This window comes from Silene latifolia, chromosome 9 (genome assembly GCF_048544455.1).
Source record: "Silene latifolia isolate original U9 population chromosome 9, ASM4854445v1, whole genome shotgun sequence".
NCBI classification, from domain to species: Eukaryota; Viridiplantae; Streptophyta; class Magnoliopsida; order Caryophyllales; family Caryophyllaceae; genus Silene; species Silene latifolia.
This window is the reverse complement of record NC_133534.1, coordinates 138,411,818-138,483,906: the sequence shown is the minus strand read 5'-3', so window position 1 is coordinate 138,483,906 and position 72,089 is coordinate 138,411,818. Positions and strand designations below refer to the sequence as shown.

The following is a 72,089-nucleotide window of genomic DNA, read 5'->3' as shown; positions in this document are numbered from 1 at the left end:
TGAAACATCTACGAAAGGATAATACTAAATACCAACATCACTTGACATTTTAATTTACTTTTTTCGCTACTACTAATGTCTTCCAGAAAAATCAGGTAAGGATAAAAGGGATTCATACCATGAAGAATAAGACTTCCCTTAGACATAGGTCGAGGTATAAAAAGTTTCTCTTTTCTATTATAATATGATGTCACAAGTGGGAGTAAATTAGAGTGAGATATCTTTCCTAACCTTCTTATGTGCTCTTGAAATTCATCTCAACATTATTCATCCTCTTGACAACTATCATGTTTTCATTGTCTAAAGTAGCCTTATAAGATGAACCAAAATACCAACTTTTCCAATATTTCAGCAGACGCTTTTAACAAATTTGACAAGTCAAACCTCTCAATTTTCTTTACTTATAAAGGACAACTTTCCATTTTCAGTTTTGTTGTTTTTACTATCACTTAAACTACTACTCCTTTGTGTACTTTTATCCACAAGTCCATTATGTCACTTGATAATATTGGTTTTCTTGGTGTTGTTGTTGGTGTAGATTTCATTGTCGTTGTTGTGGAATCAAAATAATATAAAAAATTACTAGAATTATAGCTATTATTACTTCAAGAATTATGATTTTAATTGGGATTCGATCTTCTTAGGTTGATGCTAATGTTGGTGATGGTATGATTTTAGTTTTATTAGTGGAGGTTAGTGTGCATTGTTGTAAAGGTGGTCCACATAAATCTTTGTTACCTATTTGAAATTAAATCAAAAATACCATCGCGTTTATAAAGCAAATATGAAATATCCAAGTTGTCAAATTTTCCTAGATGTCAAAAATAAAATACATAATCTTATGTCCGACTACTATATGCATACGGTCAAGTCATGCATTTTGTACATGCCCTTTAATCTTGGGGATCCATGGTTTATAATGCATAAAACCATCTTACATAAGATTCAATGAAAAGAAACAAAATATGATAATGATGTAAAACTAGTACAAACTTTATGCTAGTTTTAGATTAATGAAAATACGCAGCGGAATTAAAGTGTTTATTTTTGATTTTTATATGTAACAACGAAAATAAAAGGGATATGAATTCGTTGTGAAAATCTCGCAAGACCCCTCAACTAAAACTAAGATATGACGTGAACAACTCTCCTCCCTCGCAAGGATTGACTCACACTCAACTCTCAATCTCGCAAGGAAGAAAATTAAATACTTACAACTCGCAAGCAATAAGCACACAACAAGAACTTCTTGTATTATTCTCTCAAACTTCAATTGATTGAATAAAACTCAATACAAAGCCCTCTATTTATAGTAGAGTAGACCGACTAAAATCTCCTTAAACTTAGTAGGAAAAACGTCCTAAAAACAGCTCTCCTGTGATTAAGAAAGCGACTTCTATATGGCATAATGGCCTTATTTTTGCCTCTACTGAAATTAGTAAAGAAATAACAATTAATTTAAACTAATTAGAAAACTAATTTTAGGAAACTAAATTATGAACACAAAACTTGACATAAATGCTAGTACACGGTTTAGGAAACCATGTGGACATCTATAGCTTCCTTGTTCTCCAAGTAATCTGTGTTGCTTGCTCTTTCCGAGTATGCTTCTGCATCATACTCCCCTTCTTCAAAAAAGAATCGACCCGATTCTTGGACCATCGACCTTCCAGATCAAATATGAATCTCACAAATTTGAACGCAAGATCGTTGATAAGGAATAGTAATGCACTTGAATCATCTGATCTTTGAGCTCATCATCCTTGATGCAAATTTCAAGCTCATTCATCTTTTTTTATTCCAAGCTCTTCTTGTGCCATCGTATCTTCAACCTCTTCTTCTTATACTTTCTATGCCCGTGGCAATTCATATCGTGCCTTTCTTTCATGTGCTTTCCTTTCTTGTGCCTTCCACCCCATCACCCTCCATGCACAATTATAACAAAATCCAAATAATAGTTGCTCGAAACAACAAGATCATCTTGAGCATCCATAAGAATTGAATCCAACAAGAAATAATAATTCCCTCCATATAGCTTAATTTCAACGGATTTATCAATTGGAGATTGATAACGCTCCTTAATCTGAAAATCCAAATTAGTTTTATTGTTCAAAAACTTCTGATCTAATATTGGCATAAGATTAAGACCATCTTGATTTGCATCCTCACAACTTGTATTGTCACTTTATTTGACATAGGGTTTATCACCAACTTCTTCAATTTCTTCGTCAAAAATAATTGGTAGGTTAGGATCAAATAACGAAGTATCTTCTATATGGGGTTCTTCCTCAAAAGAAAATAAGTCATCTTCAATCACTTCTTCTTCGTGATTACCTTTATATAATGGTTCAACAATATAGGTGACAATCCGTTTTCTTCTTCTGGTTCATCATTCGGAATCATACTACCTTCTGGACCGTTTGTTTGGACAAGATCAGACATCAACTTTCCTATATCTTCTACATGTTTCTCATCTTCTTTATGATCAACAACAAAAGATTCAATATTTGTCTCTTGTTTCTTTATTTCACAAAATTGATGAAAGTCACGCTCCAACTTCTCCATCTGGTTCGACAATTTGACAAGACCTCTTTCTAAATCCTTCCACAATAATCGTTGCTCAATTTCTTCGCATTCCTTCAAATTTTTTTTGAGCTTTCTTCGAGACATGGCACCGCTGGTAACAAACAATAAAACCCTAGGAGTGTCTTGGATTTGAGGAAATCAAGAACCTGGCTCTAGTTACCACTTTGATGTAAAACTAGTACAAATTTTATGCTAGTTTTAGAATAATGAAAATACGTAGCAGAATTAAAGTGTTTATTTTTGATTTTTATATGTAACAACGAAAATAAAAGGGATATGAATTAGTTGTAAAAAATCTCGCAAGACCCCTCAACTAAAACTAGGATATGACGTGAATAACTCTCCTCCCTCGCAAGGAACTCGAAACTGAACACAAATGGGTTTTATGACTCACACCTCGCAAGGATCGACTCACACTCAACTCTCAACCTTGCAAGGAAGAAAATTAAATACTTACAACTCGCAAGCAATAAGCACACAACAAGAACTTCTTGTATTATTCTCTCAAACTTCAATTGATTGAATAAAACTGAATACAAAGCCCTCTATTTATAGTAGAGTAGGCCGACTAAAATCTCCTTAAACTTAATAGGAAAAACGTCCTAAAAACGGCTCTCCTATGATTAGGAAACCGACTTCTATATGGCATAATTGCCTTATTTTTACCTCTACTGAAATTAGGAAAGAAACAACAATTACCTTAAACTAATTAAGAAACTAATTTTAGAAAACTAAATTATGAACACAAAACTTGACATAAATGTTAATGCACGGTTTAGGAAACCATCTGGACAACTCTAACTTCCTTGCTCTCCAAGTAATCTGTGTTGCTTGCTCTTTCCGAGTATGCTCTTGCATCAGATAACCTTCAAGAAGTTTATCTGCGATTACAACACACCAGCGGTGCCCCATACATCCTAAGGCATTCAATGTGAAGTGTTCAAATAATATATCAAAAATATTCAATTTTCAAATTACTCATACTGATAGTGGTGAATTGTTTTAATTAGATACTAATTAGATTTCATTATCAAATATTGCAAGAATCAATGATTATAACTCTTCATCATAATTTGTACATGTTATTAATACTTATATCCGTTATTCATTATGACGTAGCTTATCATTGAAGAACATTGTGTGGTAAACCCTGTAAACTTGTTAACGTTTATATTAATAAAAACATATGTTTAAAAAGATGATAATACCTATTAATGTCGTAGCATCAAGTTTAGAAGGGACTTGAAATTGGTTTTTTAATGCGTTAAAAGCATGTGGAGATAACTTCAAATCCGTAATAACCGCTTGAAATTGGTTACCTTCAAGACTTAACTTAATTAGTCTGGATAATGTTGCTAATGACGTTGGAACATCACCACTAAATATGTTATATTTTAAGTGGACTTTTCTTAATCTTCTCATACCTTCAAAGGCATTAGGAGAAACAGAGTTGAAAAACCTAGTAGCTTACTTGTTTATGTTTTAATAATGTGAAGTGTTTGATCTTAAGTTGTTTATTCCCTATGCGTTCAATGGTTTTGTGTTTCCTAGATCTTGGTATTCTTCACAGGTCCAAGATATGATAAATAATGTCTAAGCGCTTGAAGAAGAAGCAGAGGTACGTGATGTTCGTTGAAAAAGTGTTGAAGGCAAAGAGGAAATTGATATCTAGAGATAATCAGTCGTAGATTGTATTATGAGCGAGAATCACTTAAAGGTCTTAGGTTATACGATCAAGATCTTGACAATGGACGAATTTGGAAAATCATATTTAAAGTATTATGGCTAATATATATTTTCTTATAAATATTTTATCTATTTTTATAAGATAACTTTTATGATTTTGATGATGAAATCAGTCCCAAGAATCAATATAGACTTGAATTAATTCAACCCTAATACAATAAAAAAGATGGAATAAAGGACTAACCTTGGTCCATGTCTTATAGACACACTCAATACAATAATAAGAAGTATAAGACGATTGATTCTCCTCTTTAACCCTTTTCTTTGATGTTTCTTGATGATGGAGGAAGAAACTGTCTTTCACCCTTTCACGTTTGATGTACGTATGTTCTGTGTTTTTGTCAGGATGATTGATTATATTATTTTAACTTCCAGTATACACACACACACACACACACACACACACACACACACACACACACACACACACACACACACACACACACACACACACACATATATATATATGATGATGGGTTACGTACCTATTCGCATAATCAAAACCCGATCTTACCTTTCGTGAAAGACGCCTTATATTAGGGTAAGGTAAGAGGGAATAATAATTCTCAGACTTTAATTATATTAATCGAAACCGACCCATCACGATGTCGTCTTTTATATTAAAGTTTCGTAATATTTAATATGAACTTAACTTCTAGTTAAACCCGAAACAAATAGGCCACTCAAATATTATTAAATATTCTAACATTTTCTCACTTGGCATTTGTATTGACTTAATGTTTTTTTTTTTGGGAAAATGTAAGCATTGCATTATAACCAATAAGAATGTCCCATACAATACAAAGGATAATCCATCAGAATTAGACTATCCTAAACTACATTTTTCAACCCAGCTAACCATTCTAACACTTTAGGATTTCTACATTTGAAAGAGCAACGCTCTAAACGCATCCTCACATCACATTTTACTTGTTGAACCAGACATTCAGGCTTCATCACTACCCCCCTCAACCCTGCAAGTATTTCTCACCTGCTAGAGCTTATACATCATATTCGCCAAAATCATTGCAACCACCTGCTTCCTGCACGCATACCTTTGTCTCCACTTTATCCATCACTCAATGCACTTCTGAGCTGGTAATTTCGTTTGGCACCAGTCAGAGATTAGTATCATACATCTATTGCTATAAACACAACCAAAAAATAAGTGATTGTGATCCTCCTGCATTGCTCCACATAGATAACAACTGTTCTGTTGAATAATCTTCATATGCATCAATCTGTGCTATGTTAAGAGCCTTTAGTGAGCAATCAACCAACACAAGAAGGAGTGCTTTGGTATAATCCTCTTATTAAGTACCCAAGGGAACCAGCTAACCTAAAGAGTATCAGGTACAAGACAAGAATAGCCAATATTGCTCTTTTAAGGACTAACTCCAATGCCACTCCCACTATCAAAGATAACTGTTTTTAGAATATTTTTAACTTGACAAAGCTTCCTCCATGACCAGCTAGAAGAAGTAGTAGGTTCAAAATCCTTCCAATCTCTCTGTTTTATGTATACAACATGTACCCATCTGACCTATAAAATGTCAGCTTTCTGAGCCACCCACCATACATATTTCCCTATCAAAGCTATGTTCCAGGCATGCTGATTTCTAATGCCTAGACCCCCTTGTTTTCTTGGCTTGTAAATGGTTTCCTAAGAGACTAGTGAGGGGCTTTCCTTCTGCTCATTCCCATGCCATAAAAAGGATCTACAAATTGCCTCAATTTTTTCAGTAACAGTTTTAGGAATAATGAAAATGCGAGCCCAGTAGCTATGCAGATTGCTCAATACAGATTGAATCAAAACCACCCGACCTGCATATGACAGCTTCCTAGCCCCTAATCCTCTAATCCTATCCACCACTCTCTCAAAAAGGCAAGAGCAATCCTTAACTGAGAGCCTTTTTGGTGATACAGTTATACCAAGATACTTAAAGGGGACAGTGCCCTTTGGCATACCAGTTAACTGCTCCACTTCAGCTATTAACTGACCATCCACACCATTACAATATATATTAGACTTGCTTTTATTCATGAACAATTTTGAAGCCTTTGAGAAATACTCAAATGAATTAAGCATCAACTCAATGGAGGCTCTTTCACCTTTGCAGAACATTATCAAATCATCAGTAAAACATAAATGAGCTGAATCCTCTGACATAAAGGGTGGTACCTGAACTTCTTGTGCTGCTGTCAGGAAAATTCGACTTAGATAATCTAGACAAAGAGTAAAAAGTAAAGAAGAAAGAGGGTCTCTCTGCCTTAGTCCCCTTTGCCCTCTAAAAAATCCAAACACCTCCCCATTTAGAGAGATTGAGTAAGAAGGAGTAGTAACACATTGCATGATGATCTTTCTAAACATGTCAGGAAACCCAACAACAGATAACATATCTTGGACAAATGACCATTTCACAGAATCATATGCTTTCTGTAAGTCAAGCTTCATTATGACCCTTGGAGAACATGTCTTCTTGTTATAGAGTTTAATCAAGTCCTGACAAATCAGAATATTACCTACAATATCTCTTCCTCTAATAAATGCAATTTATGAAGGGGATATGATATCGGGTAAAATTTTGCTCAGTCCATTGCAAATAACTTTAGAAAGACATTTATAGACTATATTACAACAGACAATTGGCTTGAATTGTAATACAGACTCAGGCAACTCCACCTTTGGCACTAAGGTGAGAATGGTATTATTGTTGGAGCTGTGTCCTCCAGTTAGTGCGGATAACGTCATTGCACATACACTTGTACGGACAAGTGGGAGCTTGTTGGGGCTGGTGTCCTTTACAGTTAGTGCAAGGACTTATAAATCTCTAAAAGGATCAAAGGGCATACTTTTGGTATTATTATCAGTTGATCCACGTTTATCAATAACGGTTGGCTTGCTAGATAAGTTTGACGTTATTGTCATACAGATGGCGGTGATCAACTAGTCCCTAAAAGTCACACCTATAGGATACGTTTGAGAGATGTGACGGTATGAAAATACTGTCATGTAGATGCCAAAATTGACTAACCAGTTAGTCCGAGTTATTTGACTAATAATAAGTCAAAATGTGATGTTGAGATATTTTATTTAATACGGATTAAATAAAAATGGCTAAGGCGAATTAAGCGGTTAATTCGTAAAATTAAATATAAGCGATTTATATTTGATTAATGTATATTGGATGAATCAATTATACGATATTGTCTTTGTCGGACATGTATTAATGATTCAACTAATCCGTGGTATTAGTTGATGCTTTAATATCCGATAACCGATGACAGTTTATAATGAAACCGCATCATATACATTTAGAATTTAACGAACCGGACCACGAGTTAAAACCAAGAGGAAGTGGAAGCCCACTTCCCCTTGATGGTCTCGGTTTTGGCCGAATGAGAGGAGACAAAAGGAGAGCTCTCTCCTCACTTGTAACCTAATCACTCATTTGCTAAAAATTTAGGGTTTTGAGAAAAGTGCCTCTCAAAATTCGGATCTCTCATCCAACAAAACCTCACAAAACAATCCTCTCGATATTGCAAAGCAATTAGAGGATTCCTTCTAGCACAAGGGCATTTCTCGGACGATCTTGGGTGCAACAATTAGGAGGAGATCTACTTTGATCTCTCATTGCCGAATTGCACTAGGACCGGAGGTTATTACTTAATCTTTATCGTTTCATTGTATTTTTCGTTTATGACTATTAATCACGTATAAATTTTGCGTTATAATCCTTCATTTTATGGGTTTTATACGGATATTACCCCACAAGTGGTATCAGAGCGAGGCCACGTAAATTTTTCTATGTGATTTTCATCAAACGATTTTTGACACGATTTTTTTTTATGCTTGGAAAACCGTGCGGCAGCCTGTTTTGCACTCGGCAAAATTTTTTTTATGCTGCGTTTTTCTTGTCTTGGGAACCGTGTCAAGTATACACGGTATTGGTAATTGTTTGTTTTGTTTTCATTTTGATCTTTGCATATTGTTTTGTAATCGATATTCATTGCAACATGTTAGAGATCTATCAAAATGATTGCATAAAATTTCGTGTGACACAAATTTTTGTCTCGAAATTTTTTTTTTTTGGAAGAACCGTGCGGCCTCTTGGCCTGTTTTTCTGATTTTTGCATCAATTTGCGTGCCACACATTTTTGTTAGATCATTCGATCTCTTGTTTTCATTCGTTCTTCACATGTTGTAATTTTAACCGATAATTATTGCAATATGTTGAAGATGTAACAATTGTAGTTTGATTTCTATACGGATTAGATTAAAATTGCAATTGTGTTTTATCAAACCGTTTTGTTTTGATCTCTTGTTGCTCACGATTTTGAGCCGTTTAATTTTTTTTTGGTTTTTTTGATGCTCTCGGCAATTTCAGCATTTAAAAAAAAAAAAAAAAAAAAATTTCTGGGTACTGTTCACGCCCAGCAGTGACGAAAAAAAAAAGAAAAAAAAAATTTTTGTTTTGTTTTTTTTTTTTCGGCCTTTTATTGCATAAAACGGTTTTATGCTCTCGCTTGATAGTGAAACGGTTCACCCATGTAAAATTAAGTTACTTTAAAACAATTTATAGTAACGGATTATCTCGGATTAAAATTAATTTGACTAAAGCGGTTTTGTCATATAATTTTAATTGTCTTTGGTGGTTTGGATAAATTTAACATAATTACTGAATTATGTCACGAATAAATTTAAATTTTAGTTGATGCATTTTATTTATCGTCATTTTGAATGTTTTGAATGCTTTTATTTACGTATTTATTTATTTTGCAAACGGTTGTAACTTAGTGTGGCCTTAGTAGAACGTGTTACCGTAATGATGGAACACGGTCTTGGTTGTATTTTGAGATCTCGTATCTCCCTTTTATTTCTTTTAATTACAGTTTTTATTTAGAATGTAAATAGGTTTACATTTTGTAAATTTTAAATTGTAATTTTTGAGAAGACCAAAGATGGAGACCGGATGCTCACTCCCGCTACATGGATTAAGATGGAACATCAAGACAAGCTTTTCGGGTCCAACGGTGGATTCCAAAGTTGTATTATGTTCTTTTTACTAGGATAGGCCACACTAGGAATTTTTATTTACGTATCGCATTCATTTATTTATTTTATCGTAACGATAGTATACATCATATTCCGCCTAAAAACCAAACCACCTAATAATTGCATGAAAACTGACACATATAGAGGTCACGAGTTAGTTTTCTTTGACATTCTCATGTCACACGTTTCAAGCCGTCATCTAAATTAATTCATTCACGCAGTTGCTAGTTATTCGTTCAATTAAAATGAATTAAAACTTAGTTGATGGGATCTTCCTCGTATAAACGAAAATTGAGAACGGTCTTTATAGGTCAAACTCCAATGAATCCCTTCTTCGTCGGTAGGCATTATATGACCCCTTCTACGTCGGGTAAGTTGGAACCGATTGACTTATTTTATCTCAACACTATGGTCACTCGTACGATCCTGTGATCATGGTGGACTATAGATAGGATTTACAGAAATCTATCGACCAAGAGTTTTTACGGAAGAACTAGCTAAACAGTTGGCTTATCAATTTACGGAAATTGAGTCTTGGGATCACTTGTATTATTCTTGAGGGAGATCAATTATACAAGTGCAATGAGTTTACACGATTAAAATGAATTTTAATAGACTTAAATCACCTCGATGAGTTGCTTATTTCGTTTTGGTTTTTCTTTCTTTTTCAGTGTAGATCACGTTCACATAAACTGCTAATAACAATATGGCTGGTCACTTGAACGACCCAATGCCAAGTGCCACATTGGACCGTGAGTCCCGGCTTCGGATCTTCATGAATCGGATGAATCATCAACTCGATCGAAGAATGATGGATCAAACTTCGCGGACCGGGAGGTAGCATTAGGGAATGCCGCCGCCGACGGAAGCTCAAATTTCGCTTGAGCCCATGCCGTCAAACCCAGGCCCCACGGCCGGAATTAACGAGATCGACAAGTATAACGATTTCGCCTTGGAAGCGGGTGCGATTAAAAACGTAATCATTTTTGCAATGGAACCCAAGTTGCGTAAACGCTTCATAGCCCAAGGTGCAAACAAGATTTTCACCACGCTCACCAAGGAATTCTCGAAAGCACCGAGAATCGTGACCTATGAGCATACCACTCGCTTCTTTGATGCGAGACTCCAGAAGGGCCAACCGGTTAGCCCACACATTCTCAGCATGATTGAGAATGTCGAGAACCTGGAGACGCTTGATTGTAAAATCTGCGAGAACATCGTGATTGACCGCATGCTTCATTCACTCCACGATGGTTTTTCGCAATTTAGAGCGAATTACTATATGAATGATTTGAAGAAAAGTCCCCATGAACCGCACTCCCTTCTCGTACGGGCACCGAGAAGGACATGAAGTTCGGTGGGAGCATGAAACAGGATGTTCTCGTTGTGTCAAACAAGGGCAAGGGTAAGGGCAAAGTTCAGCCAGGCCTAGCAAAGAGGCAAACCGAAGTTTAAAAAGTCGGGTTCGGGTAAGAGTGGGCCTGGTGAGTCGAGCACCTCATCAGGCGCGACAAAGAGCAAGAATGAAAACATGGAATGCCATCATTGCCACAAGACTGGGCATTGGAGGCGTACATGTCCTGTTTATCATGAGGACTTAAAGGCAGGTCGTGTTAAACCTGTTGGTATGTCTTCTTCTTCTTCTACTTTTATTCATATGATTGAGATTAACCACGCAAGTTACGGAACTTGGGTACTTGATACTTGTTGTGGTTCTCATCTGTAATCATGTGCGGGGGCTCGAAACATCGAACCCCTCGTAAAGGGTGAGGTGGACTGCGTGTCGGGAATGGAGCACGAGTGGCTGCCGTCTCGAGGGGAACATACGTGATCCGCTTCCTAGCGGATTTGAGTTATTTTTATATAATCGCTATTATGTACCCAGATCTTTCCAAAAACATTATTTCAGCCGCACTTGACAAACTTGGTTTTTCATTTGTAATAGAGAATAATACTTGCATTTTCTCATTACACGATATGATTTATGGCAAGGCAGTCTCCATGAACGGAATTTATGTTTTAGATCAGACCACCGAAATATTACACGTAATGAATAAAAGGTTAAAGGTTGGTGACAAAGATCAAACGTATCTATGGCACTGCCGTATGGGACACATTAATGAGAAACGCGTAAAACAGCTCATCAAGAATGGAGCTATCTCGGCCTTTGATTTTCAATCATTTGGCACGTGTGAATCATGTCTCATCGGTAAGATGACTCGTATTTTCTTCAAAGGTGTTGGAATGCGCGCTGCTGACCTATTAGGACTCATACACACGGATGTATGTGGTCCTATGTCAATCACCGCACGAGAAGGCTATAGGTATTTCATCACTTTCACGGACGATCTAAGTAGATATGGCTATGTCTACTTAATGAAGCACAAAAGTGAATCCTTTGAGAAATTTAAAGAATACCAGAATAGGGTACATAACCTATTAGGTAGAAAGATTAAAACACTACGTTCAGATCGTGGTGGCGAGTATCTTTCTCATGAGTTTGATCAACACCTAAAGGACTGTGGGATTGCCCTACAGTTAACTCCACCGGGAACACCTCAATTGAATGGTGTGTCCGAACGGAGAAATTGAACACTACTTGATATGGTTCGATCCATGATGAGTCACACCGTGTTGCCTGACTCATTATGGGGTTATGCTCTTTTGTCAGCTGCTCTAATAATTAACCGAAGTCCGTCTAAAGCTGTTGACAAGACTCCATATGAACTATGGAAGGGAACGGTCCCTAACTTGTCCTTTATACGGGTTTGGGGCTGCGAGGCTTATGTCAAGTGGAGACACGAGGATAAGCTCGGCCCGCGATCGGTCAAGACATACTTTATAGGTTATCCTAAAGGAACACTTGGTCATTACTTCTATTCGCCAACCGAACAACGTGTTTTTGTTGCGGCTAGTGCGACATTCTTAGAGAAGGAATTTCTCGAGAATGCAAAGAGTGATAGAACCTTCGACCTGTCGGAGATTCCAGAACCAAATACCCAGCAACTATTGGAGGAACCAATTCCTTCAATCCCGGCTGCGGTGAATATTCCTGAGGAACCTAGGAGGTCGGGAAGAGTCTCTATTCCTCCAGACAGATACATTGGTATGGTCGAGGAACATGACATAGATGACGTTCTACTCTTAACGAGTAGTGAACCCGCAACCTATAAAGGTGCCATGACTAGTTCTGACTCAAAGCTATGGCTTGAGGCCATGCAATCCGAGATGGACTCCATGTATGAGAACAACGTATGGGATCTTGTTGACTTACCTGCTAAGGTTCGTCCCCTTCAATGCAAATGGCTTTACAAGATAAAGCATTCTGTGGAAGGTCAACAAGATATCTACAAAGCACGACTAGTTGCTAAAGGTTTCACCCAAGTGCCAGGTTTGCACTACGATGAAATTTTCGCACCCGTAGTCATGTTACGTTCCATTCGGATTATCTTAGCGATTGCCGCTTTTCATGACTATGAAATTTGGCAAATGGATGTGAAAACCGCCTTCTTAAACGGCTTTTTGGAGGAAGAGTTGTACATGGTACAACCCGAAGGTTTCATCGATCCAGAACATCCTAAGAAAGTGTGCAAGCTTAAGCGTTCCATTTATGGACTTAAGCAAGCATCAAGGAGTTGGAATCATCGCTTCGACCAAGTGATAAAAGAAAATGGATTCACTCGATCGGTCGAGGAACCATGTCTATATATCAAGTCGAGTGGGAGCAAGATTGTCTTCCTAATATTGTATGTTGACGACATATTCCTGATTGGGAATGACATACCTCTCATATCTTCGGTAAAAGTATGGTTGAAAAACCATTTCCAGATGAAAGATCTGGGTGAGGCACAAAGAATTCTGGGCATCCGTATCTATCGAGATAGATCACGACGGATGTTATCTCTCGATCGGGAGTCTTACATAGACAAAGTCCTAGAGAGATTCAAAGCATGACTAACTCCAAGAAGGGGTTTCTTCCTATGGCTCCAGGGGTGCATTTGAGCAAGTCTCAGGCACCAGAGACACCGGAAGAGAAAGAGCGCATGACACGGATTCCTTATGCGTCGGCTATAGGATCAATCATGTATGCCATGATATGCACACGTCCCGACGTGGCATATGCATTGAGTATGACAAGTCGATTCCAACAAAGATCCGGGTGAATCACATTGGCTGGTGTCAAGAACATTCTTAAGTACCTACGGAGGACTAAAGATTGGGCATTGACTTATGGAGGCTCTCAAAAGCTATGCGCAACCGGTTACGCAGATGCTAGCTTCCAAACGGATCGAGATGACTCGAAATCTCAGTCTGGATTCGTTTTTACTCTTAATGGCGCTGCAGATCGGTGGAAGAGTTCCAAACAAATCTGTTATAAAGAGATTCTACGACCGAGTCCGAGTACTATGCCGCGTCTGAAGCTACAAAGGAAGCGATATGGATGCGTCAATTCTTACATGGACTATCCGTAGTGCCTAGTTCGAATGACCCGATAACCATCTATTGTGACAATAGTGGTGCCATCTTCCAAGCTAAGGAGCCAAAGTCTAGCAACAAGTCTAGACATGTACAACGGAAAGCTCATCTAATCAGAGATTACGTGGAGCAAAAGGAAGTGGTGATAGAAAAGATTGCTACAGATGATAACATAGCAGATCCTCTCACTAAACCATTACGACAAGATAAGCATGAAGGGCATGTTAATTCCATGGGAATTAAACGTGTTCCTAAGTTGTAGTACTCTTTTATGGATTAGATTCATTCGCTTTTGTACTCTATACGACATCATCGTTTTGATATTTTATATATATTTTGTTTTTCATGTGGATTTGTACGACAAATTTTGAACACCACAAAGTGAACTGAACAAACATTATATTTTTGGTCCTTAATTGCCCACGTGAGCTGATAACTCAAGGTAATTATTTTGTGACGTTGGTTGATGGTGGGTTCAACTAGCCATAAGTCAACAAAGTTGGTGACCAATCACAAAGGCGATTTATACGGATATCTCGTAGGACACAATTGTGACATCGACGTGGAGTCCTAAATGTTTTATAACATTCGGTGCCCGGTCGTGGATAGGACTTCCATGGTGATCCTAAGAGTCGATTCTTTTGACTATCGACTGTCTCTTGAGACTAAGGCAGATTTTGGGTGACTTTGGTTTCTTTCTCACGGTCATCCGTAACAGGGGGCCAAGTAGTTTTTTTCTGGGTCATTTCATGCTGTGCTTAGATCGGAAGGAGTTCGAGTTGAAGGAAATATTCAGCCTTTATCAGGTACTCGATATTTCTCAGGGCCACTCGAGGAGCTGTAACTGAAATGCATGGCCATGCTCGGATACGGATTCGTTTTATCAGTTAAGTTACTCTCTAGTCGGGGAAACCACTCTAGATACAGATCGATTGTAAAATACGACCTTTGCGGATCCAGATCTGCAAATTGTTTTACATTGAGTGGGAGAAATTTTAAATGAATATGAGAATCGGTTATCGCACATACACTTGTACGGACAAGTGGGAGTTTGTTGAGCTGGTGTCCTCCAGTTAGTGCGGATAACGTCATTGCACATACACTTGTACGGACAAGTGGGAGCTTGTTGGGGCTGGTGTCCTTTACAGTTAGTGCAAGGACTTATAAATCTCTAAAAGGATCAAAGGGCATACTTTTGGTATTATTATCAGTTGATCCACGTTTATCAATAACGGTTAGCTTGCTAGATAAGTTTGACGTTATTGTCATACAGATGGCGGTGATCAACTGGTCCCTAAAAGTCACACCTATAGGATACGTTTGAGAGATGTGACGGTATGAAAATACTGTCATGTAGATGCCAAAATTGACTAACCAGTTAGTCCGAGTTATTTGACTAATAATAAGTCAAAATGTGATGTTGAGATATTTTATTTAATACGGATTAAATAAAAATGGCTAAGGCGAATTAAGCGGTTAATTCGTAAAATTAAATATAAGCGATTTATATTTGATTAATGTATATTGGATGAATCAATTATACGATATTGTCTTTGTCGGACATGTATTAATGATTCAACTAATCCGTGGTATTAGTTGATGCTTTAATATCCGATAACCGATGACAGTTTATAATGAAACCGCATCATATACATTTAGAATTTAACGAACCGGACCACGAGTTAAAACCAAGAGGAAGTGGAAGCCCACTTCCCCTTGATGGTCTCGGTTTTGGCCGAATGAGAGGAGACAAAAGGAGAGCTCTCTCCTCACTTATAACCTAATCACTCATTTGCTAAAAATTTAGGGTTTTGAGAAAAGTGCCTCTCAAAATTCGGATCTCTCATCCAACAAAACCTCACAAAACAATCCTCTCGATATTGCAAAGCAATTAGAGGATTCCTTCTAGCACAAGGGCATTTCTCGGACGATCTTGGGTGCAACAATTAGGAGGAGATCTACTTTGATCTCTCATTGCCGAATTGCACTAGGACCGGAAGTTATTACTTAATCTTTATCGTTTCATTGTATTTTTCGTTTATGACTATTAATCACGTATAAATTTTGCGTTATAATCCTTCATTTTATGGGTTTTATACGGATATTACCCCACAATTATTACATTGCTTCAGTAGAGTTCCAGAGTGGAAGACATTCTGAATGGCCACATTAATATCCTTGACCACTATATCCCAAACATATTTGAAAAACTTGCTACTATATCCATCAGGACTAGGAGCTTTGCCCCCCCCCCCCCCCCCCCCCCCCCCCCCCCCCAATTTCAAACATTGCCCAACAGAGGGGAATTTAATAAGGTACAATGATCTTCAGTCAAACATCCTCCTGCCCTCACAACCTTCTTATTTACAGGAGTAACAGGCTTTGAGGTGACCAACAGAGATTTATAATAACCTTCAAAAGCATGTTGAATCTCCTCATTAATGGAGCACAAATTATTGTTTATATCCTTAATCTGATAAACCCAATTCATAGCTCTTCTGCTTTTCAATCTGGTATGAAAAAAACTCTGTATTGTCATCTCCATTTTTCATTCATACACATTTAGCTTTTTACCTAAGATATTGATCCATGGCTTTCTGCAAATCACTCAATTCCTTTGCACATTGCTTTTCAACATCACAGAGGTCCTTACTTAGAGGATCATGACATATGCTACTTTGGAAATGCTTCAGAGCAAGTTCAGTAACACGGGTTAAGTTCTCAATATCAGTAACTGCCCTTTATTAAGATTCTTCAAATCAGCTTTAAGGCCCTTCAACTTTCTAACCACCTGAAACATAGGAGTACCATGTACCTCTCAATCCCAACCATTCCTCATAATTTCCTCACTCATTTGATAAAGACCACATGTTGGAGTATTTGAAAGTTGTTCCTCTTTTCTGTCTCCCCAACTCAAAATGGATAAGACTGGGATAATGATCAAAAAGTCCCTATGGTAAAAAGTGAACATAACTATCAGAGAATTCATCCATCCATTCATCATTTATCAAAACCCTATCAATTCTACTGTAAATTTTTGCCCCATATTCATGTTTGTTTGTCCAGGTATAAAAAGCACCCCTAGCTATAAGATCTACCAAATTGCAGTTCTGCATAACTTGTCTCATTGGAGCAATCTCAGCATTAGTGACAACAACACCCTCAATTCTTTCATTCCAGTTCATTATAGCATTGAAATCACCACATAACAGCCATGGATCAGCTATTGTGTGCTGATATTGTCTGATACTTTTCCATAAAGACTCCCTCTCAGCTAGTTTATTTAACCCATAGACAACAGTATACTAGAATACCTTCCTTCTGGCCCTATCATAAACCTTAGAATGGATGCTTTGAATAGTGATGTCCTGGATATCCACTTCAAACACATTAGGATCCGAAATAAGCCACACTCTACCTCCATCATGAAGACTAGAGTTTGTACACACAGCCCAATTCTCACAAAGATTTATTCTAACTTTATTTCCACAACTACTTTTTATTTTAGTTTCCACTAAACCAAATAATCCCACCTTATTCTGGTTAATAAACTTCTTTATTTCTAATTGTTTGGTAGGATTATTCATTCCCCTAACATTCCACGCTCCACAACTACCCATTTTCTATGTTGCATCTACTAGATTCCCCTTGCTCAACAAACCTATTTTCCACTATCCCCCTTCTAGTCTATTGCAAGGAATTAGACAGAGCTTCCATGAAAGACAGGCCCCAAGGAGTAAAGGTTCATTTCTTTCCACTCTCAGTTCTCAACATTCTGGTGATAAATCTCCTAGGTAAAGAATTTTTCATCACAAGAATTTTTGGTACCGCTGCAGAAGTAACAATGCCTAGTGGCACAACATGATGCACCCCAACCTTCAGTACAAGAATCTTTTTAGGAATTGGCTTCTGTACAGGAACCTTCTGCTTTGGGCCAGCATTCCCTTTTGATTCCCACACTCTCCTCATCACGGGTTTTGAATCCCCTTTCCTGTAGTTTCCAGCAAGGTGTCCCATCCCCTTGCAAGTAGTACATGATAAAGGTAGCCAATCATAAACTACTCAAAGAGATTGAGTCTTGCCATTCTCATCAGAGAGAGAAATTTCAGTAGGGAACTCCTGTCCAATGTCCACCTCAATGAAAATTTTGGAAAACCTTAAAAAGTTTTATGGTATATAGCATCATCACACTTGGTGTAGGTTCCAACTACCCCACTCAACTTCTTCAGGCATGCCTCTCCCCAAAATTTAATATCCAATCCATACAATTTCATCTATATTGGAACTCGTTTCACATCATACTTAATCAGCACCGTTTCTGGTTTCCATTCATTAACAATAACAAGTTTATTATCAAACATTAAATGTCCATTGTTTAATACAAACTGTTGTTGCTCTTTGGATTTAAATCGAACAAGTAAAATACCATTAGGCATGAGGAACATACCGTTTCTTGTTTTCCCATCCTCCAAGATAGATCCCAAATCTGAATCAAACTCCTGAGATGAAAACCTCAGATGACGATGCAGTGATCTCCCATTATTTTTAGAATTCAAAACTAAATCAACATGTTTTTGTGCTTTTTGATTAGAAGATGAAGGACTATTACTCATTTTCTTATTTCTCGCCATTGCTGAAGAAGTAAGCTAAAAACGCAGAAAACATAGAGAGGGTTTATCTCTCTATCATTTCTCTCTCTTCCCTCCGTTGTGTCCCGGCCTTATGATTGACTTGATGGTTCAATAACTATAATGTGCGCTTTTATGGTAAGCTCACTAACTTTTATAACCTTACTCGAATTAGAACTAATTGGATCATGGCGTTCACACGTCATTTATTAATCGACATGATTCCTTCCATGTATCACAATCAATTCCAAATCTAAGTCACCTTTAATTTGAGAAGAACATTAATTCTCACTATTAGTCACATGTAATCTAATAACTATAATGAATACATATATTATAATGATTAACATGTCTGTTATTAACAGAAACAGTACTATAAGTGAATTCTAGATGTCACATTTATTACAAGCATATTAACTTTATAATAACGACAAGGCCTTTGATACGACGTTTATGCGTTCTACATGGCCAATGAACGCCTTGGGTGGTAATCTCTTAGTTAATCGATCTGCTACCATTTTATCCGTTTTTATATGCTCAAATGACACTCGTTGCTTCTGTACCTCCTCCTTGACCGATAAAAACATTAATTCCATGTGCTTAGCGACCTTGAAGTATTTATCGTTCTTAGAGAAGAAGACGGCTGCAGAATTGTAACACCCCCTTCTTACCCGGCGAAGGTAATTGGGAGATGTTACCTTCTCGGTTTCCGAGACGGTGAATCGGAGATACAATCAAGAAACATTTAAATATAAATGATAGGTTTAGTAATTACATAACCATGAATGAATAAATAAAAGAATACAACTCATGATTACTATACTCTTTTTTTTGGTGAAAATGTAAGAATTTCATTCCAACCATGACGAATCAAACGTTTTACAACTTATATATGGGCATCCCCATACATCTCAACGATAGAAACCTATAACATAGCTTAAAACTTCTATTACATAGCCAAAGTTAGTCCTTCCTTATGAGAGGTTGCTTTACTTTGCCACGAATCCGACATTTGATGATTTTCTTTAGCTGCTGAATGATTCTTCCAGGGGTGGGTAAAACTTGGTTGATTCTCATAGCATTCCTAGCTTGCCAAATGAGATACATCAATCCAGCAACACTACCACTACCACTTTCCACTGTAACCTCGATCATCTTCTCATCCTTAGACACCATTGCCAGGGCATGGCCAGAGGTAGTCTAATCCTAAGCCATGTGCTACCAAAGCTAACCTGTACTCAACCTGCTCCCCATATGATCGGAAATATCATATGGATCGACACATGCCACCCCGGAAATAGGTGACAATTACACGGACATACAAACGTCAGTTTCAATAATTTAATATAAGACACAACATGATAAATAGATATGCAACATGTTAATGAGATGAATGAGATACAATTATACAACCACAATTCCGGTACCGGGACACGTCCTGACGTACCCATAACCACCGGTGTTAGAGACACGCCCACGACACCACACCTCACCACAAAGGTACCGGGACACGCCCAGACGTACCGGGTCCGGAAGCCAACCAGATCCCCTAACAGACGTCGTGTCTTACCCACACGAGTCCCTCCGAACTCAAGCCATTAATGTTCACATCCTTCTTAGAGTTGGAAGCTCCAAGAGGTGACTCAAGCGTAAGACGGTCTCCCAACCGTCTTACGTCTTCTTAACAACAAGAATCACCACCAACAAGTATCAACCATCACAATAAATATTAGATGCATCATAATATGCCAATATGTTCGTCTCATAATGATTATGCATAACTCTTTCCAAATTACCCTTTTCTCATACCACATGGATACCAATTAACCATATGATACAATACAATCCCAACAACATAAAAGACTCACCAAAATCCTCAACATTACCATGTGACATAAATCCGACTCATATTATGAAAATGATGAAAAGACATATAAATACACACACACATTATTAAAACCGAGTAGGATTAACCTACCTTTTAGCATTCTTCATAAGCTACTCGGATTCCATACGACTCCGTCTCGCAAAACTGTCTTATCCCTAAACAAATCATGCAATACCATCACCAAAACATCCTACACTAATATACAATACAAATCGCTTATTATTACCCACTAATTACCCATATTACATATACTAATTACTAACTAATTAACCCAAGTGAAAACCACAAAAAATAGGGTTAAGACTAAAACAAGGGTGAGTGGAAATCGACTTACAAGTGTAGATGTTGAAGAACAAGGTGAGAGATTCCTTAAAGCAAGCTTGGATCCATGGAGGAATAGGTTTATGGGGTTTTAGAGAGAAGGGAGAGGATTTGGAGTGAGAAAGGATAAGATAGAATGAATAGAGATGAGGTTTAAGATTTCCTTATGCAGATTTCTGATTAAGCGTCACTCGACCGAGTGCGAGTCCACTCGGTCGAGTGTCACTCACTCGGCCGAGTGTCAGACCACTCGGTCATGTGTCAGACCACTCGGTCGGATAAATGACTTACTCGGTCTAATACTGCCACACTAGGTCTAGTCCAGGTCTTACTTGGTCTAGTTTATTGTCATACTTTTACCCTTGAGTACATCATATCTTGTCCGATGGTCCTCTCACGTAAACCAAGGTACAAATGTGGGTCTCAAAAGGTACGGGTATTATAAGCTTCCCCCCTTAAAATGAACTTCGTCCCTGAAGTTCGTCTCTCTCTCTCTCTCTCTCTCTCTCTCTCTCTCTCTCTCTCTTTCCCACTAATCTCTCAGGTTTCTTTCTCTGTCTTGTTGCCACTCTCAATCTCCTCTTTTCCCAAACTCTTATCGTGTTCGCTATTTTACATACACCCGTTTCCCATTGTTGCTCTCAAGCCTTTGGTGTAACACCCTCATACACCAAGTGCCTTACCAGGACCACCTAATGCACGGGAATGCTACCATCTCGGTTACCCGAGGCAATGTATATCAAATTGACTATAAAAGAACATACTTTAGATAATTAAGTTTAACGATTACAATATTAAGGAAAGTTTTGACATTATTAAAAAAACCATGAGAGAGAAACCTAGAGATAAGAAAAGCTCTGATTCTCTGACCTAATCTTCATAAAATTCCTCAACAACCATGACGGCGCTTAAACCTTCACAAAATCGTTTTTGTCCACTAAATTCAGTAACTAAATCTTCTTTAAATTCTGTAAAAGCTTCTGTAGTGCAATCCCCAGCTGCAGGCGTTTCTAAAGGTAGTAACTTTCCTGGTCCTTCATCATCAGACACTGGTAAAACAAGGGCTATTAATGATATTCAAGGTATTTCGGTTCTGAATCTGAATGAAGGCGAGGTAGTTGTGACTGATGGTTGGAAGATTCGACAAGGTGGTAAGGATGTCCCGGTAATGGAAACTATCTTAGAAGAGGAGGATACTTCTGAGCTACTTCGGTTTACACAGGAGGACATCAAATATGAGGTAGAGTTCTGGAGTCACTCTGTTATTTGTTACATTCTGGGTGCAAACCCACCTTGGGATATTATTGAGAATTACATCTATAATGTATGGGATCAGTTTGGGATTGATAGGGTTTCTTTTTTAGACAATGGAGTTTTCGTTGTTAGGTTAACTAAAAAGTCTGGTAAAGAAGCCTTATTACGCTCTGGATATTACATGTTTGATAATAAACCTGTGATTATTAAACCATGGGTTTTGGATATGGAGTTGGTCAAAGAGAAAGTTGCAGTGGTTCCTGTTTGGATCAAATTATATGGCATTCCTCTGAAGTTTTGGGGGAATTGCTTACCAAAGATTGCTAACCTATTTGGTACCTATGTTAAAATGGATGCTGAGACACATGATAAGGTTCGGCTGAGTTATGCTAGGGTTATTGTAGAATTACCTATGGATCAGGTTTTGACTGAGCAGGTTAAATTCTTGGATGAATCTGGGCAACTGGTGACTGTTAAACACTAGTACAAAAATATTTATTTGTGGTTCCAAAAAAGGGGCCTTTTGCGGCGTTTTTGGTGTAGCAGCAAATGAGGAGGCCACAAATAGAAAAAACGCCGCAAATAAATGGCTATTTGCGGCGTTTTTTTTTTAAAAAGCGCAGCAAATAAGGTTCTTATTTGCGGCGTTTTTTAGAAAAAAACGCAACAAATAGGTTTTTTTTTTTTTTTTTTTTTTTGCACAAAAAAACGTCCGAACAAAGGATTTAAATACCAATAACTCTCAAAGATATTTTTCCACAAGACAATCTTACATGATTTTAGTAAATATTTCTAAATTCATACATCAAATAGAAATAAAACCATACAAATATACAGTACTCTAAAATTAATTACAAGGGCGCAAAAATACAAAATTAAGAAGTAACTCGGTATAAGAGGCAACTTAAATTACAAAGATGATCATTCGCCTCCCTATAAAAACATAAGAAATACCATCAATTACAAAGATGATTGACGAGAAATTTGGACGGATACAAATATAAGACGCAACTTAAATCTTATTCAAGTACGGATAACATGAGATCGTTTGCGAATTGTACAAGGATCAGCTGTACATAAAATAAGTTGTAGAAGTATCAAAATATCAGTTGACAAATACTCACAGGTAGTCTTAATAAGACCTGCCCTAAGATAATTTGCATATCCTAACTTCTTGGTGAAAGCATCAGCCTGTACATAGAGCAAATTGTTGTTACGAAATAATATTACGAGACCGCTTAACGTCCTTCGAATTAATATTTACTCAATATTTCAAAAGCTGCTCGTGTGTATTATAGGTCGTCGAAAAGACAAAGTTTGACACATTATTTAAGAGCTTCCGTGGCAATTTGTTTGAAAAAATTGTAAGACTAACAGAAGGAACTAAACACGACCAGTTGACAAATTACAACCAACAGAGCATTATATCAAAAGATCCCGTGGCCAGTGTTTAACTTGCAATAAGTGAAATATACTAGACTGGCAATATAAAACAAAATATTTTGCTGAAGAGATACGACACCCGCACTACTAGTAGCATATTCTACATAACCCGAGAATGTAAGGTAACGAATGTAACTTATGAGTCTCAGCCAATGAGATAGTAACTTTAAAAACGTTTACCGTATATGTTAGCCCTTCATTTTGTTTTCCTTAAAATCTCAATTTTGTGTTCATTTTTAAGTCAGTAGCCTACGTTCTCGCTTCTCAATTATAAAGGATCACGAGAATCAAAAGTAAATGCAGCCCGTTTGGTTCAAATAATATAGCCAAACATCAATTGGACAACAATAGTAGGATAGTGGGTCTATGACTTAACTGCTAGCTATAACGCTTCATTGAACACAAATATTCTAAGTAACATATGAGAAATGGACAAACCTCAATTGATTAGATGGCAGGCTTAGTGTTGGTCCCTTTTTTCCTTGCTTGAAGCCCCTTGACTTAATTAATACATTAACAAACAAAAGTTAAGACATGTATCATCTTCAGTGTGATGTGTATGAAATTGTAGCTGCATCAATTATTAACCTTTAATAAGTTGTCGAAAATAGTAACTTACTTGCGCTGTTTAGTACAGTTCATCTACCATTTCAGATAATGTGCAATTTTTCCTTCATTCATTGTCATCCTTCATTGCTACCATTTTTTCTTGAGCTATGATCATACAAAATCGAAGCACAATCAAACCAAATTCAAGAGAACTGTTAACCTGAAAATATAAACTTGGAAATGATAACTGGAACTCACGATGTTGTAGCGAAAGGGACAGGCGCGTCGAGGGTGATAAAGTGACAGATAGATTGACCATGTTGTAGCCTATTAGCCATCACGTCTCCTGATAGCACCATCCTTATATCGAAAATTGTTGTACTATCAGGTCAAATAAAACTATAACGTCAGTACTCAACATATAAATCTAACATAATGAATATAATGGGGTCGAAGAAGCTGCTTGAGTTCGCTATTCATGAAAGGTCCATACTACACTAAGAACGCAATAAGAATAATAGAGGAGTAAAATGATTATAAGAAGGTAAAATTCATCTTAAGAAGGTGAAATTAGTAAAATTCAAGGCACTTCAGATAAGTCATATATTAATCTGTCATAAATTGATTTAACTAGTCACTTCAACTAAAAAGTGGTTTAACTAGTCACTTGAATATGATATTTTTAAGTTTAGACTGTACCTGACTCAATTGTGGTCTGCGTTTGGCTGAATGACGCACACAAGATGCAGCACAAGTAACCATTGCGCCCATTTCCTCAAGATTATACTCCCTCCGTCCCGGTCATTTGTTGTCCTTTGGTTTTTTGCAAAAAAGAAAGAAAGAAGGAGAGAGCCAATATTAAATGACAAGTGTTTTAACAAATTGAGTGTGAAGGATCAAATTACTAATCAAGTTCATTCTTAAAATAGAAAGAACAACAAATGACTGAGACACCCAAAAATGGAAAAGGACAACAAATGACCGGGACGGAGGGAGTAGTTGTTTTCTAATCGCGGATCAACTAGGGGGTCCAAGTTCCCATCTTGAATAGCTTTTGAAAGAAGAGGCCTAGCCTAAATTGTTAGTAAAAAAAAAAAAAATAGAAGCCTTTAGCATTCGAAATGTCTGAAGTATACATCCATTAATTTCAGGCACAAGCAACTTTCAGACAAGTAATATAAAAAATTTCATTACCCAGTCCACTAAACTATCTTCTGTCTCAGCGCATGATGTGAAGTCAACTGGGCGACTGATGGAGAGGTGTCGTCGTGTATCCCAATCAAACACATTTATATTTCTCGATAAACAACTAGTTAATGGTTAAGTCGAGGTCGATCCATGGGACGGTGTACTTTGGGTTCTAAGTCTATCTATCTCAATTTATGCTAGTGCGTGTCACAATTGGTTTAGGTTTGTAGTTGTGTTCTAGACTAATACAAGCAATAAGGTAAAAACAAGTAATGGTTGTATTAATTGGGACGTTGCCCCACCTTTCGTTCTTCGCCTTTGTACTAGTGACTTTGTAGCGGCCATTGAACCGCTCCCCCCCGACCCCCCCTGATCTTCTTGTACTCTTTTTCTTGATTTTATCTATGCACTTCTCTTTCCAAAAAAAAAAAAAAAAAGGTAAAAACAAGTAATAAAAGGAAGGATGTAAACAAATGGCTAAAAGATGCTAGGATATCATGGGTTCATAGGAGATTCATGGGAGTTGATCATACAAAAAGGTTCTTAATTATATAGCAAGCACTTATTGTTGTGATGGGATCGAGTTGGTGTATAAGCCTACAATCCCTAAGAAGGTTTGGGTCCTGGAGCCGAATCGATTAGATTGTACACCACCTACAAATCGACTTAGTCCTTCCTATTCAACTATATGCATGGTCTAATGAGACTCGAGTTGGTGTATAAGCTTACAAGTCTCATTGAAAAAATAGGTGATGGGTAAAAAATGCAAGGATTCATAGGCTCGCATTTCATCAAACATAACATGTGCATGAGTTGAAATCACAACATGCAAGGAATTTAATTATGAAAACATATTAGTTTAAGCATGGATCATTCCCCATGTTTGTTTCCCTTAATTTCTCATTAATCCTAGCTAAGGAAACTACTCACTCATTATCATGGGGAACATGTCATCAATGGTGTCAATCATTACAACAAGTATAAACATGATAAGAGAATGAGAAAATAAACAATAAAGAGTAAAGAGTAAAAATATTATATCAAACTTGAGATGATCCAAAATAATAAAGGAAAGAATAAAAGAAGAGAACTTGATTGATTGATGAAGAGTTGTCAATTCTCCAATAATAACCCAATAATCTTCAATTACGCAATAATAATAAACTTGAACAATGATTAAGGAAAGATTAATGTGAAATGATTGAGATTAATCTATTCTAATCTACTCCTAATCTAATCTAAGAGGATTTTTCTATTAGGGAACCTCTTGGTAATCTTGATTATTACAAATGGAGTATATATAGTAGTACATCATTAGGTTAAGCAAGGGTAGATTAGTAAATAATATTGCTAAGTGTTGAGTAGGGAAATGCAAGTCCCGAAGGAAATGCGCATATCACGTTGCTAGTCCAACCACGATCCGCTCGGATCAGTTTGAAGCATGGTTGGTTCTGCCAAGGAATTTGCTCGGATTGGCATCGGGACGCCCGGATCATGGGGTTCTGAGACGCCCGTCTTGGGAGCAAGACGCTCGGATCATGGGGTTCTGAGACGCGCGTTTTGAGAGCAAGACGCTCGGATCATTGGGCAGAGTGCTTCTCTTTTTTAATGTCTTAACAATCTGCTCGTCTTGCAGGGGAGACACTCGTCTTGGGTCTGGGGACGCTCGTCTTGAGTCTCGGGATGCGCGGATTGGCGGACAACTTATCTATTTGAGCTCGGATTGTAAAACAGCCGTCATTTCCTCTTCCGAACTCCTATTGGAGCGATTCAAAAGCCTAGACCACTTGATTTTTCGACGCCGGTTTATATAGCATACTTTCAGAGCCAAAGGAGCAACTCTTGGTTGGGTTCTGAGCAATTTCTTCTTGTAATGGCTTCCTTCTCGTCATCCTTGATTTTTAGCTTATGATCCTTCTATATACTCTTTATTCCTACATACTTGGTCATCATTCTTGCCTCCTCTTTATACTAGTCCATCCAAGATCATCAACAAGCTTCCAAATATGCACGGGAGACGGGAATTCCGCCTCATTATCTTCTTTCCTATAAGACATATGAAATGCACTAGGAAAGCATAATAGGAAGGAATTGAAGGATAAAATGGCCATGAAATGCTATAATAGTATGCAAAATAGGTTCAATTAGGGGACTAAATGTGCGCAATTAAGAGTCACATCAAACATAAAATGGCCATGAAATGCTATAACACCGTCCCCGGCAACGACGCCATTTTGAAGGAGAGGTGTCGTCGTGTCTCTCAATCAAACACATTTATATTTCTCGATAAATAACTAGTTAGTGGTTAAGTCGAGGTCGATCCATGGGACGGTGTGCTTTGGGTTCTAAGTCTATTTATCTCAATTTATGCTAGTATCACAATTGGTTTGGGTTTGTAGTTGTGTTCTAGACTAATGCAAGCAATAAGGTAAAAACAAGTAATAAAAGGAAGGATGTAAACAAATGGCTAAAAGATGCTAGGATATCATGGGTTCATAGGAGATTCATGGGAGTTGATCATACAAACATGTTCTTAATTATATAGCAAGCCCTTATTGTTGTGATGGGATCGAGTTGGTGTATAAGCTTACAATCCCTAAGAAGGTTTGGGTCCCGGAGCCGAATCGATTAGATTGTACAACACCTACAAGTCGACTTAGTCCTTCCTATTCAAATATATGCATGGTCTAATGAGACTCGAGTTGGTGTATAAGCTTACAAGTCTTATTGAAAAGATAGGTGATGGGTAAAAAATGCAAGGATTCATAGGCTCGCATTTAATTAAACATAACATGTGCATGAGTTGAAATCACAACAAACAAGCAATTTAATTATGAAAACATATTAGTTTAAGCATGGATCATTCCCCATGTTTGTTTCCCATAATTTCCCATTAATCCTAGCTAAGGAAACTACTCACTCCTTATCATGGGGAACATGCCACCAATGGTGTCAATCATTACAACAAGTATAAACATGATAAGAGAATGAGGAAATAAATAATAAAGAGTAAAGAGTAAAGAGATTATACCAAACTTGAGATGATCCAAAATAATAAAGTAAAGAATAAAAGAAGAGAACTTGATTGATTGATGAAGAGTTGTCAATTCTCCAATAATAACCCAATAATCTTCAATTACCCAATAATAATAAACTTGAACAATGATTAAGGAAAGATTAATGTGGAATGATTGAGATTAATCTATTCTAATCTACTCCTAATCTAATCTAAGAGGATTTTTCTATTATGGGAACCTCTTGGTAATCTTGATTATTACAAATGGTGTATATATAGTAGTACATCATTAGGTTAAGTAAGGGTAGATTAGTAAATAGCATTGCTAAGTGTTGAGTAGGGAAATGCAAGTCCCAAAGGAAATGCGCATATCACGTTGCTAGTGCTACCACGATCCGCTCGGATCAGTTTGAAGCACGGTTGGTTCTTCCAAGGAATCCGCTCGGATTGGCATCGGGACGCCCGGATCATGGGGTTCTGAGACGCCCATCTTGGGAGCAAGACGCTCGGATCATGGGGTTCTGAGACGCCCGTCATGAGAGCAAGACGCTCGGATCACTGGGCAGAGTGCTTCTCTTTTTTAATGTCTAACAATCCGCTCGTCTTGCAGGGGAGACGCTTGTCTTGGGTCTGGGGACGCTCGTCTTGAGTCTCGGGATGCGAGGATTGGCGGACAGCTTGTCTATTCGAGCTCGGATTGTAAAACGGACGTCATTTCCTCATCCGGACTCCTATTGGAGTGATATAAAAGCCTAGACCACTTGATTTTTCGACGCCGTTTCATCTACTTTCAGAGCCAAAGGAGCAACTCTTGGTTGGGTTCCGAGCAATTTATTCTTGTAATGGCTTTCTTCTCGTCATCCTTGCTTTTTAGCCTATGATCCTTCTATATACTCTTTATTCCTACATACTTGGTCATCATTCTTGCCTACTCTTCATACTAGTCCATCCAAGATCGTCAACAAGCTTCCAGATATGCACGGGAGACGGGAATTCCGCCTCATTATCTCCTTTCCTATAAGACATATGAAATGCACTAGGAAAGCAAAATAGGAAGAAATTGACGGATAAAATGGCCATGAAATGCTATAATAGTATACAAAATAGGTTCAATTAGGGAACTAAATGTGCGCAATTAAGAGTCACATCAGCGACGTCTACTAATTAACTCCAGAAGTAATACACCGAAGGAGAAGACATCACTCTTATCACTAAGCTGTCCAGTAGAAGCATATTCGGGAGCAAGATAGCTGCAAGCATTCAAGACAAAGGTTGTAAACACTGAAGATAAAAGTCCAGATAATACCATAATTCTGCTCTAATCCATCATACTCAGATAATGAACATTTGGTTCCATCAGTAATGACCATCAATCCATGTCAATATATCAGTCCTTCTAGTTAAGTAAACCGCTTAAACTGCAGACCTCGTAGTAAACCACTTAAACCACTCTCGATCTCATTGTATTTGCACCTTTAAACTAGTAGTGCAGAAACAGTCCGTCAACTGCATTCACATGCCAAAGAGTTGATGAGACAAATAGATTGTCTAACTCGATTGAAGGACGTAACTTCAGTTGCACACCAATAGCTTTACTAGAAAAGACAAATTTACAACAGCTACATCTAATCGCCAGCCATAAACCTTCGCTCCATTATTTGCTTATTTCGCTATCACAAAATGAACAGAGAAGTCCAGCCATTTTAAAAATGTATACATAAAAAAATAAATATTTGACAGAAAAATGGAACAAACTCACAATCAAAACCCTAATTTATCAGATGGTAGATGAAAGTTGGAGAACAGAGATGTTGTCAACTAAGTTTGAACTTAACTTCATTTTCTGGAGTGACGACAATGAAAAATTGATAGGAAAATGAAAACCCTAATTTAATTACCATGTAACCCAACAAAATTAACCAATACACCAGTAAATTCAAACTCAAAATTCAAAATTTCGATTGAAATACCGAGTAATAAACGATACTCTGCATATAATACCTGAATTGAGGAACAACATTAGGGTAGAAACCTGAGGAGAAAAAACCCAAAAACGCGGTAGTTGGCAGTACAATAGGCCGTCGTGGTGCGCGATGGACGGTGGTGCATGGTGGAGAGTGGTGGCTGGTCACTTTGGTGACGCGGTGGATTGAGAGGGTGTGAGACTGTGAGGGATGAGGGAGAGAGTGAGAAATAATGAAATAAAACAATGGATTTGGTGTGACTTTCTTTGATAGGGATGGGGGTTGCTTTTCTTTTATTTAATATCCAAATATTATTTGCTGCGTTTTCATAGAAAACGCCTCATATTGTCATATTTGCTGCGTTTTTTCAAATAAAATCCTCAAATAAGACTGTATATTTAAAAAAAAGAAAAAAATCGATTTCTATTTGCTGCCATTTAACAAAAAACGCCTCAAATGAAGAGCCGCAAATTAATGTTTTTCTACTAGTGAAAATTGAGTATGAGTGGAGACCTATTTCCTGCACTAGTTATACATTGGGCATAATTCTACTCAATATAGGAAACCTAACAGGAAGAGGGGTAAAAGTACTGCTAAAGCTCCTGCAGCACAGGCTAATCCTCAATAGAAGAAAATATGAAGGCCTATACAAAAAACTCAAAAGGAATCTGATGGTATAGTGAATCCTCCTTCCCTTTTGCCAGCAAATTTCCCCCATTTGGCTACGGTTATAACTACTCCTGTAGTGAGGTCTACACCAGCTAAGCAGATTATGCGCATTAATAGGCAGGATGGGATAGTTGGAGTGAGGTTGTCTGGCAAATTTAGTCTTTATACTTTTATGGATGCTTTGAATAGTAATGTTACTCCTCAGGAGAGAGTAGTAGAAAGTGGAAAGGACCCCCCTGACCCTAATCTCAATGCATAGTCTTGGTTTTTGGAATGTGAGGGTTCTGAATGACCCGAATAAGCAGAGAGTGGTGAAATGGTTTATGCACAATAATGGGGTGGGATTATTTGGTTTGCTGGAAACTAAACTGAAACCTGGTAATCTCTTGAAAAAAATACCTTTATTTGTGATGGTTGGTGTGTCTCCACTAACTGCAATTGGCATAAGGGTGGTAAGATCTGGGTAATGTGGAAACCTAGTATGTTTGATATCCAATTTTTGTCTTACAGTGCACAACATATACATATGCTAGTAGAGTCCCAGACTGATGATAAGAGATTCTATTTAACTGTTATATATGCTCATAATGGTTTCAGTGAAAGAATTGAGTTATGGGATTTTTTGAAGCAGTTTTCTGAGGAGTGTAATGCACCTTGGTTATGGCTTGGTGATTTAATATTGTTCGTAGTCTTATTAAGAGATTGGGTGGTAACACTTCTGATGCTGAGATGGAACATTTTGAGGATTGTGTCTCCATTTGTTGTATGGAGGATCTTCCTGCTACTGGAGCTCTTTTTACATGGTCAAATAAGCAAGCTCCTTCTAATAGAGTGTATAGTAGGCTAGACCGTGCTATGAGTAATCAGGAGTGGTATGATCAATTTGGAGATAGTATTGCTCATTTCCACCCTGAGGTCCTCTTTGATCATTGTCCATGTACCATTATGGACAAGAATAATGAGATTGTAGGGAGGAGAAGTTTCAAATATTTTAACAAGTGGGGGATTGCTCCAACTTTTAAAGCTGCTTTTTGTGATGTTTGTTCTACACATTATCAGGGGACTAAAATGTTTGGGATTATTAAAAAACTCAAAGCTTTGAAACCTATTCTTAAAGCCTTAAACAAGGAATGTTTTTCTGATATTGAGAATAATACTATTATAGCTAGTCTTGCTTTGGAGAACATTCAGAAAGCTCTAGTTGATAGGCCTAGTGATGCTGATTTATTGCAACAAGAGTAGGATTTGGCTCATGACCTTAAGATCTGATTACAGCTAGGGATAGCTTTCTGATTCAGAAGGCTAAAATCAAATGGTCTCTTGAGGGTGATCTTAATACTTCTTATTTTCATCATTCCATTAAGAGAAGGGTGATGATGAATAAGGTCTTTCAAATTGAAGATAAAGATGGTGTGACCTATACTGAAGGGGATGCAATTCAGGGTGCTTTCTTGGAGTATTACCAAGAGCTACTAGGTTCTTAGAACTCCACTGATGCTGTTAATTTCAATGTGGTTAGGAAAGGGAACTGCTGTACTGATTATCATTGTACTCTCCTTAATAGTCCTATTATAGTAGATGAGGTTAAGCAATGTCTATTCAGTATTCCTCAGAGAAAATCCCTTGGCTCTGATGGATACACTAGCCAGTTTTTCAGGGATGCTTGGGATATAGTAGGGGCAGATGTATGTGCAGCTGTGATTAATTTCTTTGAAATAGGAAAGTTGTTGACACAGATTAATGCTAGTGTGATTACTTTAGTCCCCAAGGTTGATAGGCCCTCTAGTGTGAAGCATTTTCGACCTATATCCTGCTGCAATGTCATTTATAAAGTCATCTCCAAACTGCTCTGCACTAGACTGGCTCAAGTACTGCTTGATTTGATTAACAAGACCCAATGAGCTTTTGTTAAAGGAAGGAGCATACTGGAAAACATATTGATTTGCCAGGACCTTATCAGACAATATAATAGAGGTAAAGCTTCTCCTAGATGTATGTTTAAGCTTGATCTCCAGAAAGCTTATGATTCAATTGAATGGGTGTTTGTGGATCAGATGTTAGAGGCTCTTTTGTTTCCTGTGAAGTTTAGAAATATGATAATGACCTGTATTACTACTCCTACATACACTCTTAATTTGAATGCTGCTCATTTTGGTTACTTTAGGGGTAGAAGGGGGCTTAGGCAGGGTGATCCAATCTCCCCCCTTTTATTCTGTATCCGTATGGAGTATTTATCAAGACTCATGGATTTTGCTACCAAGAAATGGTACTTTAGATTTCACCCTTTGTGTAAGAGCTTAAGGCTGACTCACTTGCTCTTTGCTGATGATTTCCTTATGTTCAGGAAAGGAGATGTGCAATCAATCATGCTAATCCTCAGAGTGCTTGCTACTTTTTCTGCTACTTCTGGTCTCAAAGTTAATGCCTCTAAGTCATAGGTTGTCTTTAATGGGGTGTCTGATGGATTGAAATAAGATATCACTTAGGCTTCTGGTTTCACAGAGGGTAAACTTCCATTCAAGTATCTAGGCATTCCAATTCAACCTGGTAAACTATCCAGAACTGACTGTAATATCCTCCTTGAGAAGATTGTTGCTAAAGTTAGAGGGATAGGGGCTAGGAAACTGAGCTATGCTGGTAGACTAATCCTTATAAACTCTGTTTTTAATACCTTGCATAATTATTGGGCCTCAATTTTCTTAATCCCTAAGGGTGTTATCAAGAGAATAGAGGCCATCTGCAGAAATTTCTTATGGTGTGGGGGAACTGAGTATAACAGGGCACCTTTGGTTGCTTGGCATAATATTTGTTGCAGTAAAAAGGAAGGTGGCCTGGGTATAAAGGATGTTGGGGTGTGGAATGTAGCTAGTGTGGGAAAACTTGTTAACTGGATTTATACCAAAGTTGATAGGCTTTAGGTTCTTTGGATAGATCATGTCTATTTGAGGGGGGCTGACTGGGACTCTTATCTTCCTCCTCCTGATTCTAACTCGAACAGGAGGAATATTTGCAGAATTAAGACTCGTTTGGCTGGTGGTTTTCAGAGTAATTGCTGGACTGCCTCATCTGGTGATTACTCTAGTAGTGCTGGGTACCTTTGGCTGTAGGGAACACCCCCTATCCACTAGTATAATGATGTTTGGGACTCTTGGATTATTCCAAAATAGGCCTTTATTGGTTGGCTTATACAAAGACAAGCTTTGAATACAAGATCAAAGTTGCATAAGATAGGCTTGAGTGTAACTGACAGGTGTATTCTTTGTGAACTGGGGGAGGAGACTCATGAACACTTATTCTGGGAGTGTGTTTATTCCTCTAGGATTGTTGCTGGGTTAGAACAGTGGCTGCATTTGAAGTTAAATGACACTTCACTGTCCTACTCAAAGGTGCAAAGGAGAGTCTGCAGAGTTGTCAAGATGGCTACATGGTATGCAATATGGATGGAAAGGAACACTGGGCGTCTTGAACTTGTTATCAGACGGCCTGAGAAGCTGATTTCACAAATTCAACAACAAGTACATGGGAGAATAGTGCGTAAAAATATATATATATATATATATATATATATATATATATATATATATATATATATATATATATATATAAGAGAGTTTTTTCGAGCGATCTGAGAGCGTCCACATCATCAAAAATAAACTTAGGAAAGTATAATTTTTGACGTAAAAAATAAAGTAGAGAATCTTTTCATTATTATAATATGTATATTTCCTAAATTATATTCAAGTGATATTTCCAATTTTTATATCAAACTTTAACATTTCATTTGTTAAAAAAAATATCGTTAAAAAAATTATGAAAATAATATAATTAGCTTTGTGGTAAAAAATGTTATCATTAGAGTATAAATTTCATATTATTTGCTCATATTAAAGATGGTGTACTTCTTAATATGAAAAATTGTGTTCTTTTTAGTATGTTTTGTCCCACATTGAAAAATAAGTAAGTGTGGTGAACATACTACATATAAATAGTAGAATTGTCCCACATCGAAAGATTAGTATAAGGTGGGTGAATCTATAATTAAAAATAGGAGACATACTTGGAACTTAGGCATCAACCCAAAATCTTTTGAGTGTCTTAAGTCTTAAGTATGGTCTTGGAGAGCTCTTAAAAGTTTATATCATTATATTTTCTACCTATAGATTTTATATGTTCCACATTGAAAAATAATATAGGTGTGGTAAATATACTACGTTTAAATAATATAATTAAAATTGTGTTTAAAAAATTTTTATCATTAGATTAGAGGTTCATATCATTTGCACATATTTTAATTATGATAAAAAATAAATAAAAAATAAGTGTATGAATATTAATAGATAATATAGTATTTGCTTATTATTAAATCGGGTTGGATGTCAAATTAGGTTCAAAAAATATGGTGTACTTTTAAATATGTTATTCGTCTCACATTGAAAAATAATGTAGGTGTGATAAATATATACTACGTATAAATAGTTGAATTGTCCCACATCATAAGATTATCATAAGGTGGGGTGATCCCATGATTATAAATAGGATTTATCCTTGGAACTTAGGTATCACCCCTAATATATTGAATCTCTCAAATTATACTTATTATATAAGAGACTTTAAACATAATCTTGAATTAAATGTTAAATTTTTAAAGTTGCAACATTATTTTAGGCGAGGGAAAGATCGATAAAATGGTCAATATTATAACGGAAATTTTTCATGGTACCCTCGAATTTTGTTAGATTACACATAATACCCCTAATTTTAAGTTTGTACATATAATACCCTTGTGTTTACTTTTTTCATAACGCCGTTACTCCTATGAGTAACTTGAGTAATTGAGCATGCCATGCTATTTGTGTGTTGTTATTTAGGTATTAAATGTTAGTTTATTAAATAAAATTTGGATTTAAGAATTAGATAATGAAGTGTTTGTGTAATAGATAACAAAAGAAAAAAGGGTCAAAAGTCATAGGAGCAATGACGTTATGACGGAAGTTGTTAAATGGTATTATGGGAAAGAAAAATGTGAACATAGGGGTACCATTTGTAGAAACTTAAAATTAGGGATACCATGTGTAATCTATCAAAGTTCAAGGTTATCATGAGAAATTTTCAATATTATAATGATATACTTAATTAAATTTTCATTTAAAAGAGAGAGATATCCGTACCAATAAAACAATAAAGGGGGTATTATTTTTTAATTGTTATTTTATTGCCACACCATCAAACTTAACGTCTATTTAACAGTCTTTATATTAGGGGGTACCATGGGAAAAAAAAATGGAACTTCAAGGATACCATATGCAGATTCTTAAAAGTAGGGGTAACATGGAAAATCTGACAAAATTAAGGGCTACCACGGGAAATTTCCGTATCTCAATTATGATAAAAAAAAAATGAAGAAAAACAACGACAAATATTAATGGAGAGTACTTGATCATATTATTAAATTTAAATATAACTATTAGATATAATGATTAACAATTAACCGTATTCGGTATTCGGGATCTGGTTGAATGTCGAACTAAGTGCAAAAAAGATGGTGTAATTCTGAGTATGTCATGTTATTTGTCCCACATTGAAAAACATTGCGAGTTTGATGATATACTACATATAAATAGTAGAATTGTCCCACATCAGAAAAATCATCCAAGTATGGTGAATATATTACTTATAAATAGTAGAATTGTCCTACATCGAAAGATTAGTATAAGGTGGAGTGATTATATAATTATAAATAAGAGTTAACCCACGTATATATTAATCTTTTATTTTTTTTGAAAGAGATATTTTAATAATATGTAAACAAATCATTAGACATAGAATGTAAACATTAAACCCTTGTGTTTTTTTTTTTGCATTATAAATAAGTTAATTACTCCGTTGCAACGCACGGGCATTCAAACTAGTTATGTAATAGTACAATGCCAAGTGAATGTAACTGGGTAAGTATGAACAATATTAGATACATTTTTTGTACTTAGGCTTGAGTTTGTGGTACTATGTAAGGCAAAATGATGTAATTTCTCTATTGATTATAATATAACCGCTCACATTTTACCAAAAAGAAAAAAGTTTAACGATTACATAACCAAAATTGTAAAGTAAAAATACAACTGTTCTCAAAACTGTAAACCAACTAAGTGGAATTGCCTTAACAAACACAGCGGAAGACTAAAGACTCTGATATGTGATGACTCCATCCCCAGCTAGATCCCGCATGTATCCAAGATATACCTGCTAAACAACTGCTCACCACCCCCGAATGGATCACCACAGTTTTTAAAACATTTAAACGGGGTCAGTTATTGATTACACAATACACAATATATAAGATACAACACACACATTACCCAAACTCCGTCACAACTCCACACACCTAACTACACACTAAACTGTGTAGTCCTGTCAGAATACCCATCACAACAGGTATTCCACACCGCCAGTGGGGGACCGCAGCCGTACCTACCTAAGCCCCGCTCATCTCATCCGAGCGATAACCCAAGTTCCTTAATGTGCACATCCCCTCTGGGGCGGGTTCCAAAGAGGTCGAATCAAGGGCGTGAAGCCACTCCCGCAAGTGACTCCACTCAGCCGAGGATGCACCTCAAGAACCAAAAACAAACAATCACAACCAACTACAAAATCAACAACCACCAATTCCAATACGATATAGACAAATGTTATTAACCAATAACCACCAACAATCAATCAATCAACCGACATATATGTAACCAATAACTGAGTAGGAAATCCTACCTGGAAAGGCAAACACCTAGATCGTCACAATCAGCTAATCAAACTCGTTCTTCAACGAAATCACCCCCTATCAAATATACAATCATACAATCACCATCTAATAAACACAATACTCCCAAAACCCCCAATATACCCAATTAGAGCTTTAAACAAAATCAACGAAAAGGTATAAAAACTATACAAGGATCTTACCCACGACACGACGAACTCAACGGCGTAAAGAACACGATGATCCGACAGCCTTAGCCTTTTGGGATTTGATAGCAATGAGAGAGAGAAGCAACGTAACTTTGTTTTACCTTTGTGAAGTTTAGAAAAGTGTAAAAATGAAAAGAAACTGACGGATTAAGTTTATATATCTTTCTCACGTTGCTACCAAAATCCGTCAAAAACAACCCGTAAAAGTAACTTACTCGATCGAGTAAATTACTTACTCGATCGAGTGACCCCTACTCGATCGAGTGCCACACTTACTCGATCGAGTACCCATCAGGCAAAGCATTGTTTCGTAACCAAACTCACTTACTCGACAGAGTAAGCCCTACTCGATAGAATACCCAATAACATAGAAAACCGTAGTATTACATTTGGTTTCACTTTTTAACTCCTTAATTGTTACATTCACTCCCTATAAAAGAGAACTTCGTCCCGAAGTTCACCGCTAATTAATCATGACCCTTTTTCGGGTTTTATAGTACTTTGTCATTATATCATTATGTCGTTTGTACGGATTTCATCCTATGGTTCATTCTACTACTCGTACATATTGTTCATTATTATATTCAAATAATAGTATGTGCGTATTGCGTAAAATCCACCGTATGACTACCATGTGTCCATTCTATCTCGGTTTCATACTGTCATTCTCGCTTGTAACCATGAAAGACTTAATTATGCATGCAATTCATTATACACCACACATCATACGGCAACGCTTTATGCTATCATGACACTACATGCACCTTGTTTTACCAAGTATAATCACAGAATTAGAGCATAACATCCAAGTTCGTCATTTTACCTTTGTTATCTACTTATTCATGCCGTACTTCTATATGTTAATCACCCATCATGAAGGATGATACACCGAGTCAAAATTGACATACTAAGCACATTGTCAAACGTAAGTATTTCACGGAGCCAATTACGTGATGTTTCTATGGTCATCCAATTGCTATGAGGGTGTTACGTTCTCAAACTAAGGGTACCTATAAAATAATTGTTCGAAAATAAGCAAAACCGCATACAAACAATCCACTCGATCGAGTGAAATGGCCACTCGGTCGAGTGGACCGGCACTCGGTCGAGTGAAGCAGACACTCGATCGAGTGTCCACTGGGCAGAAACTTTTCGAGAGTTTCTTACTCTCTAACTTGTCCATTTTCTTACATAAGTGCAAAATAAGTTTCGATGGTGATTACCACACCATCCGACATCTAAAACAAGCAAGTTCTAGGCCTTATGGCCATAATTACAACATCCAAATTAAATAGTTCAAGTGTCAAATTGACACAAATGTTAAACAAGTTTACTTAAAACAAATAAGACTAGGAAGATGACTTTCTCTTCTTACCAAGCCTCTTCACCCACCGGACTACGGCTCCCTCATTGTTTACCGGTGATTCCTCCCTCCGTGTGCTAAGCTCTTCACTCCTTGTTTCGCCCGAGGTGTCCATCGTCGCATCTTCCACTATCGCGTTAACATAGGGGCCATGGTACTCCATAAGTCCTGGTGTCCAACTCGATGCTCCTCCTCCACTTACACTCCTATGGAAAACACCACCCCCACCCTCATGGGAGACACCACCTACTTCCCCTTGGTAGGTACTATCCACGTTCTCTTGATAGCCACCACCCACATTCTCTTGGTAGCCACTGTTGGAGCTTGTGTCCTCCACAAATTAGTGTGATAACATTTGTAAATCTCTTACAGGTTCACAAGAGTACACTTCGTATTTTAATCAGTTGATTAACGATTACCTAATAACGGTTGGCTTGCTAGAAAGTTTGACGTTATTATCATACAGATGGCGGTGATCAACTGGCCCCTAAAGGTCACACCTATAGGATGTGTTTGAGAGATGTGGTTATGGAAATGTAATCACATTGATGCCTGACTAAACAGTTAGTCAATGTGTTGATGAGACAATTATTTAATGAAGATTAAATAATATTAGTTGAGACGAATGAACTGTCAATTCGTAAATTGAATATAATAAGTTATATTTAATTAAATGTATGTAATGTTAGCTTGGACGAATTAATATGTTAATTCGTAATTAAATGTAATCGGTTATATTTAATATCAACAAGATGAATGTGTCATAGTGGTAATAGTGAGGGTACTCAAACCAAGAGGTCATGGATTCGATCCTCACTAGATGACAATTTATATTTAACACATTTTATACATTTTTGGAATAACCGAAAATAAGGAAATTATACTCCTTATTAATTTCGGTATAAGGGCCGAAAATTTGGAAGAAAAATATCTACCTTATTACACCTTATACTCGGTTTTATAAGGGATGGGGAGATCATTATTTTCTAACCTAATTTTAACCTAGTTTTGCTCATCATTTCTCTCATCAGAAAATCACACAAAAACTCTAATATTTTACAGAAAATTGGGGATCTCATTCTAGCAATTTTGAGGGGTATTTCTCGGAGCATCTTGAGTGCAACTGATAGGAGAATATCATTGCGATATTGTTCATAGGCCAAATTAGCTAGGACCGAAGGTTATTTCTAATTCTCTTTACCCTTTTGTTTATGTAATTTAATTTTATGACTAGCATTCATCATGATATATTCGTTATAGTCCTTATATTTAAAAGGATGCATACAGATAAATCCCACAAGTGGTATCAGAGCCAAGGCCACGAATTATAATTTTGATGATTTTTATAAAAAGAATTGTACAAAGGGTTTATGAATCGAAAAAAAAAAAACTACACGGCTGGATTTTTTTTATTTTATGCCGATTGAATTTTTTTATGCAGCCGGTTTGTTCTTATTTTTTGATGCGATATTTCCATTTGATTTTCATATTATTGTTTTTAATCAGTTAAGATAATAATATGATAATTTGTAGATGTTTCGATTTATTAAATCGAGATGTAAATGGAAATCGGTTTTGCCGAATTGATAATTTTTTTTGAGCCGTGGAATTTTTTTTTCGTTTAGTTCATCGTTCACGGATGAATGTATTATGAAAAAAAAATTTATTTTTTTTTTTTTTGGTTTCTCCGAAAACCGATTAAGTTTTTTTTTTGTTTTGTTTATGCCGATTTAAAAGCATCCGAGAAAAGAAAATTTTTTTCCTATTCTTATTCACGTGGTTGTTCACGGAGGATGATTAAAAAAAAAAAAAAAAAAAATTTGTCTTGTTTCGGTTTTTACAGATAAAACCGTGTACAATATATGAAACGGGTGCATTTTTTTTTGGTTCTTTTGTTATTAAAAAAAAAAAAAAAAAAGGCTTGTTTTATTTTTCCTTATTTTAGCCGAGACTTATAAAAAAAAAAGATTTTGTTTTTGTTTGTTTTGGCCAATATTAATTATACATTACCTTTACAATGTATGATTAATTGTTGTGAAACGGTTTACAATTTGAAGATACCTATTTATTTTAAAGCAGTTTAAAATATTGATGGATTAAATTCATATTACAAGTTTAATATGAATTAAGATTGAAATTAATGTGATTAATTGAGGAATTGTCACTTAATTTGATTTAAATAGGTGGTTTGGATAAAATTAATCAACATAATTAAAGAATTATGTCTTGCATGTTTAATTTTTTTAGTTGATGCATTTTTTTAGTTGAATGAATCGTCTGAATGGTTTAATTTACGTATTTTTGCAATCGGTTGTAATTTGTAATACTTAGTGTGACCTTAGTTAATTATGTTTTCGTAATGAAAGAAACATAATTTTTATGTAATTATGAGATCTCGAATCTCTTTTATTTTTCATTAGTTTTTGGGTTTTGAAATTAGAATGTAATAAATAAGTTTATTATGTAAATTTATTTATTGTAATTTTCGAAGAAGACTAAAGATGGAGATTGGAGCTCACTCCCGCTACATGGATCAGGATGGAACATCGAGACAAGCTTCTCGGGTCCAAGGATGGATTCCAAACTTGTATTTAATGTTCATTTTAATAGGATAGGCCACACTAGGACTTTATTATTGCTTTTACGTTTTTCATTCCTATAGCTTTTCATTCACATGATAGTTTATGCATCATATTTCGCCTAAAACCAAACCACCTACTACTAAAATGCATGAAAATTGACTCATATAGGTTCTATGTTAGTTTTCATGGACATACAGATGTCACAGACTTATTAAGCCATCACCTTAGTTTATTCATTCTCGCATGCTAGATATTAGTTCACTTAAAATGAATTAAAATAAAGTTGATGGGATCTTCCTCTAAAACGGAAATTGAGATTAGTCTTTATAAGGGCAAACAACTATGAATCCCTTCTTCGTCGGTAGGCATAAGATGACCCCTTCTACGTTGGGTAAGTAGTTTGTGTTGACTTAGTTTATCTCAATATTATAGTCCGAAGAGTTTCTCGTGATTATGATGTACTAAAGATAGAATTTACAGAAATTTATCGACCAAGAATTCTAACGGTAGAATTAGCTAAAAGGTTAGCTTATCAATTTACAGATAATTGAGTCTTGGGATCATTTATATAATTCTTGAGGAAGGTCAATTGTATAAATGTTTTGAGTCTTCGCGTTATGACATTAGATCATTAGACTTAAATTAAAATCGATGCACATGCTTATTATTTATTCTTCTTTTCGCAGTGTAGAACACGTTTATTTTGATAATCTTTTGTTACAACAAAATGTCGGAAATAACGCAATCCAAATGCCTAGTGCCACACTTGGACGCGAGTCGTAGCTGAAAATATTCATGGACCAAATGAATCGGTTCACACACGCCCGAAAAACGACGGGTCCAACTTTGCGGATCGGGAGGCAAAGACTACGGAATGCGGCCATTTCGACGGTAAGCTCGTGTACTTAATCGAGCCAATACCAGTAAACCAGTGCCCCAATGCAGAGTCAACGAGTCACTCGCTTATAATGACTTCGTTATGGAAGCGGGTGCGATAAAGAACGTACTCATCTTTGCAATGGAAACCAATTTGCAGAGACGCTTCATTGCCCAAGGTGCGAACAAGATTTTCACCATGCTCACTAACGAGTTCTAAAAAGCACCGAGAATCGTTACATATGAGCATACCTGTCGCTTCTTTGATGCGAAACTCCAGAAGGGCCAACCGGTTAGCCCACACATTCTTCACATGATTGAGAATGTCGAGAAGCTGGAGGCTCTTGATTGCAAAATCAGTGAGAGCATTGTCATTGACCGAATGCTTCATTCTCTTCATGATGATTTTGCCCTTTTCAGGGCGAACTACTACATGAATGACTTGAAAAAGAGTCCTCATGAGCTACACTCCCTTCTCGTACGGGCACCAGAGAAGGATATGAAATTGAGTGGGAGCATGAAGCAGGATGTTCTCACGATTTCCAACAAGGGTAAAGGTAAGGGCAAGGCTCATGGCGACCTAGCTGTGGGTAAGCCAAAGTTTAAAAAGCCAGGAAACGGTAAGAGTGCGCCTGGTGAGACTAATGGGTCACAGGGCAAGGCAAAGAGCAAGGGCAGTGACATTGAGTGCCACCATTGTCACAAGACTTGACATTGGAGGAGGAACTGTCCCGTGTACCGTGAGGACATCAAAGCAGGTCGCGTCGTTCCTGTTGGTATGTCATCTTATATATTCATATGATTGAGATTAACCATGCAAGTTTCGGAACTTGGGTACTTGATACTGGTTGTGGTTCTCATCTGTGTAATCATTTGCAGGGCCTAAAGAACATCATACCTCTCGAAAAGGGTGATGTGGACCTGCGAGTTGGGAATGGAGCACGAGTTGCTGCTGTCTCGAAGGGAACATATGTAATCCAACTCCTTAGTGGTTTTGAGTTATTTTTATATAACTGTTACTATGTACCCAGTTTGTCTAAGAACATTATTTCTGTTTCCGTACTTGCTAAAGACGATTTTGCATTTTCAATAAAGGATAATAGCTGTATTTTCTCTTTCAATGAAATGATTTATGGCAAAGCAGTTTCCATGAATGGAATTTATATCTTAGATCAAACCACGGAAGTATTACACATGAATAATAAGAAATTAAAGGTTGGTGACAAAGATCAAACCTATCTATGGCATTGTCGAATGGGACACATAAATGAGAAACGCGTAAAGAAACTCGTCGATAATGGGACTATTCCCGCATTCGAATTTTCTACATATGACACGTGTGAATCATGTCTCATTGGCAAAATGACTCGAATTTCCTTCAAAGGTGTTGGAATGCGCGCTAGTGACCTATTAGGACTCATACATACTGAAGTTTGTGGACCTATGCAATTACCGCTAGAGATGGCTATAGATATTTTATCACTTTCACAGACGATTTGAGTAGATACGGATATGTCTACTTAATGAAGCATAAAAGTGAGTCCTTTGAGAAATTCAAGGAACACCAGAACAGGGTTGAGAACCAACTGGGTAGAAAGGTTAAAGCATTCCGTTCAGATTGGGGTGGCGAACATACATACTGCTGTTTGTGGACCTATGCAATTACCGCTAGAGATGGCTATAGATATTTTATCACTTTCACGGACGATTTGAGTAGATACGGATATGTCTACTTAATGAAGCATAAAAGTGAGTCCTTTGAGAAATTCAAGGAATACCAGAACAGGGTTGAGAACCAACTGGGTAGAAAAGTTAAAGCACTCCGTTCAGATCGGGGTGGCGAATATCTTTCAAATGAGTTTGATCAACACCTTAAAGACTGTGGAATCGTTTTGCAGTTAACTCCACCTGAAACACCTCAATTAAATGGTGTGTCCGAACGGAGAAATCGAACCTTACTTGATATGGTTCGATCCATGATGAGTCACACGGTAGTGCCTGATTCATTATGGGGTTTTGCTCTTTTGTCAGCCGCTCTTATACTTAACCGAAGTCCGACTAAAGCTGTCGACAAGACTCCATATGAAATGTGGAAGGGAACGGTCCCTAACTTGTCCTTTATTCGGGTTTGGGGTTGCGAGGCTTATGTCAAGTGGAGACACGAGGATAAGCTCAGCCCGCGATCGGTCAAGACATACTTTATAGGTTATCCAAAAGGAACATTTGGTCATTAGTTCTATTCGCCTACCGAACATCGAGTTTTTGTTGCGGCTAGTGCGACGTTCTTAGAGAAAGAATTTCTCGAGAACAAAACGAGTAATAGAACCTTCGAGCTGTCGGAGATTCCAGAACCAACCGAGGAACGGATGGAGGAAGTTGTTCCTCCAACTGATGATACGGTTAATATTCCTGAGGAACCTAGGAGGTCGGGTAGAGTCTCTCATCCTCCGGACAGATACATTAGTATGGTCGAGAAGAATGACGTTTTACTCCTAGAGAGTAATGAACCCACTACCTATAAAGGTGCTATGGCCTGTTCCAACTCAAAGCTATGGCTCGAAGCCATGCAATCCGAGATGGACTCCATGTATGAGAATGACGTATGGGATCTAGTTGATTTACCTAATAAAGTAAAACCTCTACAGTGCAAGTGGCTTTACAAAATAAAGCGTTCTGTAGACGCGCAACCAGATACCTATAAGGCACGACTAGTGGCAAAAGGTTTCACTCAAGTGTACGGATTGCATTATGATGAGATTTTTGCACCTGTAGTCATGCTACGTTCCATTCAGATAATCTTAGCGATTGCCGCTTTTCATGATTATGAAATTTGGCAAATGGATGTGAAAACCGCCTTCTTAAACGGTTATTTGGAGGAAGAGTTGTACATGGTGCAACCCGAAGGTTTCATAGATCCTGAACATCCTAAGAAAGTATGCAAGCTTAAGCGCTCCATTTATGGACTTAAGCAAGCTTCTCGGAGTTGGAATCATCGTTTCGACCAGGTGATAAAAGAGTATGGTTTCACTCGATCGGTCGAAGAACCATGCTTATATATCAAGTCGAGTGGGAGCAAGATTGTATTATTGATATTGTATGTCGATGACATACTCCTGATTGGGAATGACATTCCTCTCCTATGTTCGGTTAAAGAATGGTTGAAGAACCATTTCCAGATGAAAGATCTGGGTGAGGCACAACGCATTTTGGGAATCAGTATCTACCGAGATAGATCACGACGGACGTTATCACTTAGTCAGGAGTCTTATTTGGATAAGATTCTTTAGAAGTTCAGCATGACCAACTCAAGAAGGGGAACCTTCCAATGACGCCTGGGATGCAGTTGAGCAAGTCTCAGTCACCCACGACACCTGAAGGGATTGAGCGCATGAGTCGTGTTCCTTATGCATCTGCAATAGGATCGATCATGTATGCCATGATATGCTCACGTCCAGACGTGGCATATGCATTGAGTATGACGAGTCGGTAACAAAAGAATCCATGTACCTACGGAGGACTAAGGATTGGGTATTGACTTATGGAGGAGATACTAAGCTATGCGCAACCGATTCTGTGAGATGCTAGCTTCCAAACGGATCGAGATGATTAGAAATCTCGGTCTAGATTCGTTCTTACTCTTAATGGTCTTTCGGTCGGTGGAATAGTTCCAAACAGGAAGTTGTAGCAGATTCTACTACCGAGCCATTAAAGTATGATAAGCATGGAGGGCACGTTATTTCCATGAGAACTAAACGTGTACCTGAGTTATAGTAGTCGATTATGAATTCGATACGTTATCTTTTTCATATACTATTTATAACTTCATCGTTTTATTATAATATTTTGTTTTTCATGTGGATTGTCCGACAACTTTGAACGCCACAAAGTGAACTGAATTACATTATATTTTGTTTGGTCCGTAATCGCCTACAAGAGCTGATAACTCTGGCTATTATATGTTGCAGCCGATTGATTGTGGGTTCAACGAGCCATAAGTCAAAATGTTGACTGATCGATCACAAATGCGAGATTATAACGATACCTCGTAGGACAAATTTTTGTGACAACGTAATGGAGTCCTAAATGTTTAAAAACATTCGGTGCCAGGTCGTGGATAGGACATCCATTGTGTTCCTAGAGTCGATTCTTTTGACTATCGACTGTCTCTTGAGATTAAGGCAGTTTTTGGGTGACTTTGGTTTCTTTCTCACGGTCTGCCGTTACTGGAGGCTAAGTAGATTTTTCTGGACCATTTCATACTGTGCATACATCTGCAGGATTCGAGTTGAGGAAAATATCCAACCCTTATCAGGTATAGTTATTTCTTAGGGCCACTCGAGGAGTAGTAACTGAAATGCATGACCATGCTCGAATGATGATTCGTTTATCAGTTAAGTTACTCTCTAGTCGGGGAAACCACTCTTGATAATGATCGCTTGTAAAATATGACCTTTGTGAATACAGATTTGCAAATGGTTTTACATTGAGTGGGAGAAATTTTAGGACATGAGAATCGGTTATCGCACATACACTTGTGAGGACAAGTGGGAGTTTGTTGGAGCTTGTGTCCTCCACAAATTAGTGTGATAACATTTGTAAATCTCTTACAGGTTCACAAGGGTACACTCCGTATTTTAATCAGTTGATTAACGATTACCTAATAACGGTTGGCTTGCTAGAAAGTTTGACGTTATTATCATACAGATGGCGGTGATCAACTGGTCCCTAAAGGTCACACCTATAGGATGTGTTTGAGAGATGTGGTTATGGAAATGTAATCACATTGATGCCTTATATGACTAAATAGTTAGTCAATGTGTTGATGAGCCAATTATTTAATGAAGATTAAATAATATTAGTTGAGACGAATTAACTGTCAATTCGTAAATTGAATATAATAAGTTATATTTAATTAAATGTATGTAATGTTAGCTTGGACGAATTAATATGTTAATTCGTAATTAAATGCAATCGGTTATATTTAATATCAACAAGATGAATGTGTCATAGTGGTAATAGTGAGGGTACTCAAACCAAGAGGTCATGGGTTCGATCCTCACTAGATGACAATTTATATTTAACACATTTTATACATTTTTGGAATAACCGAAAATAAGGAAATTATACTCCTTATTAATTTCGGTATATGGGCCGAAAATTTGGAAGGAAAATATCTACCCTATTACACCTTATACTCGGTTTTATAAGGGAAGGGGAGATCATTATTTTCTAACCTAATTTTAACCTAGTTTTGGTCATCATTTCTCTCATCAGAAAATCACACAAAAACTCTAATATTTTACAGAAAATTGGGGATCTCATTCTAGCAATTTTGAGGGGTATTTCTCGGAGCATCTTGGGTGCAACTGATAGGAGAATATCATTGCGATATTGTTCATAGGCCGAATTAGCTAGGACCGAAGGTTATTTCTAATTCTCTTTACCCTTTTGTTTATGTAATTTAATTTTATGACTAGCATTCATCATGATATATTCGTTATAGTCCTTATATTTAAAGGGATGCATACACATAAATCCCATAAGTGGTATCTTCACTCCTTGTTTCGCCCGAGGTGTCCATCGTCGCATCTTCCACTATCGCGTTAACATAGGGGCCATGATACTCCATAAGTCCTGGTGCCCAACTCGATGCTCCTCCTCCACTTACACTCCTATGGAAAACACCACCCCCACCCTCATGGGAGACACCACCTACTTCCCCTTGGTAGGTACTATCCACGTTCTCTTGATAGCCACCACCCACATTCTCTTGGCAGCCACCACCTTAATAAGCATCGACAAAGAAATTCCCGGTGGCATAGTGAGGTCCCGCCCAAGGACCAAGCAAGTGTCCATCACCGTGGGGGATCCTAGTATTCCAATCCGAGGGTTGGATTTCATAAGCTTTGAAGACTCCCGATGTGTCGCCATCCCCAGACCAAAAACTAGGGCGTTTAGGTAAGAGCTCAAAAGTAGTACCTCGGTGGAGTTGAGCTTACTAGGGTCTCTCCTCCCATAGAGGATATGGGTCAAGGTGCGGAGAAAGATCTTTAGGACGGTGTGCTCAACATCATTGATTTTCATAGAACTCACATCGGTGTGTTTGTTTCCCGTATAAAGGTCAATGTATTTTGTGGCTTTCAGCTCCTTGTCTATTTTGTCAATGGTATAATCGGTGCTCTTTCTCACACCTAAACGTTCCGCGAAGGCATCATTCGGTAGGTTTAAGGAAGTATTTTTAAGGCAGAAACTCACGGAGTGATCTCTTTTGTTGTAGACAAAAAAGCTCAAAAATTCTAGGGTGAGGTTTTGGTAACTTATCTCCGTTAAGTTGTATAAACCCTCCATTCCAAAGACCCGAAAGATATCATGCACCTCCTCTTCTATTCCAAAGGAAACCAAGGCATCCTCTGACACACATCTAGTGGCGTTCATCCTTTATTGTGCGTAGGCTAGGAAAGCGTTCTTATGAGGTTCACTTTCAAAGGCTATTCCCGGGTATCCCGGGTGAGTAAAGGCAGGTGGTGCTTCCGGTTGAGGTTGGGGTTGTTGACGGGCATTCTTCCCATGGGTGCTCCTTGTATTCCTTGACATGCTACAAAATGAAACCACACAACAAGATATAGAATGGAAAGATAAGGATTTGGAACTAACTTTGGATATGAACAAAAATTTTCTCCAACTCTTCAATTTAATAAGTAACCATTTGAAGAAATTTTAACATAGTTTCCTTATGTTTTAATCAATGCCAAAAATTTTCCCATATTAATGATTTTCCGGAATTTGGAATTCTCGTGACAAAATATAGCTTGAAACATAACCTTAATCACATGTACTACCCTTATTTATCATCCCATTTTGTTCAAACTAAACTCAATAATGGAGTACTACACTAGACTCTTGGCATAATGGTCATTTGCCTCGAAAATCTTAAAAATTTTAAAATGAAAAATTCTACATAAGAGGGGACTTGTTATCACAAATCAATTTAAATCATCAAGATGCAATTAAGACGAGGATTGGCTCGGTAAAAATAACATCCAAGTCCTTAAAACGGAAAAAGAAAAATTTTCAACACAAAGCTTCCTCAAGCATTATAAGTTTTTGTTTTAGGTAACCATGAGTAAATAAGACATTTAGTGAGCATAAAAATCAAAATTTTGACATGGCTAGTACCAAATTAACGGAAAAATGGTCACATTTTTAAGACGAGATGTCCTTAGTTTATCTCATAATATAGCAATAACCATCAAATTTCATAGTCTAACAACATACTTAAACCATTTTTTTAAGACACAAATTTAAATTGTCCATAGTACTTGGGAGATTTTCGAAAATTTCACTCAAATTTTAAAACAAAATTTGTTTCGTTTTGAGATCATATACCATGTTACTAATAAAGATGGTGGCCTTATAAGGTAAATAAACCAAGTTTTACTCATGAAAAATCAAAATTTGGGCATTATTTACATATTTTCGAAAATTTAAGACGAAGTTTAAGACGAAATTTTCACATACCAAACAAGATCCATCAATGACAACAAATGTTAAGCCCTTGTTGTCCAATTAAACCCAACAACAAGCACCAAAATCCAATGCATAAGCTCAAATACCATTTCGTGTTATTTACTTTAGATGGAAAAATTGACATAAAAATTTGACATTTAGCATCAATAATGGTGTAGAAAGTCATTTACTACAATGAATTAAGTAAAAATATGAAATTCATTGATAAATCTTGAGTTCATTAATGTAGATCTAGCAAATTAAGATGGAGAAAATGAGAGGAAAGATGGTCTACTTACATTGTTAATTAGGAAGAGATTTGAGACGGAAAATTAGAGTAGAATGCTTAGTTCAAGTAACAAATTACAACAATGGAGTTTTGGGATGATTTTTGTAGGAATTTTGGTGTTGAAGGAATGAGTTGAAAGTAAGATATGAAGAAGATAAGAAATGAGAAAATGAGATTAAACCCGTGTAAATCCCAGCCCAGCACTCACTCGGTCGAGTGGATTTTCACTCGGTTGAGTGGCTGAGTTCACTCGGTCGAGTGGCCTATTTTCAGAATGTTTCCAGTTTCTGGAAATGGGTCCACTCGGTCGAGTGCACTATTCTCGGCCGAGTATGGACTCGTACTCAGTAGAGTGATTGCTTACAGCTTAAAATTTCGGGTCGAAATAGAATGATGAAGTCCCTGCAACACAAAGAGAAGGTTCGGGGGTCCACCGGTTATCGGTGATTCACCCGAGTTAGTCTATAGATCACCCTACTTACCGTCTTTGGTACGCTACCGTAGCACTAGTAATTACGCTACCATCATACTTCACTAATCATATGTTACGTATACACGAGCATGCATTTAATTAATACACGGCACAACCGTTTTGAGAGTAAAACAATCATCCACCTACCAACACATGCTATTCATCCATGCTACTCAGACTAATCTAAGCATTCAACCTCATGCACATTCACATATTATTGAGCACAACTATATTATACAAGAAACTAAACACTAATCACACATTCATGAAACCATGCAACTTCCACATAGCGTTCACCCCTACTCATAACCATCCACGTAGTGACCAACCGAGACAATAAGCACTAGTTTTGATAAAAGGGCGCCTATTCATCCAAAACCGATCTCCTATTGTATTCATGTCGGGTTCATTTTATTAGACACACCTAGATCCGTTTTGGTTAATTGGTTTAGGTTCCAAAATAGTCGCTCTGATACCACTTTGTAACACCCCCTTCTTACCCGGCCAAGGTAATTGGGAGATGTTACCTTCTCGGTTTCCTGAGGCGGTGAATCAGAGATACAATCAAGAAACATTTAAATATAAATGATGGGTTTAGTTAATTACATAACCATGAATGAATAAATAAAAGAATACAATTCATGACTACTATACTCTTCTAACCAACTATACTCGACTCGGATGTCATCAAGGCTCGTCCCGTCTCCCATGTGCTACCAACGCTAAACTGTACTAAACCTGCTCCCCATATGATCGGAAATATCATATAGATCGACACAAGTCACGCTGGAAATTGGTGACAATTACACAGACACACAAACGTCAGTTTCAGTAATTTTATAAAAGACACAACATGATAAATAGATATGCAACATGCTAATGAGATGAACGAGATACAATTATACAACCACAATGACGGTACTGGGACACGCCCAGACATACCCATAACCACCGGTGTCAGGGACACGCCCACGACACTACACCTCACCACAAAGGTACCGGGACACGCCCTGACGTACTGGGTCCGGAAGCCAACAGGATCCCCAGCCAGATATCGTGTCTCACCCACACGAGCCCCTCCGAGTTCAAGCCATTAATGTGCACATCCCTCTTGGATTGGGAAGCTCCAAGAGGCGACTCAAGCGTAATATGGTTTCCCAACCGTCTTACGTCTCCTCAACAACAAGAATCACCACCAACAAGTATCAGCCATCACAATAAATATTAGATGCATCACAATATGCCAATATGTTCGTCTCATAATGATTATGCATAACTCTTAACAAATTACCTTTTTCTCATTCCTCATGGATACCAATTAACCATATGATACAATACAATCCCAACAACATAAAAGACTCACTAAAATCCTCAACATTACCATGTGACACAAATCTGGCTCATATTATGCAAATGATGAAAAGACATATAAATATACACACACATCATTGAAACCGAGTAGGATTAACCTACCTTTTAGCATTCTTCATAAGCTACTCGGATTCCATACGACTTCGTCTCGCAAAACCGTCTTATCGCTAAAAAAATCATGCAATACCATCACCAAAACATCCTACACTAATATACAATACTAATCCTTTATTATTACCCACTAATTATCCATATTACATATACTAATTACTAACTAATTAACCCAAGTGAAAACCCCTAAAAATTAGGGTTAAGACTAAAATAAGGGTGAGTGGAAATCGACTTACAAGTGTGGATGTTGAAGAACAAGGTGAAGATTCCTTAAAGCAAGCTTGGATCCATGGAGGAAGAGGTCTAACAGGTTTTAGAGAGAAGGGAGAGGATTTGGATTGAGAAAGGATAAGATAGAATGAATAGAGATGAGGTTTGAGATTTCCTTATCACAATTTCTGATTCAGCGTCACTCGACCGAGTGCGAGTCCACTCGGTCGAGTGTCACTCACTCGGTCAAGTGCCGCCCACTCGGTTGAGTATCAGACCACTCGGTCGAGTATCAGACCACTCGGTCGAGTGTCAGTCTACTCGGTCGAGTGACACTCACTCGGTCGGGGAAATGACTTACTCGGTCTAATACTGCCACACTAAGTCTAGTCCAGGTCTTACTTGGTCTAGTGTATTGTCATACTTTCACTCTTTAGTACATCATATCTCATCCGATGGTCCTCTCATGCAAACCAAGGTACAAAAGTAGGTCCCAAAAGGTACGGGTATTACAAGAATTATCACAATAAATTCTCAGCGGCTTGGCTACACTATAAACGATCCCAAGTCCCGAGATAAAGTTTCGAAACCACAATGCAAGAATAGTGGCCTCAAAGCATGCCACAAATTTAGCTTCCATAGTAGAAGTAGGAATGACAGACTGCTTCCCACTTTTCCCACTTTTCCATGATACTGCGCCTCAGCTAAAAGGAACAAATAACCAAATGTCGATTTTCTACTATCAACACATCCGGCATAATCTATTATGAGTTTAAAATTTCAAATTTCAAATTTATTTGAAATTTTTATGATTTATTTGAAGTTTATGGCTTTTATTGTAATTTTAAGTCCTTTTATGAACAATATTAAGAGATATCAAGTTTAATTATTGTCAAATGTTAGTGGAGACTAATTTTGAGTCCTAAGATGGTTAGGGTAATTAAATTGTACATAAATATGAATTTATGTAATTATTGTGATTTTAATAGCTTAAATCACGCAAATCCGTAAAAACCGTTTAATATACGATATTGGCTCCTTAAAGGCGATTTAGCATAAAATTGGGCATGTTCATACATATTATAATGCTGCATTTTATTTATGATTGTCATAATTTTATTTTATGTAAATTTTGAATTAGGTAATTTTTACTTAGTATGGCCTTAGTTTTTTAATTGGTATTGCCCGAAATGTATGGGAATATCGATTCGGTTGTAATTTATTGTGATCTCGTATCACCGTTTTGTAATTTAATAGATTTATTTTATTTTAATTACAAATGTATAATAAGAAATTATGTAATTTATTATTTAATTTATTTATTCCGGAGTACCTTGAAGACGGTGCCATTCGAGAAGACGATCCATCAAAGAAAGTGTTGCCTTGAAATGCGTGCCAAAACCGAAGTTCAAGGGACCAATGGAGTTGGTTTCCGAATATGTAATAGTTAATTAGATTTTCTATTTTAGGAAGGCCATACTAGGATTTAATTTATGCTTTGCATTTTATTTATATGTTGCATGCATCGCTAAATCGCCATAACTAAACATGCATTTTAATCGAGTTTATCGACCGTGTCAATTACAATTATCGTAGTTCACCGCTTTAGTACACTTAAAACGTGATAGATAATAAATTGACATGACCTTTCGCTAAAATAAACAATTGAGACATAGCCTTACCAAAAAGTAGAAACCATGAAAACCTATTTCGCGAGGGAGTGCACTCGGCCACCCCGGGGTACAAACCTTGTTACGTAGGGGAAGTGGGTGATAAATGTCTATCCACCGAATTCATGTTGATGAGGGTTTCATCGGCTACCCCGTGCCCAAGTTAATGTGAATTTGGATCATGGACACATTTATTCGAAATTTGGATTGACCTCAACGGAAGTATTCGTGACCGTAGTCGCATGTGTTCCGGGCTATAGATAAATATTAGAGTAATTTTATCGACCAAGAGTTCTAAAAGTAGAATCGATTAAAGAGTTAATCCACCGAGTTATATTGATAAGGGTTTCATCGGCTACCCCGTGCCCAAGTGTAGACGTCTTTTAGTCGACGTCTTAGAGTCGGCCTAAACGAGGGCGTGCACTAAACCATCTTTTCCATCTCTGTGGTGTGATAATTCTTTGATCGCCGTGTCTCTAACTAGGTGACCTATAGGTTTGGAGATTCCATCTTTCTATTTGATTCGTTAATTTTCCACACTTCATGTGACTACTAGTTTAAATGAGCACAACTCTCTATTTACCAAATTTGTCAATTTCTCATATCTCAAATGACCATTAGATGAGCACAAACTCATATAATCGACCATTTTAGCAAATATTATCATTCACTCCCATTGGTTCTAGAAAATTAGCTCAAAAATATTCAAACCAGATTCTCAGTACAACCGTGTCCAAACATACTAAATAAGACACGGTAGCGCGCACTCCGTGCTATTTTATAGGTGACCACTAGTCCCTTAGAATGAACTAAAGATGTGAGTCCAATTACCAATACAAGCTGAAAAATACTCACACCAAAAACTCTCATAATAAGTCAACAAAAATTCCAATCAAAGTTGCACTTTAGTGTCAAAAGACTCAAACAGTCAAATTTGCAATCAAATCCAATGTCAAAAGACTCAAAAGATTACAAGACAAAGAAATCCAGCCAAAGTTGCAATTTCTTTTTTCCGTATCAAAAATCTCAAAAATTCAAAAGACAAAAAAAGGTTCCAGTCAAAAAGAGAAAAAATTCAAAAGACAAAAAAGGTTCAAGTCAAAAAGAGAGAGAAAAAAAAGACAAAAAAAAGTTCCAGAAAAAAAAAAAAGAAAACAATTCCAGTCAAATTTGCAATCAAATTGTAGAGTAGTCACTTTTTCATCTCTCAGACGAGTCAATCCACGGTTACTTTGTCTCCTTACCTCTTGGGACGATCCTTTCATTCATTTAGGTGAGTGAGAGAGGCACAAAGATCTCCAGTGTCTTCTAACACCATAGACCCTTCTACTCCATTCCATTTATCACCCTCGTTTAGCATCTAAGAATTCGGTGGATGTACACTACACTTATACGGTCACAAAAGTATTTTATTTCTATAGTATTAGTTTTGGGTAATTAGCCGAGCTTGTTACTGTAAAGAGGGCAAAACTCATTTTACAATATAAACCTCAAATTCCAAGGTGAGGAAAAATTCCAAGGTAAAAAAAAAAACGGCGCACTCACGACCCACACCAGGTAAAAAAAAAAAAAAAAAAGACAGAAGAAAATACCTGAACAGGGGGCTACCACAAAACATAGAGTGAAGAGTCAGTTAAGACCAAGTTAAGACCAGGGGCATAAGTGAACACTCATTGCACATAGGTTTGATCGCATTTAGAAGACTGACCAAATACAAAATGATGGAAGGACCTACAGAAAATGTGGAGCTAATAGAAATCCTTTTCCATATCAAATGTGGAGTTACCAGCTATGAATTCTTATCCATGAGAGTTATAGAATAGCTACCCAGATTCAATAGTTCTGAAATCGATAAGCTGAATTTCTATAAAAAAAAGAGCAGGGCCAAATATTGCATTCCTATCTGAACTCGAATACTCTTATCCCTTTCCCAGGTCATGCTCAATAGCTCGTTTTGAAAAAAAATTAACAAGACTAGTAATGAGATGTGTCATGTGTCTATGGTCTGTTTTAGGAAAAGAATGCATTGCCAATTAGCTAGTGTTTGTCTCCGTTGTGGTAAGTACATTAGCATCTTGCATTAATAGAATCATAAGCACTCTACAGCATACATCATTGGCGGCTCATTAGCATCTCGTTAGCATTATACTTCATTGGCATTTTTATCATTGTCTTTGAATTACGATTTGAGTCGGAATAATCGTATTATCAAGCACACGACTTGATTAATCATTTGCGCTATCAGTTCAGTCCTATTATCAAGCACACTACTTGATTCGAGAAATCGGTAAAACCATAAAACCAAAAATATAAAAAACAAAAAAGAGAGCATAGATTCAACATCAATCGACTAAGAAAGGGGAAGCACCCATAATTTGGCCAGAAGCTATGTGTCAAGCACACAACTTGATTCACAAGACCAGTAAAACTATCAGTTCAATCGTATAATCAAGCATACGACTTGACCAGTAAAGAAATAAAACAAAGAAAAGAGGCATAAATATGAATCAGTCAATAAAGAGACGGAAATACTCACAGCTTGATTGGAGCTGGTGCCAAGAAATCTGTTCAAATGTCACAGCCAAAATGATCGACTGTGCTCCATCATCAGTCATTCAGTCACCAATCCGAAGCTCGAACGATTGCTTATCGACGGTACAATAACTGTCGCAGATTACATCCATATCAAGAGCCAATTCAACGGTTCTCTAACACCGACCATCTTGTTGCCAATCAAGCGCTCGAATGACAACCACGACGGCGCAACCCACGCTGATCTCATCCCACATCAGAAGACAAAAGATTCGACGATGCTCCTTTATCAGTTAACTTGTCGCCAATCGGAGGCTTGAACGATGGCTACGACGATTCATCTGCTGTTGATCTAGTCCCATATCAGGATCGTACGCTTGAGCAACAATGGAAATTTGAAGACAATCATCTAAACAGCATAAATTCGAAATCAATCGACAAAAAAAGAAGCACTTACTTCGACAATGTTCCATTATCAGTCACTTAGATGTCAATCAATTGCTCAAAATGACGGTTACGGCTGCATAACTTCGCTCATTTAATTCTGTCCCAGGAGTCAGTAAGATCGGCCACCATCGACGGTGCTCCTTTATATCACCTTGCCAATCTATCGCTCAAGCCATGGCTATGACGGTACAACAGCCGCTCATTTCATCTAGAGGGTTCGATTGATTAGACTTTTCTCTGATGACCAACAATAGGTGAATTTTAAATCAAATTATGTCAAGGTGATGATCAGAGATTGAAGAAAATTTATTAGGGAATAAGAAAAAAGCTTGATCGGTGAAAGCAGAATAATTGGGGAAGCAAAATGTGATTTGGTGAAGACTAGTCCTTGCTGTGGACACGTGAGTTTTTAGTTCAATAAAATTGGTCCACTAAAATTCGGGTATACCAAGTTCCGCTGAATAGATTCACTCGTCCTTCCTTCGTAAAATAAAATTTTCCACCTCTCTATTTTGCGAAATAAAACTTTTGCAAATTTTTTCAACCAATTCCATAAAATAAATTTTTACAACAAAATTTTCAAATTTATCGGTCGGCGGGCCCTAACACGCATCTTAGTTTGTAAGATAAAATTTTACATTCTATTCCTTTTTTCAAAATAAAATTTTGAAATTAAACTTGGTCGGCAGGCCCTGACATGCATCTAAGTTCATAAAATAAAATTTTTTGAACTTGTCCTTTTTGCGAAATAAAATTTTGCAATTTTCAAACTTATCGGTCGGCGGGCCCTGACACGCATCTAAGTTTTTAAAATAAAATTTTACGATCTTATCCATCCTTTTTCAAAATAAAATTTTGAATCACCTGGTCGGCAGGCCCTGACATGCATTTGAGTTCTTAAAATAAAATTTTTTGAACTTACCTTTTTGCGAAATAAAATTTTGCATATCCTAGTTTGTGAAATAAAATTTTACAATCTAATCCCTTTTCAAAATAAAATTTTGAAACCTCGGTCGGCGGGCCCTGACACGCATTCGAGCTTGTGAAATCAAATTTTGCAGGTTCACCCTTAAGCTAAACAAAGTTTAGCTATACCAGATTCCAGATCAGCCAAACAAAGTTTGGCTACTCCAAATTCCAGACAGCAAAACAAAGTTTTGCTTTACCAGATTCCAGACCGGCGAAACAAATTTTTTTTGCCATATTAGAGTCCAGATTGGTGAAACAAAGTTTTACCAGCTCCATTCCAGATTGACAAAACAAAGTTTTGTCATGCCAGTTCCAGACCAGCTGAACAAAGTTTGGCTATCCAGTTCCAGACCAGTGAAACAAAGTTTCACTATGCTAGTTTCAGACCAACGAAACAAAGTTTCGTTGCACCAGTTCCAGCTTCATTCCAGATTAGTAAAACAAAGTTTTGCTAAGCTAGTCCCAGATTCCAGCTACTCCAGACAGGTAATATAAGAGGCCCAGGTACGTTTCTTATCCTTTATCTGTCCCGACCGGACTACTTTGACCTTCGTCTTACTCAGACTCGGTCAAAGTGGGGGCTTCTGTAGACACCTCAAAATGTCTACCTAGCCTTACGGGTACCCGATGATGAGGCTCAAATTTAATGACTAAATGAAAATTGACAATGTTATAACACAAAATCTCATTTGTGACGACACGTATCCGTCACTTTGGAGTGACGGATACCATTTTACCTTACAAAGTACCCACTTTTTCTCTCTCTGCAACACTATTCATGTGGTCCCCTTTCTCCACTAACCCATTTTGTTACCATTTTAACTCACAAAATATCCGCCACAAATGGTGACCCGTCACAAGGGAGACCAATTGATGTTATAATTATCGGCTCTTTACGCTTATTTTCCGAAAAACCACTTAAAATGGCATAAAACCATTCGTAGACCTTTGTTCCATTCTTTCTGATTTTGACAACTTATTCCATAACCAAGTCCAATAAATAATTATCCGGCCCAACTAATTAAGGCAACCCACCTTACAGTTAAATAACATGTCAAGTTGTGTTGGTCCAATTACTAAACAAGTCCAATTGGTCGTTTATCGTTAATTCGTAGTAAAACAAGAGATTATTTGTTCTCTCATTAGGAAACAAAAAGCAAGTTGGTGGATCAACAATACAGAGCATTAATATGAGGGCAAGTCAAATTCTTCATGACTTCGCATCCAAGTTACGTCCCCTACTAGTATATAAATATCCAACCGTGTCTCACAATTGTGGGGGAACGAACAGACGGGGAATACAAAACTGGCAAGGGCAAAAGCACGAGCCACGAGAAACATACCACACGACCAATTCCATTCAAATACTTCCGTCATATATCATCCGTCTCAAATATTCTACCCCAGTTTCAAATCAAACCACACACAATAAATTGTCTCAATTTCATATACGCGCATAAGAGCCAATAATTAACGACAAAGTCGAAATTCATTAATAGTCAAACATCCAGATAGGCCTGAGGGTACCGACATCAAATAAGTTTTTCTTTACTCTTTCTTTTTTTTCTTTAATTCTTTTATTTTGTCTTTTATTTATTTTCTCTATTGACTAACCTAATTAATTTGTCCTTGTCTCAGATTTATATCGTCTTGTGTATAAAATTGTATAATTAACCTTTTCTTTTATTAAAATCGTCAAATATATAATATTACAAATAAATAGTAGAGGCCGTCAGTTTGATGGGCGGTCCGGGTGCCTAACACCTTCCCTGATCGTACCTTTACCCCCGAATCCGCAATCTTTGGTTCAGACCGGAGTGACGGATCAGTCCCCATTCCAGGGATCAAAAGGGGCCTTTTCCGTTAAAATAATTTTTGTATGTTTTTTTATAAAACCTACTGGCGACTCCATCAATTTACTATATTTCGAAAAAGAGATTTTTTCAGGGATCTCACACCAAGTTAATATGAATTTGGGTCTTGGAATCATTTATCATAGTTGGGTAGAGGTCACTATGTAAATGCTTTACTTGTTATTTACAAGTATTAAAAAAACGATAGATGTTGAGTTTTCCACTATTCCGTTATCATATTGTTCTATTTCTTTACCGCAATTCATATACGATATCATTTCGATTTTTGATTCAAATCTCCATTAAAACATCGTAACTAAAGACAAATATGAATTTTCTTCTAAAATCTCGAATTATCCATTGTAAGGATCTCTTGTAAAGAGTATAGATGGAAGTTATTTGTGATCAAAAGGGTTTTTGATTCTTGACTAACATATCTACTTACAATTGTTTCTCATATTTGCTTAATTGAGTTAAGTACTTTGAAACGTTACATCATTTTGGTAACTAGATTTGTTTGAAATCAAAATTGACCAAAATAACGCAACCACTTCAATGAAAGTTTTAAAACTAAACAATTGAATTGAAGAGTAGTCTTCATGAAATTCAATTTTGCTTCTCTAAGCAAAGACTCATTGAAATGAGTGGGAGCATTCTCTTAAACCGTTAAGAAAAGGACGAAGTTCAAAGAAGTAAAATTAGAATGGAATTGATACAAGGTAATGTTAAAAGTGAAGTTATTGAGAATAACGATACTAAACCTATCAATCCCAACCGATAAAGTTTCCATTGTCTTAATTGTTGGACGCTAGAAAGGAAACTACCCCAAATTATTGAAGAATCAACAAGTTAGTTGTGAGACATCTAATGGGACCTTCTTCTTTAAATGTTTATTTGATTAACATAAATTTTGCTAGTACTACTTCGTCAATATTAGAAACCAGTGGAGGTTTTCATCATTGTTTTCGACACATAAGATGATTATAATATGACGACTAGAATCAAATAATGTCGAGAGATAGAGTCATTGTGTAATCAATCTAGTTTAGGGTTTATAGTTGTACTTAATTATGACTATTAAGTGCATAAACTCTAAATAAGAATATAAACTTGTTAAGATACAAAAGAGGTTTCACTTTTGTGACCCTATACACCATGATTTGATGTATGGCTAGCCCATTATCAAGATGATTATATTCTAAACCAAACTAGAATGATATATCATGTAGATGATGCAAGACTCAAATTGCTAACCCAAGATTGAAACTTAGATTCTGGAATGATGAACGCAAAGAGTTATCGAGTACTCTTAAAACCATTAGATCTTATGGTATATGCGTATCTTGTATTCAAAGCAAGATGTCTCGTGCCTTTTGGTTGAAAAGGAGATCGAGGTTGTAAATCATTGATCCAAAATAGGTTGATCATATTCTTTTACCAACGATTTAAGTTGACGCTAATGTGTTCACTTAATAAGGTAAATAGAGAAATCTTTGAAGAAGTTCAAAGAGTTCAAGGAATCACGATTTAGTCGTGATGGGATTATCAAAGTGAAGACTTTGATATAAGCCAAATGAAATGTGATATAGTATCACAAGTTAATCTCTCTTAGCACGCACTATGGAATAATGTGTGGTTGGATAAGAAATCAAACGCTATTCGATATGGTTTGGACTTCAATCAAGTTACTTTGAGTTACATGATCCTTTTGGGGATTTTATCATTTTGTCTAAATTATTTATCCACTAAATCTAAAACGAGTCATATGAGATATGAAATGGTAGGGTACCATGTTTGTAAGTTTTTCAAAAGAAACAAATGCTCATTTTTCCTTATTATAATCACGAGTACAACGGGTTTGTGGCTCGTGAAGCTGTCTTTCTAAAATACAAGTTTATTTCTAGAAGACAGAGTGGGAGAAATTATTCAAGAGCCACAAAGAATGTTATGTCGCAAGAAACTGGTATTTCTTGGCTACATGAAGAGCCACAAAGAATGTTATGTCGCAAGAAACTGGTCTTTCTTGGCTACATGAGACGTTTTGTGTAAGATGTTGTTTCTTTAAAACCTAGGAGGTTAAATTCGTCACTTGTTGAAGATGATGAATTCATGCTACTTTTAAGAAAGTAAAGAGCTTATAACTTACAAAGAAATCGTTTGATTCAAGTTGATTACTTCTAGAAAGTAATGAACATATGACTTACATGAGAGTGTTTAAGTCACAACTCAATACAAGGCCTAGAGCCATAAAAATCCGAAATAAAAGGCTTGATTAGTGACAAAGGGTTTTGCACTAATAAAGAGAGATTTCAAAGCTTGATTGGTTGCAAAGGGTTTTGCACTAGTTGAAATGCTTAAGTCTATTTGGATCTTCTTAGGGATTTTGTTTCATTATGATGATATACATATAACAAGTGAATCTAAAACCCACTTCTTCAATTAGAAGGAATGTATTCAATACATGTTATGAGTTTTATAGATTCTTACAATCCTAAGATAATGTGAAACTTAAGAGAGGGTCTTAAGTAGGACATCAATGAGTTGGAATCAATGTTTTAATCATGTTATAAAACCTTTCTCGATAAGTCAAGAAGTTGTGTTTATACATGAGGTTTAGTGGGAGTTACGGAAATTTTAATTAGTCTTATATGTGGATGACATATTCATCATTGGGAATGATTTGACACTTTTGGAGTATTATAATACATCTTAATATCCGGATTTATGGAGATAAATCCACATAATATTAGTGTCAAATAAGAAGTCTTATGTTGATAAGATTCATGACTAGTTCAATCAAGTTGAACACATTTGATTGATTCCATTTGTTTCCGCTGTCGAATCAATTAAATAGGAAATGATGTATAACACTTCATATACTTTGAGTATGATGAATTGTTTCAAATCGAATTTAAGTAATAGTTACCAAGTAAGCCATGAAGATTACCCTTATGTGCTTGCAGAAGCATTAAGGATGTAAAGCAAAGTGTTTTTGATGCAATTTTGTGTAAGGGTGTTACACAAGTGACAATTGACAATTGAAATTGCGCATGGTTTCCGACAAAACCATAATCAAAACACATTAGGATGGTTAAGATACCATTGTGGCTATGTTATTTAAGAAATAGATTTTCTAGAATCGTTCTAGGCAATAAAGAACAATGAGAAATATTTACAACGGAAATTGAGTACACTTGCAATCATGAGATGTGCAAGAAGGATGAGTCCCGCACACTGTGAAAACAGTGGGAGATATTCTAAGGCTAGAGGGCCTATGTCTTGATTGGATCTCGAGACGTACTCAGAAAGTTTTGTAATGCAAATGTATACATTACAAAGGAAAACGAGTATGTAGTAAGGTTGAGTAAGGTACAAGAAGTTGATAAAACCTACTAAACAAAGCCTTCTCATAGGCTTAACATGATGAGTCATGTCATTTCAATTGAATTGAGATGAACAACTACAATCAAGATCAAACTGGATTATAGAATATGAAGTAGTAATCAGGCATTGACTATTCATATGTGATAATCGCATTTGTCGTTCGAGTTTTACTTTAAAACTCTTTTATCATACTTTGTTACATCCAAACGGGATTGTATGACGATATTGAACCCCGTTAAAGTGAACCCGGATTAACATAGTATTTGCCCATAGTCACTTGTATGAGGTGACGTCTCGAAGTGACTAGAGTGTGATGCGATTGATGGCAAGTTCAAGTGCCATAGAGTCATGTGAGATGACTAGTCGATCACATAGGCAGACTGTTGGGAACACTCTGTCGGGCAGTGACCACTTATAGAGTTCTGGCAAATTTATAAAGCCTGGTCGTGGCGAGAGCTACCATAGTATTCTAATGAGTCGATTCTTTTGACTAAATACTGTTCGCCCAAGGTAGCACGGTTTCAGATTAGCTTTGATTTATGTTACTACGACCTTCTTAAATGGGGTCAAATGGGCATATTTTGGGTTATGATGGCTTTGGCTAGTCGAAGGTAATGAGTGCGATATGAATTGTCCACCCCCTTGTCAGGGTTAAAACAATATCTCAGGGCCACTCGAGGAGTAATGAACTTGAAATGCGTGGCCACGCTCGGATGGTATCTATGGTAGATAACTCCGGTCAATCAGTTATTCTCCAGATCGAGGAAACCACTCTCGATATGATCACTTGCAAGTACGACCCGAAAGACACCTTGCATTGAGTGAGAGATAGTAATAGGACAAGAGAATTGGTGACGCACACTTGTCGAGGACAAGTGGGAGATTGTTGGAGTAAGTGTCCCCGACAATAATGCGATCACAATTATCGATCATATTGATCACACATTTAAATCTCAAACCAAGAATACAAAAGGGATGATACATTACATATATCGTCAACTGGTCCACACATATCGGTAATGATTGGCTGGCTAGAGTTTGACATTACTGTCGTGCGACGGTGGTGATCAGTTGATCCCTTGAGGTCACACCTAAAGGACGATTCCCTTAATTAAAAAAAAAAGGTTAATTAATTGTATGTCGATACAGATTAATTAATTCCTTAAAATTGAACAAATTATTATCATAAGAGAGAAAATGACATCTTATTATAATGTGATTAAATAAGATTTTATTTAGTAATTTAAGAAGTTATATTACTAAAATTAATCGGTGTTTACGAAACACGCGAGATGAGAATGATAAGTTAGTCATAATTACAAGATGTTGTGAATTATACTAACTAGTATTTAAATGACCATTTTATGTGAAAATAATTTTGAATTACTAGTCAATTTGTTAAATGTGATTTATTTAATTTGTAAATGATATTTAATTTGTTAAATATGCATTTTAAATTAAAACATGACATAAGACATGTCACATGTCACATGACATACAATTGTACAATTGACAAAAATAAAATGGACTCCATATTACTACATATAAACCGAAATATTGGTGGGCTTTTGAGAAGTTTTGTCTTTTTCATTTGTCTTATTCATTTGTCTAATATGCTTGATAGTGACATGACTATGGACAAAGGCTTACACATTTTGTCTTGTGAAGACAAAAAGAAAAAAAGAAAAAGGTCCATAAACCTCTTATACCCACCGGTTTTGAGGGTAGGAATATAGAGTGATTTTTCTCTATTATTCATTCTCTTAGGTTTTTATGATAAAAACACAACTTCTCTCTCTTGTTCTTCATAAAATTCATTTTTATGAATCTAATTTGTAAAAATCAATCACTAATAATACTAGTAGTAGTATATGAGTATTAGTAATCAATTTTAAGGTAAACCACATTACAAATATCTAGTACATGTTAGTTTGTGGGATTTAGGGATAGTCTTGGGTGCTACTTATTGGAGGGCTTCTATTTTGAAGTCATGAATGTTCATCCATTATTTGAAAGCTCAAAAACTAACAAGAAGGAGATCTTGTTGGTGCCCATAAATGACCGAAATTTAGATGGTGAGAAATCGATTTTCTTATCTCTTTTTATTTAGTTTGCATGCATAAGATCCAATTTAATTTTATGATTAAATTTATTAAAACATATATGAATATGTTGTATTATGAGATATAGATTTCTAACATCCGCATCTACTAGTACCACAGCCTCTACCTCTGTTTTCCTTGTTAGTGCTGCTGGTACTGTCTTTGCTGCTGCTAGGACTGCTGCTAGCCCCGTTTCAGCCACCACTTCAGCCACAGCTACTAGCACTGCTGCTAGCCCTTCTTCCTCTGTGGCGGTCTCTGCTGCTTCTTCTGTAGCAGCTTCAGCTAGCACTTCAGGTGCGGTGACCACCCCTGCTGCGTGGTCACCCGTCATCCAAGCACGGCGACTCTAGTTCCTCGTCCCGTCGGAGCACGGGCTTCTACTTCAGGTTCTAGAGGCCGGGGTCGTGCACGAGCCACACCTGCTTTTGGCCGTGTTACCATCCGAGGGGACGACTCCCTCGATTCGCACCCGGACTACCCCAGGTAATTTTCGTTAACGGTGATCATCGCTCCATATTTTTCCATTTAGTTGACTGTGAGTTTCTCCCTACCCGTTTCCTATGCCGTACGTCACTTGAGAGGCTTGGTTTCTACGAGCCGGTGTGTGAGCTTTTGAGGGGCACGGGGATGACCGGACTTATTACTATGAGTGGTAATACCTTTAGGGAGCTGTGTCTTGAGTTCTTCAGCTCCTTCACTTTCTCCTCCGGGGCACACGATGCTGCCCCCTCTAGTCTTTCTGTGTCCTTCCGGTTGTTCAACCGGACTTTTTATATGACATTGGAGGAGTTTGGTACTAGACTCGAACTTTCCTTTACGGGCGCCACTGTTGCTCTTAGGAAGGTCCTCCGTCAGCTTTGGCGGACCTTTGCCCAGACCACCTTTCCCGAGCGAAAGCTCGCTCAGGTCCATCTTCCCCCTGCTCGTTACTTCCTCCGACTGATGGGAAGTACCATTTTTGGCCGAAAGGAGCCAAACAACATCACTAACACTGAGCTTTCCATTTTGGGCGGTTACCTGAACATCGACAGCGAAGGCCCATTTGCCTTCAACATTGCCTATTTGACCGTCTAGTACTTCCAGAATCAGGGAGTGAAGACCACGGGCACCATCGTCTGCGGTGGCATAGCCACCTTTCTTGCCCATTCTCTCTTCCCTGCCTTGCCTCGTCACCTACAATATATAGATGGGAATAGGTACTTGAGCTTAGCTTCTATGCATTCTCAGACCTGGCTGACTTCGGATTATCGGACCTGGAAGATAGATAGTTCCTTGTCCGTAGACCTTCCTTGTAGCACCTTACCTTGTCTCGTCCCTTTGCCCACGGTTGCATAGGGCGTCCGACCACCACCCTTACCCGAGTACCACCTACCGATCCTACCACCTCCTACTTTAGCCGCTTCTAGGAAGCGGCGTAGACCTGAGGCCGGCGAGGGATCCACACCTCCTATGGGTGGCCAGACTTCCACGGCCACACCTACCCCGATCCCTACTTTTACTCCTACTCCTACTCCTCCGCCCGACCAGGCACAGCCGGTTCTTCCGGCTAATTTTGTTTGTCCTCCACCCTTTGAGGCGTCTGCGGTCATGGACCAAGGGCGTCGTGACAGTTTGTTGCTTAAGATGGCAGAGAGACAGGCTCGTATGGAGAGGGACATAGCTCTCACCTTGTTCCCTCTGTACGAGTATCACATGAGGCGACACCGTCCAATCCCAGAGGGTTGGCCAGACCCTTCCTTTTACCGGTACCCAGCTGAGGGGTACCCAGAGCCTGCTAGTGCGGAGGACGAGGAGGACGCGGACCCAGTGGCGGCCGCAGCGATAGCTCGGGAGGTGCAGAGGAGGAGGAGAGAGCAGGAGGCGGACCCGGACTACACTGTGACGGTGGAAGATGTGACAGAGGAGGCTGACGAGTAGCTGCTGGTCTACTCACTTCCCCAGTTTTCAGGCTGGTTTGGGGAAGTTCGTGTTTTGTATGTCTATTCTCACTCTTTTATTTTCTTTTGTCTCTTCTTTATTTTTTTGTTTTTCATTCTTTATTAGTTGTATATTCCCGTTCCCCATTATATATCTGCTGGTGTTTGCTAGAGGACAATGAGGGCGTTGTCCGTTTTGGTTTGGGGAGGGTATTGCATCCTTTTGAGTTTGCATTCGCATTTGTTTTGCATTCACGTTTCTATTTTTCAGCTTGCATTGTATTTTTTTTCATTAAATCATAAAATCCAAAAAAAAATTAGAAAATTTCAAAAAATCAATAAAAAATTCACGTTTATTTTTGCATATAGGTTGAGTCGGAATGTGTGGATAGCGGGCCGCCCACGGGGGCGCTTGGGTTGGAAAAGAGAAACAAGCGTTTGCATTTTGTATGGAGTCGCCACCAAATTTTATGGGAAATTGGAACCGTTCGAATACCTCGTGTCATGTCAAGACACAAAGTAGTGACATGAACACTAAGCAATCGTTACCCTTAGCATTCTATGTCTAGAATGACTCTCGTGGATGCCAATGAACACGGATGTTCACAGAGATCTGGAGTTAGGGGTGAGGGTACGTATTAGGAAGCTCTTTTGATCGAACACCTAATCCCGCCCGCCTCGATAGCGGCCTCTACTAATGATTAGGGAAGTTATTTATACTCGATATATCGTCGGCTATATGCATGCAATGCAACATCCAAGTTTTAATCCTAACATGTGAGAATTAGACTAAGTCGGTTGACACGTAATTTAGCAAACAATTGGGTCGAAGTTGGATTTAAGTTCAATTACATGTGAAAGCATACAAATGATATAAATGCGGTAAATAATACAATGATAGAAAATTACAATAATTACATTGGGTTTCATTGATTTATGTCGAAAATACCTTTGAAACGGATAATTTGAGAGAAAGAATAAAAGAAAGAATTAACGAATAGATCAGTAGGCGATAATACGGTTAATAATCAATTATACGTAAGCTAATTAAACTAGGTCAAGCAACAACGGAAGTTCAGAGACAGAAATCAACCTGGAACAGGCGCAGCAGACGCTGCGTCTGTTCCAAGGGTGAGTTCTGGCTGTGAAGCCGGAACTGCAAATCGTTAGTATTGATTGGTGATTTTAAGGATTGATTATGATATTCGACTCGGATGAAAGTGATTTAATTCATTAATTACATATGAATGAGGTCATAAAAACGATAAAACACGGATGAGACGGATGCAAACGAATTATTTACATGAATGAACGAGATTGATAATTAACAAATATAAATTAACTAAACAAATTAATTAGTTTAAACATGACGAATTAATGATGAATGTGAACAAACGATGAATAACAGATGCAAATATGTCAACGGCGAATTCTAGAGACTCAATATTGATTGAATCGAACCTCTAAAACTCGAATTGAGTTTAATGACGAAAACCCGCAAATATGGATTATAAGGGATTTAAGTCGGATTTAATGATAAATTATATGCGTTAAAGAATGATAAATAATACATGTGAGATGATTACGTTATTGTACCAAAGAATTAAAGAACAGGACGAAAAATAAATAAAGGAGACGAATTACAGAGGACGAAGGAAGAAGAAAGGAAGCAGGAACTGCGGCAGCCTCACGAAGAGACGCAGCAGGTACTGCGCTCCTTCGAAGACGCGCAGCAGTTGCTGCGTCCTTTCTCAATGGTCTGTCTTCTGGAAATCCGTAAAAAGGGTTTTAAAGCACGGTTTTAGAAATCGGTTTTAACAAGGTGTTTTCGACATAAATCTTACAATAGATGATACAAAAAGATAAATAACAATAAATAAAAGAGATATTTACACCCTCAGACTTACATGTTTGACGAAACGAGAAGGACTAAGATATCGATTAGCGATGCTCGACTCGAACTATAATGCAAATATGAAAGTGCCCTCGTAAGAGGAAAACGATTAGATTAATTATGTTGATTGATGTGGAGTTGGTCAAATTGGTCGGTCATGCAAACGAGGCTGGTACTCAGAAAGATCCGAGCTTACGTGGTCGAATGTTCAAGCACGTAGACGCCAAAAAGTAAGAACAAAGGTCTAGAATGCAAAGGGAGAAGAGAAGGGCGGACACTCGCGTGTGAAATATGAGGAGCGAAGGCTCCTATTTATACTAATCACGTGGAGGAATTAGGGTTTCGGAGACTCTTTGGAAATGAATCTCGGAAAGATATGAAAAAGATACGAGAAATACGCAGAAAAGGGCCTGGGAAGAGGCGCAGCAGCCACTGCGTCTCTTGGAAGAGGCGCAACACCTGCTACGTCTGTTCCCAAGGGGTTTCCTCCTGCGGAAGAAAGATTTCCGTGTTTAAGTTATGGTAGGACGGAAATAATTCGGTTTTCCTTAACATCTTATGTGAATATTACGGGAAATTGTTTACTAAAAGATAAAATTTATGAAATATGGAATAGAAATATCCGGAACATTCCAGAACATTCTGACTCGGGATTTAACGGTTGTCAGGAAATGGAGATGGTTTTAGGCCCGGACTCCGAATATACTCTAATTACTGTCAAAACGACCGTATCGGGACGTAGATGACAACTAAGAGGTAAACATTAATATTTAAGCAATCACTTGACGATAATCTTACGAATTGTCACAAATCGTTCCGCGTACCAAACATGCGGCCCAATCATCACCGGGTGGTTTGCGGGAGGTGCAGAAATGAGGTATCTACAGAGCCCACACTTTGACTGAGGCTTGGACAAGGCGAAAGTCAAAGTATATCCATCAGGTCAATCGAAGATTACAACCTGACGACTATGGCGACGCGAGGCGGCTCAAGGGGTCTAAACCAAGGACCTATCGTCGGGAACATTTTAGAGTCTGTCGACTATCGGGGAGGGTCGTTTAAAGTCCATTAGACTACGTAAGGAGGCTCGCCAGCCATAAGAAGAGACCATACCCGAGACTTCTTCTCGAGATGCTTCCGGAGGTGCGTAGGAGCTAAGGTTAAGCATGGGAGCTAAGGGTAAGACCTAAAAGATATATAAGGATTGTGCTAGGGTATGGGGCCCTAAAGGAAAGCATTGACGGGAAGGAGGCCTAAAGTAAGTTCAACTTAAGGGTAACTAAAGCTTGGGTATAGGAACTCTATTGGTTTGGGAATTTCTGGAGAACGACACCTTGTCGAACTCCGCGGGGAAACACGAAATATTGTGAGTAGCAGAACACAGGCGGGAGCTGCTGAGAGAAAACTGCTTGGGTAGTCTTCGAGAAATAATTGCGAGTAGCAGGACACAGGTGGGAACTGCTGAGGGGAAATCTGCTTAGGTAGATGTCAATCCTCATGTCTTGAGAGGGACAGTACGTCCGCTTACTCTCGCTGGAGACATGATTAGGAATTTATTCTTCTTGTCATGAGAGGGAAAGTGTATTCGCTTACTCTCGCTGGAGACATAATGAAGGTGTGTGGAATTCTGTGAAGGAATAAATGCTCGTTGCGACAAGAAAAAGTCTTGGAAGGAATAAATAACGTGCGACAGTCTGCTGCTGGCTTGGAAATGCGGGTCGGAACGAAAGAAAATCGTCAAACGGACCAAAAGAATAAAAATTGCATCGGGGAAGAGGCGCACCAAAGATGGGCCCACAAATAACGAATTCATAACGAATTTTTGAAAATCCGTATGGAGGGAACAAAAGGAAAAGGCGCAGCAAGAGCTGCGTCAATTGGAAGAGGCGCATCGCCTGCTGCGTCTATTCCCCAAAGTGGTTTTTCTGCGTAAAAACGCGATGAATCAGAGGGATTTGTTCATTATTTCGAAACACAATTCACACAATTTCTCTCTCAAATCTTCACCATTTCCGCCAAGGTTTAATCCAAAACCTTGCATTAATCATGACTAATCGAGGTATGTGTCTCATTCTTGCATTAATCATCCATATTTGTCCAATTTTGAGCCGAAAAAGCTAGGGTTTACGACCCATTTGATCGAAATTTTGGGGCTTTTCCCCCAAACGCATTTGCCTTGTCAAATTGACATTAGAAATTGATAGTAGGTAATATTATGAACATAACCATGTATTTGTCTCGAATTTTCATTAAGTTTTGAGCCTTTGAGTGAAATTTGAGACGGTTTTACAGCTAAACCGTAAATCGCTTCGAAAATAGCCTTAGGATTGCCCATTTGCGATGAAACTTGATATTTGGGATCCTTGGATGATGGGTAAACTTTCTACCATCTCGGAATTTTGGTTTGTGACGGCTTTTTCAGGACACTTTTCTAGGGCATAATCGCCATTATAACGAAATGCTGCCGGAATTTCGACTCGAACCCGAAACTAGGCTTCAAACTAGACTTGACTTGACCCAAATTACCACATGAGTGATCGGGTTGGTGAAAATATGGCCAAGGATGGCGGGAAAAGAGCGGTTTCAGGGCTTTGAAGGCTCGAAAATCCCTTAACCAAGGCTTGTCGTCACGCGACGTGACCTAAATTTGCTTTAATGTTGCAGGTGATGAGGCTTCTACTTCTGGGAGAGCTCCCATGGAGATCAATGCTGCTACCGTCGAGGAGGCTTTAGAGCAGGCCTTCACCGCTGCGGTGATGGCTGCTGGGGACGAGATTCACGAGGAGGAGGTCGTCGAG

At 37.6% G+C, this 72,089-nt stretch overlaps 3 long non-coding RNA genes across 11 annotated transcripts; all 3 read right to left on the bottom strand.

Moving 5' to 3' along the window:
• Positions 1 to 22,686: 22,686 nt before the first annotated feature.
• On the bottom strand, positions 22,687 to 24,733 carry LOC141598312 (uncharacterized). 2 transcript variants are annotated; one of them, XR_012523415.1, is made up of 5 exons: positions 24,647 to 24,733; positions 24,206 to 24,328; positions 23,837 to 24,112; positions 23,080 to 23,146; positions 22,687 to 22,888 (listed from the first exon to the last, which is right to left on the bottom strand). It is a non-coding gene; the product is annotated as an uncharacterized LOC141598312 (long non-coding RNA). The 2 variants fall into 2 exon arrangements; XR_012523414.1 differs by lacking the exon at positions 22,687 to 22,888 and having other exon boundaries at positions 22,957 to 23,146.
• A 4,006-nt stretch (positions 24,734 to 28,739) lies between these two features.
• LOC141600106 (uncharacterized) lies at positions 28,740 to 30,408 on the bottom strand. Its single transcript, XR_012524148.1, has 2 exons — positions 30,153 to 30,408; positions 28,740 to 29,657 (listed from the first exon to the last, which is right to left on the bottom strand). It is a non-coding gene; the product is annotated as an uncharacterized LOC141600106 (long non-coding RNA).
• A 6,367-nt stretch (positions 30,409 to 36,775) lies between these two features.
• Positions 36,776 to 57,594, bottom strand: LOC141600105 (uncharacterized). Of its 8 annotated transcripts, none has more exons than XR_012524141.1 (4): positions 57,181 to 57,594; positions 56,728 to 57,099; positions 37,544 to 37,610; positions 36,776 to 37,032 (listed from the first exon to the last, which is right to left on the bottom strand). It is a non-coding gene; the product is annotated as an uncharacterized LOC141600105 (long non-coding RNA). The 8 variants fall into 8 exon arrangements; XR_012524140.1 differs by having other exon boundaries at positions 56,728 to 57,075; XR_012524145.1 differs by lacking the exon at positions 37,544 to 37,610 and having other exon boundaries at positions 56,728 to 57,075; positions 57,181 to 57,593.
• Between the last annotated feature and the right edge of the window lie 14,495 nt (positions 57,595 to 72,089).